Source organism: Lissotriton vulgaris, unplaced genomic scaffold (genome assembly GCF_964263255.1).
Source record: "Lissotriton vulgaris unplaced genomic scaffold, aLisVul1.2 SCAFFOLD_10333, whole genome shotgun sequence".
NCBI classification, from domain to species: domain Eukaryota; kingdom Metazoa; phylum Chordata; class Amphibia; order Caudata; family Salamandridae; genus Lissotriton; species Lissotriton vulgaris.
Genome location: NW_028245574.1, coordinates 1 through 55441, shown reverse-complemented (window position 1 = coordinate 55441; position 55441 = coordinate 1). Strand labels below are relative to the sequence as shown.

General features: G+C 44.7%; 1 protein-coding gene across 1 annotated transcript; it reads left to right on the top strand.

The window, feature by feature from the left end:
• Nucleotides 1-41093: 41093 nt before the first annotated feature.
• On the top strand, nucleotides 41094-49595 carry LOC147666340 (cocaine esterase-like; the record flags this gene model as incomplete). Its single annotated transcript, XM_086949118.1, has 3 exons — nucleotides 41094-41301; nucleotides 44234-44372; nucleotides 49462-49595. Coding segments are annotated over 3 exons (481 nt in total), but the record flags the coding sequence as incomplete, so codon positions are not given.
• Nucleotides 49596-55441: the final 5846 nt, after the last annotated feature.

Sequence of the window (55441 nt, the reverse complement as noted above, 5' to 3'; positions counted from 1 at the left end):
TGGGTTGTCTTGAATTTAAACATCATGGAGGCCATAGATGAATTGGGATTGTGCTGGGGGGGGGGATTTTTCTGTGTTTTTCGATTTTTTTTTTTGTAAAATTTTGTGTTTTTCGATTTTTGACCTGTTGTTGGGGCCTTGACCAGGGGTAGTGAGTGGTGCATGGGGCCTAGTCTTTCTGTGGGCTGTCTTGAATTTAAACATCATGGATGGAATGGGATTGTGCTGATTTGCAGTGTTTTTCGATTTTTGGGGGGTGTTCATGGGGAGGGACATGCCATGTGGCTGGTGGCCATTTGAGTGCAGCTACAGGCACTGGCCATGTGCTGGCAGGCAAGTGGCCATTTTAAATGCAGGCTTTGTTGTTAGGCCTCCAACCATTTTGCCTACTTTTCAACCTTTATTTATGCCAGGGGTAGTGAGTCTTGCATGGGCCTAGTATTTCTGTGGGTTGTCTTGAATTTAAACATCATGGAGGCCATAGATGAATTGGGATTGTGCTGATTTTTCTGTGTTTTTCGATTTTTTTTTTTTGTAAAATTTTGTGTTTTTCGATTTTTGACCTGTTGTTGGGGCCTTGACCAGGGGTAGTGAGTGGTGCATGGGGCCTAGTCTTTCTGTGGCTGTCTTGAATTTAAACATCATGGATGGAATGGGATTGTGCTGATTTTGCAGTGTTTTTCGATTTTTGGGGGTGTTCATGGGGAGGGACATGCCATGTGGCTGGTGGCCATTTTGAGTGCAGCTACAGGCACTTGCCATGTGCTGGCAGGCAAGTGGCCATTTTGAATGCAGGCTTTGTTGTTAGGCCTCCAACCATTTTGCCTACTTTTCAACCTTTATTTATGCCAGGGGTAGTGAGTCTTGCATGGGCCTAGTATTTCTGTGGGTTGTCTTGAATTTAAACATCATGGAGGCCATAGATGAATTGGGATTGTGCTGATTTTTCTGTGTTTTTCGATTTTTTTTTTTTTGGTACAATTTTGTGTTTTTCGATTTTGACCTGTTGTTGGGGCCTTGACCAGGGGTAGTGAGTGGTGCATGGGGCCTAGTCTTTCTGTGGGCTGTCTTGAATTTAAACATCATGGATGGAATGGGATTGTGCTGATTTTGCAGTGTTTTTCGATTTTTGGGGGTGTTCATGGGGAGGGACATGCCATGTTGGCTGGTGGCCATTTTGAGTGCAGCTACAGGCACTGGCCATGTGCTGGCAGGCAAGTGGCCATTTTGAATGCAGGCTTTGTTGTTAGGCCTCCAACCATTTTGCCTACTTTTCAACCTTTATTTATGCCAGGGTAGTGAGTCTTGCATGGGCCTAGTATTTCTGTGGGTTGTCTTGAATTTAAACATCATGGAGGCCATAGATGAATTGGGATTGTGCTGATTTTTCTGTGTTTTTCGATTTTTTTTTGTGTAAAATTTTGTGTTTTTCGATTTTTGACCTGTTGTTGGGGCCTTGACCAGGGGTAGTGAGTGGTGCATGGGGCCTAGTCTTTCTGTGGGCTGTCTTGAATTTAAACATCATGGATGGAATGGAATTGTGCTGATTTTGCAGTGTTTTTCGATTTTGGGGGTGTTCATGGGGAGGGACATGCCATGTGGCTGGTGGCCATTTTGAGTGCAGCTACAGGCACTGGCCATGTGCTGGCAGGCAAGTGGCCATTTTGAATGCAGGCTTTGTTGTTAGGCCTCCAACCATTTTGCCTACTTTTCAACCTTTATTTATGCCAGGGGTAGTGAGTCTTGCATGGGCCTAGTATTTCTGTGGGTTGTCTTGAATTTAAACATCATGGAGGCCATAGATGAATTGGGATTGTGCTGATTTTTCTGTGTTTTTCGATTTTTTTTTGTGTAAAATTTTGTGTTTTTCGATTTTTGACCTGTTGTTGGGGCCTTGACCAGGGGTAGTGAGTGGTGCATGGGGCCTAGTCTTTCTGTGGGCTGTCTTGAATTTAAACATCATGGATGGAATGGGATTGTGCTGATTTTGCAGTGTTTTTCGATTTTTGGGGGTGTTCATGGGGAGGGACATGCCATGTGGCCTGGTGGCCATTTTTGAGTGGCAGCTACAGGCACTGGCCATGTGCTGGCAGGCAAGTGGCCATTTTGAATGCAGGCTTTGTTGTTAGGCCTCCAACCATTTTGCCTACTTTTCAACCTTTATTTATGCCAGGGGTAGTGAGTCTTGCATGGGCCTAGTATTTCTGTGGGTTGTCTTGAATTTAAACATCATGGAGGCCATAGATGAATTGGGATTGTGCTGATTTTTCTGTGTTTTTCGAATTTTTTTTTTTGTACAATTTTGTGTTTTTCGATTTTTGACCTGTTGTTGGGGCCTTTTCACCAGGGGTATTTGAGTCTAGCATGGGCCTAGTCTTTCTGTGGGCTGTCTTGAATTTAAACATCATGGAGGCCATGGATGGAATAGGATTTGTGCTGATTTAGCAGTGTTTTTCGATTTTTGGGGGTGTTCATGGGGAGGGACATGCCATGTGGCTGGTGGCCATTTTGAGTGCAGCTACAGGCACTGGCCATGTGCTTGGCAGGCAAGTGGCCATTTTGAATGCAGGCTTTGTTGTTAGCCTCCCAACCATTTTGCCTACTTTTCAACCTTTATTTATGCCCAGGGGTAGTGAGTCTTGCATGGGCCTAGTCTTTCTGTGGGTTGTCTTGAATTTAAACATTATGGAGGGCATGGATGATTGGGATTGTGCTGATTTTGCAGTGTTTTTCGATTTTTTTGTGCTCTATAACTGAACTGATGTTCCTCTGTCTTCCATTTTTTTTAGGTGCACAAGACTCAAGAGAACCACCAGTGCCAGGAAGAAGTCCTGCAGCGGTGTGTGTGTGCAGCATAACGTCACGCGACGTCACGTCTGGCCTCAGACAACTCTACAATTCGTGCAACTGCGGCCTGCTGTCTGACCTGCTCTGAAGAAGATGGCCCCGCCCCAAAGAAAGTTCTCCGTAGCTCCTCTAGCAAGAAAGTTGCTAGTAAGGAGCAGAAGAAGCAAGTTACCAAGGAGGCTGGTGTGTCACCGCCACTTTTTTTGGGAGCAAAAGAAAAAGTACGCCTGCAGCAGCAGGATCTGCTGGGGACCAACCTGAGAGCAGCACCCCTGCTCCATTGGGTTCAGTGCCTCCACCACCACGCCAACTTTAAGTCAAAGCCCTTGAGTGCTTCAGAGGCAGTCAGTGTACTTCTCCAATCACCATCGACCAGTGATGTTGGCTCATCGCAAGAAAGTAGCCAGCAATGTCCTGAATCAACACAGGTTGTTGTAACTCATCTGACAAGTGTTGAACAACCACAGCCGCAACAACAACACCATGTGCAAGTACACGCCCAAGTACATGTGGAAGGAGAGGCAGCAAAAGGAGATGCGCAAGCAAAGGTGCATGGACGTTCACAAGTGCCCACAATAGTTGTTCCTCCCGAAGTAGGGGCACATTTGGAAATCGACAATGAAGCTGAGGTATCATTGGAAGCCACTCCTCCTGATGATCATTCATTGTCTTCCACATCCCTAGCAAGGAAAGATCAGGGGGGTGTCTACATCTTCTTCAAGCCCACCTCGTTCTGGTGCAAGTGATCTGTCTTGGGAACCACGACAACTGCGGTCTGACAGTGAGGCAGAGGCACACCATGATCTGCCACCGGTACCTAAGCGTAAAAGGAAGGTCGTCCAAAAACTCAAACCTATGGAGTGTGATGAGGCTCAACAAGAAGTGACAGATACTGCTGGTGATGAAGCCTCTCACGATGACGACGAGGCAGTCATCACAAAGGTCACTGCAGCCCCACCGGGCTGCAGCAAAGAGACATTTTGACCCTATCCCGAGAAGCTGCTGAGCGTGATGATGATGTCGGCGAGGAGGCAATGGAAATGGAATCATTAGATTTGGAGTTAAGTAGTACACCAAAACCTACCGCTTCCATATTTCTTCCTCGCAAGAAGGTACCCACCTCGTCCTCGACCTCAATTCGTGGTGGTGAAAGTGCAAAACGTACTGAAGTTCGGCAATCCACATCCTCCACTTCATCTGTCATTAGCAGCAGGACCACCACCACCAGTATCGACGCCTCCTCCGGCGGCGGCCCCCGAAGACATTTCAAGTCTCCAGTTTGGGACTTCTTTAGTGTTTGCCCAAAAAAGGCAAACGTAGCCATTTGTAGCCTTTGTAAGCTTCGATATAGTCGTGGTAAGCTTGGTTCTAACTATGGTACCGGAGGCCAGAGAGGTCATCTTGAGAGAAGGCACCCTCTCGAATGGTTTCCGCACCTAGAGGCGGTCAAGAAAGCCGGAATTGCACGTAATGAAAACGTTGATTTGTCATCTGCTGATGACGAGGAGGTAGAAGAAGACGATCCAAACACTTCACTTACACCCAGTTCCCATGTCAGCAGCACACCCCATGGGAGCCACACTAAGAGTGTGGGAGAGAGTGAGACATCAATGCGGAAAAGTTCATCAGCGAGCGTAACTGGGTCGAAGAGATCATCATCCCGTAAATCATTGGTCCAGGGCAACATTAAAAAGATGTTGTTTACAGAAGCGCAATATGAACGCAACCACCCAATGACCCGTCTGTATAACACTAAGCTGGCTAAAATGCTAGCTCTGGACCTTCTCCCTTTTTCTTTTGTCGAAGGGGTTGGTTTTCTAGAATTAGTGGCAGTGCTCTGCCCTAAATGGAAGGTTCCTAGCCGGTTCTATTTTGCCCGAGTTGCGGTTCCAGCACTACATGAAGATGTTCTGAAGGCGATTGGGGCAGCTTTGCAGAAGAGTGCTGTTCACACTATACATCTGACAACAGACATGTGGACCAGTGGCGCAGGCGCTGATTACATGTGCATCACTGCACACTGGGTCTCTTTTTCAGGGGCTAAAGCAAAGCTAAACTCAGGTGTTGACACTAACACTGTTTTTAAAGGTGCTCGGAAACATGCAACACTAGCCATGTTTGGTTTGGAGAAACGTCACACAGCAGAAAACATTTTGGATGTCTTTAACACAAAGGTCCTTAACTGTCTGTCCCCACTAAAACGCAAGGTTGGTTATGTTTCCACGGACAATGGCTCCAATATAGTTAAGGCCATGAGGGACGGTTACTATTTCAGAGTGCCGTGTTTGGCGCACTGTATAAACCTGGTTGTCCAAAAATTCTTGGGTAATAAAGACAGTGCAGCGTGCAGTGTATTGGAGAACTGCCGAAAAATTTGCAAGCATTTCAGGCATTCTTTTAAGGCCCGCAAGCAGCTGAGGAGCATGCTATATCAATGTCAAATGCCAGTGAAAGCACTCATCCAGGAGGTGGTAACACGTTGGAACTCAACCTTCTACATGCTTGAGCGTCTGTATGAGCAGTATACGCAACTCGATCAATATTTCTTGAAAGAGGGTATAGAGGAGCTGAGGATGGGTGGGCCGCAATGGAACATAGTTGAAAGCCTAACACGCATGCTTCGTCCTTTTGAGGTCTTCACGCGTGCAGTCAGCAAGGAGGACTCTAATTTGGGAAAAGCTATCCCATTGTTGTACATGCTGGAGGACCAACTGAAGGAGGTGTGTTCTGTGTTTCGAAAAGATGACAAAAAGAAAGGCTCTTCTTTGCTTCTGGCTGAGCAATTATTAGAGCTCCTACAAGGTGATGAACGTCTTCAAAAGATCCACTCAGAACAGCATTACATTTGTGCTACTATTCTGGATCCACGCTACAAAAAGGCGCTGGCAGGCAGAGCATTCTTTGCTTTTGCTGATGAAGATGTTACAAAGTACAAACGTTGGCTAGCCTTGTCAGCCAAGAAGTTTGAAACAGAACGGCTGGAAATTGAAGGAAATGGCAGTACATCAGCAGGCCATCCCCAGTCAAAACAATCCACTTCTGCACCTGTGGCTGTGGCACAAGTGACCTCTCAGCCGTTAAAGACACCGGCAACCGCATCATCTGCACGAAAGACAGCAGAAACATTGGAGGCTGAAGAGGATTGGCTAGCTCTGCGTGGGTTTGGTTCTCAAAAGGCCAGAGGCACAGCAAGAGCTACGCAAAGTGGAGGAACCTTGGAGGAGGACCTTGAGTCGATGGTGAAGGACTATCTGAATGACTCCACAGAGGTCTATGTTAATTCTGACCCATTGGCGTATTGGCATGGGAAAAAAGAATTGTGGCCACAGCTCACCAACCTGGCTTTAAACTACTTGTCTTGCCCACTCGCAAGTGTGTCTTCTGAACGGGTTTTCAGTGCGGCTGGTGGGATTGTAACTCCCAAACGGAGCCGCCTCTCGCCCAAAAATGTGGAGAGGTTAACAATGATCAAGATGAATCAGCACCTCATACCACCAGATATAAGAGTACGAGAGAGCGTGCCGGATGAAGAGGAGGTGGCCAGCACCATAGATGAGGGAATTTCTACTCTGTCAGGTGGCACTGACCTCACCCGGGCTGAATTCGCAGAGTATGATGACGAAGCCTTATTCTTATTCCTGGACCGTGATTCCGACTTCGAGCCCTGAAAATGAGACAACGAATCAATAACTTTCTTTTTCATCCTTATTCACTTTTATTCCTGTGTGTCTGTCTTTCTTTGTTGTGCACAGTTAATATAATTCAAACTTTAATCAGATTATCACAAAGACAAGCCCATCAGCAGAACTGTCTTCACTTGTTTGCTAATTTATTTGAAGGTGCCGCAGTCTGCATTCCTCAGGTTCACAAGTTCAGAAGAACATGCTCCTCTATCCTCCTCCTCCAGACTCCTATTTCCATCAAAGCAGAGGGCTGGTTTACGCCCAATGAAGAAAGACTCAGCACTTGTGGGGGTGTTGTTCTACCTCTTTGCAGGTGAGTTGACGGGTCTGGGGCCATTGCTGGGAAGCACTAAAAGTGGTTTGTGCCAAATCCGAGGCGGAATTTTTTTTGTGTTTTTGATGACTTGCTTGCCTTTGAGGTGCTCTTAGGGGGGGTTCCGTCTGTTTGTGGGTGAGTTTCATGGTCTGAGAGCATTGCTGGGACACTCTAATCTTGATTGCATTTGCTTTTCAGGAAATCCGTCGTGCCAACCCCGACTTATGGCCTAGCTACGCAGCGCGTTTGGACCGAAGGCCCAGAAATATTGCAAGTATGAGATTTTGCTTTTGGCCTGTTTGGGGGTGTTATGCTTCTTGGCGGGTGGGTTGCCGGGTCTTGGGGCATTCCTGGGAAGGTCTAATACCGGGTAGAAGTGGTTGGGACAAAATCCAGGCCGATTTTTTTTTGGGCTATTTCAGACATTTTGCTCTATGTAGCGTTTTCGGGGGCCTGTTTGGGGGGCTTGCTGGTGTTTGCGGGTGAGTTTCGTGGTCTGGGAGCACTGCTGGGACACTCTAATCTTGATTGCATTTGCTTTTCAGGAAATCCGTCGTGCCAACCCCGACTTATGGCCTAGCTACGCAGCGCGTTTGGACCGAAGGCCCAGAAATATTGCAAGTATGAGATTTTGCTTTTGGCCTGTTTGGGGGTGTTATGCTTCTTGGCGGGTGGGTTGCCGGGTCTTGGGGCATTCCTGGGAAGGTCTAATACCGGGTAGAAGTGGTTGGGACAAAATCCAGGCCGATTTTTTTTTGGGCTATTTCAGACATTTTGCTCTATGTAGCGTTTTCGGGGGCCTGTTTGGGGGGCTTGCTGGTGTTTGCGGGTGAGTTTCGTGGTCTGGGAGCACTGCTGGGACACTCTAATCTTGATTGCATTTGCTTTTCAGGAAATCCGTCGTGCCAACCCCGACTTATGGCCTAGCTACGCAGCGCGTTTGGACCGAAGGCCCAGAAATATTGCAAGTATGAGATTTTGCTTTTGGCCTGTTTGGGGGTGTTATGCTTCTTGGCGGGTGGGTTGCCGGGTCTTGGGGCATTCCTGGGAAGGTCTAATACCGGGTAGAAGTGGTTGGGACAAAATCCAGGCCGATTTTTTTTTGGGCTATTTCAGACATTTTGCTCTATGTAGCGTTTTCGGGGGCCTGTTTGGGGGGCTTGCTGGTGTTTGCGGGTGAGTTTCGTGGTCTGGGAGCACTGCTGGGACACTCTAATCTTGATTGCATTTGCTTTTCAGGAAATCCGTCGTGCCAACCCCGACTTATGGCCTAGCTACGCAGCGCGTTTGGACCGAAGGCCCAGAAATATTGCAAGTATGAGATTTTGCTTTTGGCCTGTTTGGGGGTGTTATGCTTCTTGGCGGGTGGGTTGCCGGGTCTTGGGGCATTCCTGGGAAGGTCTAATACCGGGTAGAAGTGGTTGGGACAAAATCCAGGCCGATTTTTTTTTGGGCTATTTCAGACATTTTGCTCTATGTAGCGTTTTCGGGGGCCTGTTTGGGGGGCTTGCTGGTGTTTGCGGGTGAGTTTCGTGGTCTGGGAGCACTGCTGGGACACTCTAATCTTGATTGCATTTGCTTTTCAGGAAATCCGTCGTGCCAACCCCGACTTATGGCCTAGCTACGCAGCGCGTTTGGACCGAAGGCCCAGAAATATTGCAAGTATGAGATTTTGCTTTTGGCCTGTTTGGGGGTGTTATGCTTCTTGGCGGGTGGGTTGCCGGGTCTTGGGGCATTCCTGGGAAGGTCTAATACCGGGTAGAAGTGGTTGGGACAAAATCCAGGCCGATTTTTTTTTGGGCTATTTCAGACATTTTGCTCTATGTAGCGTTTTCGGGGGCCTGTTTGGGGGGCTTGCTGGTGTTTGCGGGTGAGTTTCGTGGTCTGGGAGCACTGCTGGGACACTCTAATCTTGATTGCATTTGCTTTTCAGGAAATCCGTCGTGCCAACCCCGACTTATGGCCTAGCTACGCAGCGCGTTTGGACCGAAGGCCCAGAAATATTGCAAGTATGAGATTTTGCTTTTGGCCTGTTTGGGGGTGTTATGCTTCTTGGCGGGTGGGTTGCCGGGTCTTGGGGCATTCCTGGGAAGGTCTAATACCGGGTAGAAGTGGTTGGGACAAAATCCAGGCCGATTTTTTTTTGGGCTATTTCAGACATTTTGCTCTATGTAGCGTTTTCGGGGGCCTGTTTGGGGGGCTTGCTGGTGTTTGCGGGTGAGTTTCGTGGTCTGGGAGCACTGCTGGCTATATATACTTTACTTTGCAAGAGGTTTGAAGCAAATCCATGGTGGCTGAGGGGACTTAGGGCCTAGCTGCAGAGCGCGCGCGGAGTGATTTGGGAAATTTGTGAAAAAGTGACTAAGTCCCCATTTTTGTACTTTTGCTCTTTGGCTGTTTGGGGGTCTTCTACTCGTTTTCTCCTGGGTTGACGGCTCTGGGGCCATTGCTGGGAAGCTCTAATACCGGATAAAAGTGTTTTGGACCAAATCCCAGGCGGAATTTTTTTTGTGTTTTTGATGACTTGCTTGCCTTTGAGGTGCTCTTAGGGGGGGTTCCGTCTGTTTGCGGGTGAGTTTCGTGGTCTGGGAGCACTGCTGGGACACTCTAATCTTGATTGCATTTGCTTTTCAGGAAATCCGTCGTGCCAACCCCGACTTATGGCCTAGCTACGCAGCGCGTTTGGACCGAAGGCCCAGAAATATTGCAAGTATGAGATTTTTCTTTTGGCCTGTTTGGGGGTGTTATGCTTCTTGGCGGGTGGGTTGCCGGGTCTTGGGGCATTCCTGGGAAGGTCTAATACCGGGTAGAAGTGGTTGGGACAAAATCCGCGCGGAAAAGCCTTTAGTTTTGGCACTTTTTGTAACTTAGGGTTCGTTAGGGTTAGCCCTAGCACCAGGATTGCATGTGTATCGGGGTGTTCTAGATTTTTCAAACTGAGTTCTGGGGTCTTAGAGCACTCGTGAGAATGTGTAATTTTGGTTGCAAGTCATTTGAAGAAAATCCATGGTGGGAAAGGGGGGATTTGGCATAGTTAAAGAAAGCCTTTGCCACTATTCTTAACTTAGGGTTCGTTAGGGTTAGCAGTATTTCTATTGCATGTGTTTGAGTGGGGGGGATTTCGAGTCTTGGAGCGATGCTGGCTATGGCTACTTTTGCTTGGTTGCTTGCAAGTGGTTTGAATACAATCCACGGGGGGTAATGGGTAATTAGGGTACTTCGGCCTACTTTTACTTTCAAAGTAAGTTTTGTCTCCAGTTTTCTGCTAGGCCTCGTTTTTTGGGTGGGAGCACTGCTAGGAAGATCTATTTTTGTTCTAAAACACAGTTTACAGTACACCTAGCTTGAGGGGCAAGATCCGCTACATTAATTTGCCCATACTTACTTATCCTTCAAAAGGTGACTCAGAGTACGCACTTTCAAAAACATTGTACTGTCTGTCTACTAGGAAAAACAAATTGTGACTTTTTGCACTCCACAGCCTACATACCTTATATTTATTTATCAGTGGTGTTGTAATATTATATCACTTCCTGTTTTTCGTTGAATAATTACAGGCCGGGTTTCAGTCTCTGCAATGGGGAAAAAAGGATGGAGTCAGGCTTCACAGTAGCGAGCCACAATTCAGCATCAGGCAGGCAGTGGACAGGGTGTCTTCTGGTGACCAACATCGGTGGACGAAGCGTCGGCTGCAATGGAGGAGTGCCGCTAATAGGAGGATTTTTTTTCTGCGGGCAACTTACTTACCACTTCCAACAGGACCACTACAACCACACATAGATACAGTATCCCTTGCCTTTTTCTCTGACTGTGACTGCATTTCTTTGCTCTCTCTCGGCTTCTACATTGATCCCTTAACACATCACTTAGTCCACTCCACTATCTGCACCACACATAGTCATTTGTAAGTGCTCCTACGTAATTCGCAAGTCGCAGCACGCCCCAGGCCGTAGAGGACTGGGATGGCCCCAATGATGAAGCATGTCACCAAGGGGCAACCCTGGTGAGTGAGGGGACACCTAGAAAAAAAGCAATTTCTCCTTTTCTATCTACTATACCTTCTGTCAGGTTACGCAGCCCCTAAGCGCCTACCGTACTATGAAACTACATTTCCCATGAGTAGGCGGGAGACTTGCAGACTATTTAGTGAGACTATATGAGAGTACCCTTGTATGTTAGGACATCACTTCACTGATGCCTGTCTTGTCTTCTCTTACAGGTATCCTTTCCCTGCTGACCCTACCTTTACCCATCCCACATTTTTTATTTTAGTTTGTTATTTTTCTCCCTCGCCTAATGCCTCGAACACCCTGTGTTTACACTTCTGGGTGTTGGTGACATTTGGAGGTGGAACCATATTTGCATCGACTGGATCACGGGGAGTAAACGTGACACCTTCCAGACCAACCCCATTGAGTGTTGTTGTGAATGGATTTATAGTGACCAGCAAGGCTCTCGGGTATCTGGCTACAGAGACCTTATGTTGAATATAGTTATCAATAATTCCACACAGGCCCTGTACTGTCGCATTCTTTCTTTCCACAGTTGTCGATGATATATTCTTACTCTGCTTGACAAAGAACCATTGCTAATGTGAAAGAACTTCAACCGAATTAGTAGTTATACTTTACCATTTGTTAGGCTACAATGTGGCACTGCTCTACTGTACTTCTGTCACCTGCTATATTCTCAGTTGTACCGTTGAATTGCTCAGGAGGACAAACCAGATTTCATTTTCTTTTTTTTCATAGGCATGCAACTGCCACTGTGGCACACCACTACTACCACCGCTATGAGGAAATTTTATCCGACCAAGATTGCCAACGTTATTCGGTGTTTCCCGTGGAGCCAGCCCTGGGCCTAGCCCTACTTTCAAACACAAATTACAGGTAAGATAAGCGTTTGGTGGTTTGGGGGTATAATGGAGTATTAGTACGAGAGACGAGAGCCTGAAGGTAGTACTACTAAAGTCCTAGGACTCTTGGATTCACTTCACTTAGTCTGTGAGAGGCACTTAGTGTTGAAAACATTTGGGCATTTACACTTAAAGGAAGAAAATGGAACTAAACTTTCAGGAAAACAGTCAACGTTAAACCCCCACCCACCAGGCAAGCAGTAAAAAACAGGTATGCTCAGATAAAGTTTGAAAAAGTATATTTATATCCCTAACAAAATAATCTCCCGCAAGACCCTCCCTAACCCCAACGATTGTCCTTCAAAAGTCCCCAAAAACCCAACTCCCAATTCCCACCCCCCAAAAGTCTCTAAAAAAGGGGCAAGGGACACTAGGGGTGGATGCTGTTCACTTTTTGGGCCAGGGCATCATGCTCCTCGCGGAGCAAGGCGAGCTCCTGCTGAAGGCGGGACACCATCAGGGTGGTGCGGCGCAGGCGTGCCTTCACTGCCTTGCAGGTGCAAGGCCTGTGAGAAGCAGCTGTTGGCCTTGCTGCTCGGCGGTGGCGTTTGCCTTTGGCAGCCCGGCTCAGTCTCGGTGGACCACTGTGCTGGGTCACGGTGGCAGCCGGTGAGGCCACGGAGGACGACGTTGTCGTTGTTGTCGACCGCACACTTTCCACGTCCTCCAGGGCCACCAGCCGCCGATATTCCGCAACAGTGGCCTCGATTCTCCGTTGCCGGGCCGCTCTAGCCAGCTCCTTCCTCCTTGTTCGTTTGGAAGGAGAACCTATATGAAGAAAGAAAGACATAGTCTGTAACCAATGCTCTTTAAGATTAACTCAATCATTCAGCAGAAATGTGTGCTGCAGTACAACTAGCAACTTGCAAGCGCATTACATAACTATTGAGGCCAGTATCTATCTAACCTCACACTTCTTCATCCTTGCTCTAACATTAGTGGGAGTTTAAGGAACAAATTCTATGAGCACTGTGGACTTCCATTGGAGTCGACTATGAAAGTACACCAGTCTTATTCTTCTTCTTGTCTCTTGTTTTGGAAAATTGGTACGTTATTTTCTGCAAGCCGGCATAATGCCAGCGCGGTAAACTTGCACCCGAGAAAAAGAGACGCACGCCATGAGGAGTGACCTAGACTTGCGTTGCCGTTGCGTTACTGTACCCGTCCAGTACATGCAGGTGGTGAATCTCTTACTTTTCTATTACGGGTGGCACTGAGAATACTCTGTTACAACTCAAGGGCTACTGCTTAATTAATTTAACTTTCACCCTACAGTGGAAATGAGTACTAGAAATGGAAAATTGAAGAAGATAAATAATCTGATTATCTATCACTTCACATGGGATGTTTTTGCTTATATATGGGATGACTTTAGGTGCTTTGCTTTTTATTGAGTGACAGGCAGTGATACATCCACACATGAATGACTGAGTACTACTAAACTTATTAAGAGAGGTAGGGAGTGGCCACCATAATAACCGGATCTATGCAGTGCTTGCAATACAAACTACTGCTACTATTTATGGTAGTATTTGGACAAAATTAAAAGTTCTTTTCCTTGCCTTTCCTACACTGGAACGGACGTGCGGGTGCAGTGTTAGTGTTACATGCTCTTCAAAGTTACACTTACTTCATCCACTGACCGTCTACTCTCTCTAGATCATGGGTACTCACAAACTTTCTCTCAGGGGCTACATTTACAGTGTAGTTTGGGGCCGAGGGCCGCACTGGTGGGGGCGGAGTCAGAGGGGGCGGGGCTAAAGCAAAACGATAACTTGTGACCATGAGGTTGCACACAGGTCCCTGCAGCAGATGCCCTCATCCACTGAGCCACCAGACCCAGCATTTACATACATCTCTCTCCCTCCTGCTGTCCCTCCTGCCCTCCCTCCATCTCTCTCTCCCTCCTGCCCTCCCTCTCCCTCTGTCATCTCACTGTGTGTGTGTCTATCTGTGTCAGCCTTCAGCCCGGGTTGAGACCGCTTCCTCAACGCGCACACACAGACAACAACACCAAAGTACTTAACAGGTCTTTAAAAGACCATTAACATATTATTGAGGCTTTGTTTGTTTTAGCGCCCCTGCTTCTCCACCCTGACAATCACTGCTTGCCCGGCCCCACAGAGCAGAGGCTTAGTTCTATTTCACCTCTTTGTGGCCTTGCATCTCCACTCTGCTCTGTGGGGGCCGGGGGAGCAGTGATTGTCAGAGTGGAGATGCAGGGGCGCTAACAGGTGAAATACAAAAAAGCCTCTGCTCTGTGGGGGCCGGGGGAGCAGTGATTGTCTGCAAGGTCAGCGCACCGCCAACGAAGGCTTGCCGGGCCACCACCGGCCCGCGGGCCGTACTAGGAGTACCCCTGCTCTAGATACACATATGCTATCTAAGAGTCAGATAGTAGCATGATCCAGGTATATGGACACATACAGTTTCTGTGTCACCCACCCAGGCTGTTGTCCTTCCACCCATCATTGCTTCATCATTCACCCAGCCATGCATCTCATATTCTTGCCTTCCCAGCTAGTCTTCAATCTCAATAAGTAAGGAATATATAAGAGCTTACCTCTGGCCGCCACCACCACCGTCTCAACTCTCACAGCTGCCGCCGCCGCCTCCTCCCCTGAAGCATCGCCCGATTCGCCCTCCGCCTCGGTGTCGAGCACCACCACCTCCACACTGGCCCCGCCACCAGATGTTCCACCTACAAAGTACATTTAAGAATGTTAGAATAAAGCAGTCACTAGTATTTGGTCTAGGAATGAAGACATGTGAAAACAATGTAATTTGTGACTGTCGTTAAAGTTAAAAAAAAAATGTCCCTTTTTCCAGGGAAGGTTGTCTTGCTGCACTTTTTGGCACAACTGATGAAGGCTGTTTTTTTAACACGCACCATTTTTCTCCACACAGACAGAAGATGGACTTCTAACAACAAGATCAAGTTGAAACCAGGTGAGAGCTCGGCTCGACCACAAGAAATGTCTTCAATTAATCGTCAGCACTAACCACTTTTCCATTATCAGTTAAACGTTTAGTTTTATTATGACTTCATTTTAATAAATGTGTTTACTTTTAATAAAGCTTTTAAACTTAAATACAATCTGTGTTTTTTGGTCCAGACTAGAGTGACTGAGCGAAAGGTTTTGCAATTTTTGCAAGCATGAGTCCAGATAGAACACTTCAAAAGACATTATGGACAATCCCAGAGGACTGCACTAAGTTGATAGAGCTATTGCTGACTAGAATCATGGGAGTTTCGCCAACCGTGCAATCTTAGTTAGCTACACAGACAGACTAATAAGAATAATCTAGTAATACCACAGGGAGTCATAGTAGAGGCAGGATAAGAATTTAGATACAGTCTACAAGAAGAGCAAAGACAATTTTGAAAAAAGTCAAATGAGGAACGCTAGGAAAAATAGGTACTAGTCTAAAATGAAAACTTACTGGGGCCAGCAGAGGAGCCCTCGCCTGCCCGATCCTGGCCCTGTTGATGAACAGCATCCGCCGCCTGCTGCTCCTGTGTCCTCCTCTCGCCCCTGGGGGGAGCTGACGTACAACATGAAAGAAAGAACAGAAAACATGGATGATTGTTGCTTGTCAATGTCAACCAAATCAAACATTTCAAAAGAACAATAACAAAATATTTCTGCGAAATTATATTGATTATGGTTACTTTTCATTTATATGCGGACCTGTGACTTCGAAAGTCACGTAACTCACTAAACAAAGTACTGAAACGTTCACCTAGGACTGGCAGGCAGCAGTCCGCAGGCAAGACGCAAAGTGACAGACAAACTCCATTGTGATTTCAGTCAGATCAGTGACAACACTAACAGTTGCCTGCTACATTACCAGTCATTTAAATAGTCAAACTATCAATCCACCGCCACTATTTTTCTTATTGTCAGGGTTACAAAGGAAGGGGCAGATTTAAGCCCTTGCGGCTCTTTTGCGCCGTTCTTGCGTGACTTTTGTGACGCAGCAGCTAAACAAAAAAGGGCGCCATGGTGCGGCGTATAATATTATAACAACGTGACGCATTTGGGAGATGCATCCCGTTATAAAGCCCTGCGCCATCAGGGGGCGTTCCGGCGCAAGGGAGGGCATTCCTGCGCTGGAACACATCCTAATAGTGGCTGAGGGAAATCTACAAAATATCAATCAGTCACCTTTAGGACAATGATGCGTCACACAAACCCTGCACCTGCTTGAAGCAGACGTACGGCTTGACCCAGCATTGGGGAGATAGGGTACCCCAGAGCATTGATGGAGCTGCGCCATCGTTGCGACGCAACTCCAGCAGTAAAGCTTCGGTGACGTTTTGGGCCCATGGGGCGCCGCCGCCGCATTGCAAATACGGCGCACCATGTTTGGTGGTGGTAGCGGGCCGCACAATTAATGGCGCATCCCTGCTACTTTGCAGGGATGCGACGGTAATTGCAATTCTGCCCCTTAGGGGCATACTTACTTACGCGTTCTGGCGCATCTCCAGAGATGCGCCAGATCAAATGCGTCACGCAAAACTACCCTTGCGACACGGCAGATGTGCCTCATTTACAATGCGGCGCGCCCTGGCGCAAGGGTAGGCACTTGCGTGACGCATCTCGTCACGTAAGAGCGGCGCATCGCTGGAGTCACGTCGCCAACGCAATGCAACTCCAGTAATGCTCAGGGCCACCCAATACTTTACATGCTGTGTCAGTCCTTTCGCCTGCTTCGAGCAGACATAAGGAATTGAATTGACGTAGCAGCGGCGCAGAAGTGCCTGCGTTAAATCTTGTAGATTTCACGCAGGCAATTTTGCGAGGCGCACAGCCGCTGGACCGCCCACCCTGCGTACTAGGAACGCACCCATTGTGGTGCAGGCCCATGGCTTTATAACGTGACGCATCTCCCTAGATGCGTCATGCTGTAAATGACTTGCAGGGATGCGGCACGTTTACGCCGCTGTTGCGTCACGCAAGGCAACGTAAACGTGGCGCAAGGGGCTTGTAAATGTAATCTGCCCCCTAGTGTCTAGCATTACGCAGTTCTGTTAAGTACACTCATACATAATAGTTACTCAGGCCAATGAGACCACGAAATAGAAAACAAATAAGCATAGTAGCAACCCCACTGAGAAGGAGAGCAGTGCACCTGAAATGCACAGAAGATTTTGAAATATAATTTAACTACAATGTAATCGTCATCAGCGGCATTATTGGCTTGCTCCATGTAAAAAACAAATATTTGCAATACAACAACACAGAGCAGGAGAAAACATCATAGTAGTGAGTGATTAAATGCCAATGGCTACTACTACTCACCAAGGCCGGGGATCTCCAAGCCGAGCTGGTCCAGCAGGTCGCGCTCGCGGTCCAGGAGGTCCGTCCAGCGATGGGTGACCTGGCTGTAGGTGCGCTGGACCCCGTAGAGGTGGGATATGGCCCAGCACACCTTCTCCCACCGCTTCCGGCGCTCCCGCATGTTATAGCCGCCGGCCGCGATCCTGCCGCCTCCCGCGATGGTCCTGGGCAGGCGGCGCTGGACAAAGTACACCAGCGCGCCCACTTCCTCCGGGCTGAATATCTCCCGGCGCGTCACCTGCTCCCCCCTCGATCTCACGCCTGCTGTCCTGCCACTGGGTCCAGCACTACTCCCCGCCGCCGCTGCGGCCCTCAAGTGCCTGGGCAGCTTCACGGCGCCTGGCTTGACCATGGTCTGGGCAGGTAAGGTAGGAAGAAGTAGAAAATTAAGAAAGAATAGGATAGGGAAGAAGAAAAGAAAAGAGTTTACAAAAGTAGTTTAAAAGTAAAGAAAAATAGCAGAAAAGACAAAAATATACAGCTAGGAAAAGAGAGGGATAGATAAGAAGCAAAATCGTAAAAAAAAAACTGAAAACAAGCAAAGGATGGGAAAGATATCAAGAGGATTAAACACCATGCCCAGACACAGGAAATGAATGAAAAACAAGATGGCCGGCGCCCGTTTCCGAGCGCGAAAGTCAGTTCGCGCGAGATTTTCCTCGCGATCTCGTGCGAACCTCTAGATTTCCCGCGCGATCTCGTGCGAACCTCTACTCGCAATGCGCTTACTGCGCGAGATTATACATAGCGGGCGGAAACGGAAATACGTCACGCAAACAAAATGGCCGCGCCCGTACTCGACCTTGGGGTAAATTCGCGTGTTGCGCTGCAAGCGGCTCGCGAATACTGCAAAAAAACTCGCGAAACAACAAGCCGCAAAAAAATAAAATGCTCATTCGCACGAATTGGCGGCTTCCGCGGTCGGTTTCGCACGACGCCGCGCCCCGCGAATAGCGCGAAAAAAACCGCAAAACGATTTCAGCAAAAGCAAAAGCAATGAGCAGGTGCAAAAGGTCAACCTCATGATTTGTAACGATTCTTTGTATTGCTTCCTGAGGGGGCCCTCCAGAATTCGGTTGCCTGCTTGCAACTATTGTGTGACCCTGCTCTGACCTTAACTGTATGCCACAAAGGTCCTGATTTACAGCTAAAGGAGCAGACAAGCAGGTGCCAGGCTGGAACTTTAAATTCTTTCAGTGACACATTAATTAGCCCCTAATTCATTATTGTCAGTTGGGGCAGGGCAGGTGTTGTAACTAATTTTGCAACAATGAAAGCACTTAGCAAGTGCAAAAGATCACTAATCAGGGCGCACTAAGGAAGCAGGTGCCAGCTAAAAAAATATTCTGTGACACATTAATCAGCCCCAAATTAATTCAGGTCACTTGAGGCAGGGAAGGTGTGCTTTGCTTTGCCGAAAATAATGTACACTGGACAACCAGAGGGTGTGGTGATGAAACAGAGGGTGGCATGGGTGGGCCAGAGGGTGGCATGAGTAGTCAGAGAGTGGCAGTGGTGACAGAGAGTGGCAGTGATGAAGAAGAGTGTCCCAAACAGGCTGGACATGTAGAAACAACAAGTTCGCAAAACTTGCGACCCGACAGGTAAGTTCGCAAATTGCGAAATTGTAAAAACCCTCGCGAACTGGCAGAAACACGGGCGAACACAAAAAAAAAAAAAAATCCGCAAATTCGCGGGAATTCGCGGATTTTGCGGATTGCGAATCCGCAAATCCGCAAAATTCGCGAACGCGAGATCCGCAAAATTCGCCCATGCTTACTCTCAGGCAGTCGTGGAACGATTCCAGGGGGATTGAATCTTCCCCCTCCCAAGAGAGGATAAGCTGGGTGTCATCCGCGTAGTTTATAGCTTTTAGTCTGTGGGATTTGATCAGAGTGACTAACGGTTTGAGATAAACGTTAAAAAGGATGGGGCTGATGGACGAGCCCTGGGGCACCCCATGAGGTACTGGGGAGAAGGCGGATTGAAAAGGGGGAAGGGACACAGCCTGCTTCCTATCTCGTAGGTATGAGTGGAACCACAGCAGGGCGGTGCTGTCAACCCCTTCCTCTCTGAGTCTCTTTAGCAGAGTCACATGTTTAACCTTATCGAATGCGGCAGACAGGTCCAATAAGATCAAGGCCACTGCATGGCCCCTGTCTGCACGCATACGAAGTTCCTCCATGGCTGTAAGCACAGCTGTTTCGGTGCCATGGGCTGGGCGAAAACCAAATTGGAAGTCGTCCAGAATGTGATTCTGATCCAGATGTGTCGATAGGCAGGAGCTAACCCAGCGTTCAACAACTTTCGCCGGGAAGGGTAGGAGAGATATAGGCCGAAAGTTTGATAAACACTCAGGGTTCAATGAGGGTTTCTTCAGCAGCGGGGTGATGAGTGCTTGCTTCCAGGGAGTCGGGACGAATCCACAACAGAGGGATTGGTTGCAGATCCTGCAGAGGGTGCAGAAGAGTTCTGTTCCACACGCTTTCCAGGTTTTTGGGGGCAGAGTGTCGAGGGGGGAACCAGAGGTGATTCCGTGTGCCATTCTCTCGAAGTCGGCTTCCAAGATAGGGGGAAAAACCCGCAGACATTCCCTGGGCAGGTGTCCTGGGCTCATCGGATCGAGGTTGGTAGTGGCGGCCCCGGGGGCGTTGAGACTATCTAGTGAGGGGGAGGTATTAAGGTTGTGAATGATGGTCTCAATTTTATCCTTAAAAAACAGTGCGAGATTGTCGCAGAGTGTTTGTGTAGGAGGAATAGTTTTTTTGGCACAGTCGGGATGAATAAGATTGTTAAGAATCTGGAAGATGCTTTTGGAGCTATTAGCTGCATTGACTATGGTGGAGCAGTAGTAGGTGGATTTGCTCTCAGCAATTGCAGATTTATATTCCAGGAGCTTATTTTTCCAGAGTATTTTATTTGTGTTGCAATAGCCTTGCTTCCATTTCCTCTCAGCCTGTTTACAGGCTAATTTGAGGACTTTCAAGGAGTCGTTAAACCATGGGGCTGATGCTCTGCCCTTAGGTTTGCATCTTTTTAATGGAGCCAGGGAGTCCGTAGTAGATGATATCCTCGTGCAAAAGGCCTTGTAATTGTCCTCAACCGAGTTAGCAGGGGAGAAGCTATCTTCCACGTTAAACACGGCACTGGTAGAACTCAGTTTTTCCAGAGCTTTCCAGTCTCTGTACATGAATTCTGGTGAGGCGCTGTGTTTCGGCGTTCTAGCTTCTATACTGGTAATGTAAAATTTGAGAAGAGAATGATCAGTCCAGCCCATGGGCAGGATGTCGTTCAGATGTATTAGCTGGGGAGTGGAGAAAATAAGGTCAAGTCGATGACCTGCTGAATGAGTGGGTTGCTTAACCAGTTGGTAGAGTCCCACGCTTTCGCAGGAGAGCAAAAAATTTTGTAGACCAGTATCAAGACTACCGTTAGGCCAGAGGTTGAAATCCCCTAAGATGATTAATTTATTATGGGAGGTTGCCATGTTCATAAAGGTGGTGAGTAGCGATTGTTGTTGTTGGGAGGTGAAGGTCCCCGGGGGGCGGTAACAGATAATTGCCGTAAAAATGTCTCCAGTATGGCAGTTTATGGGGAGGCCGAGGATCTCGGTCCCGGCAACTGAGTCCATGTCTATGATGTTAATGAGCCAAGAGGCTCTGTAGATAATACCTACTCCACCACCGCGGCCTTTGGGTCTAGGACGGTGCAGAATTTTAAAGTCCTGAGGACCTGCCCAGTCTAATTCGATGTCACAATCTGCGTGGGTCCACGTTTCGGTTAGAAAGAGGACACCTAAGTGATGGGTGTCGATAAGTAAATGAATTTCGTTAGCGTGTTTTGGTAATGATCTGACATTCAGAAGGCCTCCCAGGAACAGACCCTTATTGGCGAAGTCATGCAGTGGAAAGACGGTGTCAGCAAAGATGGGCTGACCTTCATGTGCGTACTCTCTCAGATTAAGCAAGGTTTCACGGGTGTAAAGCGGAGGCCGCGTGAGAATCTGAGCAGAGTGGTCTGCGCTAGTCGCGTCCTCGTCGCGGACGAGCGCAGACGAGCTTGCCTTAAGCGCGCCTTCGGCGCGCCATCGTCGCGCCCGCTGCGCTTCCGGCATGGACTCATGATTTATGGTAGAAGCTCTGGGCGTCGGAGGGGGGGGCATGGCCGACAGAGGTGGGCGTGTCTCGTGGCTCCCTCGAGCAGGCAATGGCGGCAGAAGCGAGCGTTTTGGCCGTAAACAGTGTTTAAATCTGCTGCTCGGCGTAGTTGAGGTAGGTGCCAGGGGTCAGTGCAAATGTGCAATAAGTATAAAAACACAGTATACAGTTTGATAAAAAACGAAGGATTTAAATGTCACAGCTCCCGGCTTTCCGCCTCAGGAGTTTCTCAAATCAATAATGCAGCGCTAGTGTTCAGCGCGCACTATTTGTACCTGAGAGGGGGGGCGTGCCTGGTTCCCACCTCTCCCCACAATCTGCTATTGTGTGGCTGAGGTGCCATGCCGTTGATGGCTTATGTACATGGCTGGCCCAGGTTACCACAGTAAGTTGTGCTGTTGTGTCTGGTAGGTGGGCATGTTTTTTAGCATGTTGTATGTGAGTTTGTAACATGTTCTTCAGGTGTGTTCTTCAGGTGTGGCTCTGGGCTGGGCTCTCTTTTATGGGGCAGGTTGTCGTCCGACTTTACACCAGGTGAGAGCAGGTGTTAAATCCCTGTTGCTCACGCATCTTATCGCAAGATTTCTGATCTTGTCGCCGATCTGGCTGGTCGTTGAGTATTTTGTGAAGTGATGTTGTTGCGGCCTTTTGCACGGGAACGCCTACTCTGCATATCATTAGCGTTAGTTGCCGAGGTCATCTGCGGCTATGTTTTGCGGCTGCTATTGCAGGAAAACTGGTGATATCAGCTGTTAGCACCAGCTTGTGAATACATTTATCGCCACATTGGATAAGATAAAGTGCTGATAACTCGGCGAAAGTAATTGAAAATACGCCCCTCTGAGTACACTTCTAAGGCCCGCAGGTCCTTTACAGAGACATTTAGAGACTCTCAGGGTGTCAGGTAGAGGCCAATAGCAGTCTCTAGTCCAGCTCCAGTTGCTACTGGGGAGCTGGGAACTTCACTCAAAAGGTCTCTTGCAGCTTGTTGTGTCCCTGTGGCCAATTGGGGGTCAGCCAACTGAATCTTGTAGTCAAACCTCGTTGTCCTGGGTAGAAGAGGGAACATGTCCAGTTCTTCAGGGCTGCTCTCATGTCACAGACAGTAGGTCCAATCCTCTCCTGATCTTCTCCTGATCGCCGCGGCCAGGGTGACTGACTCCGGAATCTGGCGATCAAGGTTCGATCCCCGGCATCTGTGGCAGATTAGCCCAGCACCATGCGACTCTGGGCAATAGCTTGCTTAATCTTCCCGACGGCCCCCAGCGCCTAGAGACCCTAACAGGTGATTGTGCGCTTTACAAATGTGGGTTATTATTTCCAGAAATTGTTCTAAGGATGTTGCCTTGATTTGCCATATTTATACCTGGCACCAGATAGTGGGTGGGGGTAACTCTTGGGCACTCCCTAAACAATGGGCTAAAGTTCTGGGGCTATATTATGGAAGTTCCCTGGGGGCGCATCGGGTGTTAGCACCCACTTTGCATACCACCATGGCACTTTAGTATTACAGAAGGGGCAGCAGATACTTGTGCTGGCCCTTCTGTAATACAGATAGCACTGGCGCACATATAGAGCCAGTGCTATCAGAGGGCGTTCCCTCATTTGCATGTTTTTCCCTCAGAAGCATTACACCTAACATCTACAAGTTGTAAAAGAGCCAGCAAGAGGTAGTCAAAAAATGACACAAAAAGCTAAAGGAAAATATAGAAGTTCCAATTCTCATGGAACTTGGAAGACGAAATCTGTGGAACCAAGCAGACCATATTCTACACTTCATTTCCTGTCCAAAAATTGCAAGGACAATAGATTTGGGAAAATTCAAAACTGGACCGGGATAGAGAAGAACACAAGTAGATGTACTTCACAAAACTGATGGGAAAAGTGTAAGCACTATATAGCAGTTAAGCTTGACTTACAAAGGAAGAAAATAGTCGAAGTAAGGATTCCAAGAACCCAAGTACAATCAGACCTTAACCCTTCGTGTGTCTTCCCCATCACAGTCCGACCATTATGAGGAGGGCAACCCCTCATGACATCTAACCTCTAAAAGAAAAGTGAAAAACTGAGGATTTCTTTTTTATAATGAAAATATCCCATCCCTCCCAATATTTTTCCACTTCACAGGCACTCTTGCACCATGGTGAAAGGGTGCCAACATTGTCGCCAGTCAGCCAAAACAGTCCCTATCGCAGGGAAACAGGCAGGACTGTGCCATGTTCTTTTAAATGCTGTGCATTCCTGCCCTTTCCCTGTAACACGTGCAGCGCAGCAGAGTGGCTTGTTGCATTACACTGCATGATAATTCTCATATTTATGCCCTTCAGTTTCTAGAGCATCCCCACACAATCCGGGACTGCTTCTCTGAGAGCCGTGTTTGATTGTATCCAAGATGCCCAGGAGGCTTGCAACTACGCTCAGAAGCATCTTCAATTAGAAATCAAATCTGGCAAAGCAGAAAAAAATTATAATCTCTTAGACTGATTTGCAAGTATTGTTGGCTGGAGCAGTTTCCCCAGTGCTTAATGAGCCTGCTACAAAAAACACATTTTGAACCAGAGGATGATCAGAACTCAGCAAGCACCTAAAGGAAAGTATATACATGGGCCACAGCTTCAACAAAAGCTTGAACATATTAGAAAAGTATTTGGGATTTAAATCCATGTCCCAAACTGTCAGATGAAGGTTTTTTTGCCCAATATAACAAGCAAAGAGTGGAACATTTACCTTTCAATGACGTGTTAAAAGACATTTTGACAAAAACATGGAAAGATGTAGAGAAATCAAATTTTACCATTTTGTGAATTCAAATATATCCATTGCAAATTTTTCAAAAAACATTTCTGCAAATTCTCAAAGTGAATGCTATTCTATTCAGCTTTTGTTCTCTTCTTCTTTGGCTTCAGAAGAATCTGATATTAGGTCAGTTTCTAATGCAGCGAATGTAGCAGAGACTGTATTAAAATAACTTGAAGCTCTGTGGAGCTGTTTACAAGAATGGAATGATGCCAATATAGTTACTTTTCTCAAGAAGTTATAATACTCACACATATTTAGGAGAGGAAAGGTTAATTCAGGCATCATTCAAGGTGTGTCTGCCAGTTGTGTATTATATGTCATGAGCTAAATCACACTGATAGAATGAAGGTCAAAGACTTTTTTAAAGGCTGGATGTCGATTTCATCAGTTTGTTTCAGAGTAGCAGATTATCATGATGAGTAAAACGGTGTCGGGAGTGGTCAGGAACGGATACAGGATTTAGTTAATCTCAGATGACACCTTCAAGTAACTCTGTCAAGAAGTAAGCTCTCTCCTCGATGTAGTAAGTCCCCTTTTATGAAAGGAGAGAATATGCAGTCTTTTTAGTCCAGAATGCATCTAGAGATTATCATCTCATAATCGATCTAAAGAACCTGAACAACTTCATTCAAAACCTTCAATGCAAGACAGAGACCCTGCAGAGGATCACTTCTTTCATTCCACTCAATAATTGTTTGATACCTTTGGACCTCATGGATGCCTATCTGCATACTCCTATTGCAGAATTCGACCACAAATTCCATGGTTTGGGGTAAAAAATCAATCTCTGCAATTCAGAATCTTGCATTTTGGTGTCAAGTCTGTCCAAGCACAATGGTGGTTGCTCATCTGCAGGTAAAACCAGTGTTTCCTTAACTGGGCCACTGGTTGCTTCATGCTCCATCAGAGGAAGATACTTTTCATATTTGGGATCAGACAAGGATGGCCATCATGAATCGAGGTTGTCACCTAAACATTGTGAAATGGCAGCTCCAACATTTCAAGGACCTGCGCTTCATTGTGGCATGATTCAGTACTGCCCTGGTAAAGGTCTTTCTTCTGGAGAAAGGAGATTGTGCACCTTCAATCCGTACTTCACAAATGTTTGAGCACACAATGTGGTTAGCAATGTAGAATCATATGGTGGCCTTTGTTTGTACAGTCCAGTGGGCAAGGCTTGATCTGCATCCTCTTCTATGGTGTCTCAGCATATTTTGATCACTGGCAGTTCATTCTTTAAACAAGCTTGTTCCTTTAGTGCCAGAAAACAGGGAAGACGTAATGTTGTGGCTAAAAGTGGAGAATTTGTTCAAAGGAAGTGAGATGCATCAGGACACTCCATTGGCTGTGACAACAGATGCCTGTCACATTTGTCGGGGAACAACCTTGGGCAACAAAAATTGCCAGCTCTGATGGTCAACCATGGAAAACCAAAAGCCATTGAACTGGAGGGAGTTGATTGTGAGCTTCAAGGCATTGGAGTTCTTTCAGTGTTTGATACTTCACAAGAATGTTTCAGTCAAAACAGACTACATCATTTCAGCCTTCTATATATAACATCAAGGGAGTATCTGATCCAGGAGTCTCAATTTAGTAGCAGCTTAGTTGGATTCTTGGACAGAAAAGAAACTGTTGAGTCTTGCAGCAGTCCACACCAGAGGAACAGACAACTCAATAGCAGACAATTATTCAGGAAGTTCCCTTCACCTCAGGATCTTTCTTTGTGCAGGATGACCTTTAGGTGCGTTTGCAAGATGCTTGGCAGACCATTACTGGGAAATATTCTCCTTCACTGGTTCAGCTCTAGGTTCCCAGAAGATGGAACTTATGCAGTGAACACACTCCTGATGAAGTGGGCAAAGAGACTTCTTTACTCCTTCCCTTTGTTCCCTCTGATTCTGAAGGTTCAGTCCATGGTTCAAGAGGAGGAAGCAAGTTGATAATACTGGTGGTTGTCCTTGGTCACAGAGATCATAGTTTCTCCTGTTCAAGTCTGTGGCAGTACTCCCTTATTGGGTAATTCCTCTATCACCATATCTTCACAAGCCTTCCACTGTGTCTCTCCCTCTCATCTTCACTCTATCAGTTTGGAAGTTGAGAGATCAGGTCTGTTAGCCAAGGGGCGTTATCCTCTTTTGGTTGAGGTAATTCAGGGATCTAGACCTCCGACCTTAAAATCTTATTGTACACGTTGGGTGTCCTTTCACAAATTGTGTTCTTGTCACAATCTCTTTGCTCCATCTTGTGTGTTTCTCTTCCGTGTTGCAGTTTGTCTTGGATGTGTTTCACCTTAATCTCTCATCTTTTAACTTTGAAATCTCAATGGCTTCCAACTAAAGATTTTGGGGATTTTTCTAGGTTGTTTAGAGATGTTTCTGTTTCTAAACCTGTGCCAAATTCTAACTCTGTAGTGGGGTACCATCTTTCAATGTTAAAGTCCTTACAGGTTCATTCCTCTTGACCATTTGTAAGAGGTGGATTTAACATTTCTGTCTTTCAAAGTTCTGTTCTTAGTAGTTATTACTTCTGCACATAGAATTGGGGAATTTTGGACTTCAAAGTTTCATTCTCTTTTCGCCAGATCTCTGAAGGATAGTCTTCTTCTAAAGCCTGATCTTACTTTCATTTCTAAATAAATTCTATTTTTCACAGATCACAGAAGGTTATTTCTCTATCTTCCTATCCATCCCCTTCTACTGCTGAAGAAATATTTATGAGTACCTTGGATATTAAAAAAGCTCTATCAATTTATATTGGCATGTTTCAACATAACAGGAAATGTGACCATTTATATGAGACATTGGGTCATTCTGGAGGGAGTAAGAAGGCTATGAAGCTGACACTTAGCAGATGGATAAAATCAGCTATATGTTTGGCAAAACAACAGGGTGCTGGATATATTAAAGTTCAAGGAAAGTCAACATGAGCTATGGCAACATCCTGGGCTGAGGTGCCAGGGTTATCTACTGAGGAGATTTACAGAGCTGCAACATGGTCATCAGATCATACTTTTATCAGACATTATTGGCTGAGCAATGTTACAGACTTGTAGTCGAGTTTGGTTGATGGGACTCTCAAACCTGTAATATCATGATTTATCATGCATTGCTTTCTGTTGTGTACTTTCTTGCAGAGCTTCAAATTCTGGTGTATCATATTTATAGGGCCTACCCTGCAGCACATGGGTTGGCTGTATGGCCTGGCAGGCAGCTGGGCCCAGCTCCTGTTCCACTGTATGGCTAGCTCTTTCCCACTATGTGGGCAACCCCTGCTTTGAATGACTTTACAGCAACAGGGACTACTACTCCCAGGCCCTAGCCCCAAACCAAAGTTCAGCCAACTCCCATTAAGCATGATTTTCAGCAACTTACAGTTGCAGTTGGAGCACTCCTTGTACCCAACATCCAGTGAAGCCATGCCCACTGTGCACCTCCTTTGTCTTGTGCTACTGTGTAGGCCACAAGGTAGAAGCCCAGCTATCAATGCTACAAAACTTTGCTGCACAAGAATTGGTAAAGGACATGGCCTTTGGGCAGACCCTGCTACCCAACATGTAGTCAAGCCCCAATGCACATAGCAAGGGTATTCTGTTTTAGGTTTAAACATATAAACACTGAAAAACACCTGCATAACCACAAATTAAATGTCATTCAAAGAAATAAAATGGAGAGTGAAAGAGTCACTTCTATTTCTTCCCGAAGGGATCAGTACAATGTAGCTTTGTTGTACAAGGTAGCAGCAAGAAAGACTGGGCTAACATTATTCTTATGAGTTTTGTTGTATTGGGATGTCATTAAAATATTGTTTCTTCTTTCTTTTGCTTTTTTCAGTTGTGTGGTCTTTGATCTAAAGATGCAGGGGTCAGAAGCATGTTTTAGGTAGTGTTTACTTATTTTATATACTGGAGAGAATCAGGAAATCTCAAACTCATATTTGATATTTAGGCTACATTTGATTATTTCACTGATTGGTAAAATGGCTGGTTTTATATGAATCTTTCCCAATATGTGCATCACATTTTCCCACAGTGAATGGGTAAAATCTCTTGATGCATCAGTCCACTTTTCTAGCGAGTCAGTATTGATTGTAGGTGAATTAACAAACACACCAGGCTTTAAACATTCAATGCAAGATGTAGTGAAAGGTATATGTGAAAAGAGTGCTGTCACCAAGCATCTGAGATAAAGGTGAAAACGTGACACCAGACTTTTGAAAAACATGGAACGCAGTGTTACTTGGAATGCTGCTGCAAAAAGATCTACCAAGTTCAACAAAGATTGGAGTGATATTGTTTGTATTTGCAGTGATCCAGCTACGTATATGAAAAAATTGTGCAATTACCTGTCAAAAGCGATACCTGAGCTGAAGTTCTTCCCTTTAAGAGATCTTTGCTACTGGCTAGATGGCATGCTGAAAGCATCTTTACAATCTTCAGAGCTAATGAAGAATGCTCTTGACTTTTTAGTCCATTCTGGTGCACTGTTTTGTTATGTGCGGGAACTAAAACACAAATATTTCTCATTTTATGCTTTGTGTGGCATCAAAGAAAGAGTAATTCCAACTGTGTCTATTAGCAAGTGGTTCTCAGTCCTAGAGGCCGTGAAAGCTATTTTATCCATGTGGCAAATGTTTACAGAATTTTTACAGAGTGATGATGCCAAAGGCAAGAAATGTGAGGATCTTCGGTCGCATATTGATAGTGATGAGAAAAAAATTTCACTCTACTGCATTCTTAGATTTTTATAGGAAAATATGACTGCTGTAGTTGACAAAATAAAAAAAACTAGAGTCCGAAAACGCCCTTGTCTACGAAGTGTACAGCATAATTGGTGTAGATGTGAAATATCTCCTTGAGATTAGGCTGGGCGACACTTTTAGTGACTTTGGCATTGCAAAATGTTCCATGTTAGAATGCTTGCCATTTTGTAAGCAAAGAAATGTTGAGGAGCAATTCAGGAAATTTTATTTTACAATGTATGAGAAATGACTTACAATGATGCACAAAAATGTCCCTTCACCAACCATAGTATTTGTAGTCAATGAAGCCTCACTGTGTTTCAGATCCCTTCCATAAAGGGGAATTTACTCTGGACTTTCAAAAATGCTGCTTCATTTTTGACCACTTCAATAACTCTGAGGGGATATGTGCCCAGTTCAACACATTTGTTGCACAACATGTGCTAGAGAATTGCAGTCTTAAGGTGCACCAGTAATGGCATGGAAAGCTATGTCAGCGGCCAGAGTTAGCAAATTGACTACTGGCTGTTTTGGCGTTGCCCATCTCAAGTGCCAATGTGGAGAGGGCCTTTTTCGCAGATAAAAGTTTACTTGGGAGGGTAAGAGGGAGCGTGCATGACCAAAGACTCACTGAAGAAGTATTGTATGGTGTACTACAAAAAGTTTGATTTGTAAAAGTGTATTTGGACCTCATATGCACTGTACAGACACTGCATATATACCATGCACTATCAGTGCAGCAATAATAAAAGCAAAACATTCCATAAACACCAGAAAAACACTGTTTCTGTTGTTTTTAATTTCACGATAATGTGTACCCACTGATAAGCACTGTTTTTTAAGGTATTGAAATCACTTGAAAACACACACAAAAAAAAAGAATTTACTACAAATAGAAACTGAAAACAGGAAAGCCTACAAATAGCCTTCAGCCAGTCCACTATCCTGTACAGCCAACCTTTCTGTACACAACCTTTGGTAAAAGCACAGCTAGTGTAGGCCCTTTTCCGGCCTTCATTCAGTGAGCCCGTTCATGGAATACTCCACTGCACATGACCACTGTGGACTCACAGGGCCTAAGTAGGTGCCTAGGTGTTTTTATTGTTTTTTCCAGCATGTTGCAAGGTCATATGCGTCCAAACAAGCTGGTTATAAACACCAGCCATGCACAAAATGGTATGACTGAAGGACTTCGTCTGAGCTCCATGGCTCCCTGAGTCTGATACTAACACTGACATACTGTTCTATTATGACTGGTAGACTGATTACCTCCCACCAAATGATGGACTTAGAATGAGGTGTTTACTCATCAAAATTGCACGGCCACGTCATCGTCCAAGATGGAGCGATGCCTAGGAAAATGGAATGCCCATCTCGGGGTGGTCTACGAGTGAAAGGGAATTCGGCCCCTTTTCACTTTCTAGTAGTGTCAGTGCATAAAATACTGTCTTTTGTATCTACTACAGTACATTTAAAGCAATGCTATCCGTCCTGTAGCAACATTGTGTATTCAAGACTGTCACAGACTTCTGTTTGACAGGACAGTTCAGAAAAAGGCCCATGAGAAATTATGCCCGCGGAATTTGCACGTTCCAAATAGTTACCAAAACTTGGAGTAATTAGATCTAGAGGACATCATGGACTGGCTTGCCAAACTTTGCAGCCACAAATCAATACAAATACAGCCAAAAACATTAAAGTGGTATTAATGTGAGGTGCATACAATGTGCCTGTCACAAACTGCTATGGCTCAGCCAGGAAATTAGCACAGCGTATCAAGCGTAAGCTGTAAAGAGAGATGTCTGATGCCAGTAAGAGGGCAGATTTCAATTTAAAATTTGCTCTCTCTCTGGCACCATCCTGACATATCTTCTCAGCATGAAACATATTCTGCTGTAGGCAGCTGTTAATGTGGCTCCTTTTACCCACCTTCTATTTTAATGTAAGTTGGGAGGAGGTTTGGGGGGGGACTATTTACAGCTCCCTTTAGCAGCATGCATTCCAGGGCGTTCAAAGCATGGGGGAAGAGGGGCAGAAAGGATTAATAAAAGCAAACTGCACGGAGAGGGGTTGGAAAAACGGTGACCGGGGAGGGTACAAAAGAGTTTAAATGTAAAGGAGAGGCGCAAGGGGTGAGTACCACAATGGGAAGTGTGGTAAATAGAATTACCAGACTATTTTTCTATACATTAAATGACAATAAGGATAGCTCAATCAAATGAGAGGCAGAGTCCGTGGTATCTGAGTCATAAGGGCTTTAATGAAATGCCTCGAGGCATGGGACATCGGGTTCCATCACCACTAAGGTTCAGGAAGGGACATTCAACATTTTATTAACATCACACATTATATATAGTAAAACAGTATAATTGAAATGAATACAGTAGGCGTAACAGGTGAAAAGAGAGAGATAAGAACACATGTGCGTAACAGGAGGTGTGTAAGAAGGCGTACACATGGGCGTGCACTTGACATGTCAGAGAAACGTCACAAGAAACGTCACAAGTGGGTGGATGCTTAGAGAAAGTTTGCAGAATCAGCAGAAACCTTTGGCATACATGCGCGCGCAACTGAGCATGACGTGTAGCTGGGGAGAGCTGGGGGCTTTGACTTTAGCACTAGTAGAGGAGACTAATGTCTGGGATGTCAGAACGACCTGCACTTATAGCATATCTGGTATCTTATGTTTGGAGGATGTAGTGTCTGAAGTAAAAGGTCTCTCGGGGAGAGGCCGTTCATCACTGAATGCTAGTGCGTGCATACGTGTCTGGGTGCAATGAGCGGGGGCCATGGGCCTACCATGGTAACGGGTTCATTAAATCACTTGCATGGAGACAGGAGAACTGGGCCCTTTGCTCTGCAGCCGGGAACATGTTTACCTATTTCACTAGACTGGAATGTGTTTTCGAGGAGGCTGAGCAGATAACTTGTAGGCAAAACACTATTTTGGCAGGCAGGCCAGGCCGAGCCGGGCACCGCTCGTCTGAGCAGGATGTAAGGTAGAGGTCAGGGATGCATACCTAAACTGCAGCTTTCAGAGACAGAAAAGAACTCGGAGCCTCGGTTAAGGGTCTGGCTCGGCTGAGCAAGAAAACATGGAGAAAACGTGTGCGAGATTCAAAAGTGCACCATGTAAAGACGTTGGCACCATAGGCCTAGAAGCCTAATTAACGTGATTTTCTTGGAGAACTGTATAACTGACATGTTAACGTTGGACGCAAATGCATATGCGTATTTCTAGCAGGCACGGAAAAGGAATTACATAACATACATGGGACACGTGTGTATGGATGGGGTGCGAGTGGGGGACACATTAGCTACCTAAAAATTTCTATTTTCTCATTCCCTCCTTGGCCCCTACTTCACCCTTTAGGATATGTTTATTCTCATGAGACCATCTATCTGTTCATATAACATCATTTGCTCTTCTTTCTTTATTCGGGAACGGGAACGTGAACTTGGACGGGGAATACAAGCTGTGGCGCATAAGCCGCAAATCGCTGGCCCACATTGCAGACAAAGACAACAACTGAATAGGATAAGTAGTATTATTCCTAGGAATGATAGCAATTTCCACCCCCAGGCGGACATCACACTCCAGAGCCAACCGGACCAAGTCCAGGTGCCTGGATTCTGGTGTATCAGGTGAGCAATTTCGTGGAGCCGTGTTATGGCCTTATACACGGATGGCGCGTTATTAGGAATAAACACGCAACAACTGGATCCGATCACTCTACAAGCCCCGCCCCTATCGGCCAGGATGACGTCAAGGACAAGGCGATTTTGAAGAACAACAATTCTCATAGCAGATTGCTCTTCGGTCAGGTTACCTAAAGCAAAAGTAGTTTCGTTCACTACTACTTCAAGGGTTCTTGTTAACCTGCGTATTATTTTACTGTTCTGGACAGGACCTATGAACCAGAAGTATCCTTTAACATAATCCTTATACTGGTCCCATGCTGATTCGGAATAATCAATAACAGGAGGGAGGTCTCTTCTGTGTCTGACATGCATAAGGCGTGTATTTCGATGATAATCAGGTGGGGCTAGAAAAACAGGTGGTAATAGGAACGCAATATAACACGTCCTATCCCAATCAGGGGGCAGATGTACATAAGCGGTCTGACCACAAATAAAATAAGAATGGCGAGAGGCTTTGAAAGTAGACTTTCCTCTATCGCTGAATTCGACCACAGTATTACAATCACTGTGTCCTAGATGTACTGAACCATTCTTTCTAACGCATAATTCGCCTTTCACTGGCAAAACTGTTATAAACGGCAAGTTCGAATTAGTCTCGGACTGGACGTTCAGGATCATGAGATTGAGGGAAAAGTTACCTAATTCATACACTTCATTTTCTAGATCGGTCCCTCTCCTTTGGGGAAGACCGTCTGCATCTGGGAAACATGCTTTATTCATGACTGTATTCAGGTTCCCCCATATCCAATTGCCTTGGGAAACTTTGGACTTACTGTCTAAAGAAGACATTAAAGCAAACCATGCTCCACATGAACCATTATGTGTAAACGGGTAGGGAAAGAGGGGCAGAGCTCCCTTGTATTTCTGATAAGGTGGGAGTCGGCCACATACCCAGCAATTTGTGGCATTGCTGGTCTGGTGAGTATGGTGTAACATACGAATGAATGTATTGTTGCGCATTGCTAATCGATAGGACAATTCATGAGGGGGCAGGTCGCTGAAAGTGTGCTCTACAGAGTCATTAGAGAAAGTATGTGCATGTGAACCAAAAGGAGGAAAGAAAACATGTAACATGAAGCTTATACATATAAGCGAAATGCTCAGAATAAACATGAAAATTAACGTTATGATGCATCTGCTATGCAAGTGTTTGCAATATTTTTCTCTCTTTTCAATTCGCCTATCTCTCTGACTACTTGGGTCTATCTTATACATGTCAGAAACCTGTCTAACCGCTTCACCCGAGGGGGACTTAAACAATTAAACGCTGTCTGACTTACTAGACCTCAGCTTAGCTCGGTACTCCTGCTGCAGAGTTTTTTCTAGCAGGGGGAGTTTAGAGTCAGTGTCTGAAACGGGGCAGTCCTTGATTACAGTCTCTGGACACAGTCCATAAAATCTCTTCACGTGGCTAGAGTGGAGCCACCCCTTACGGCCTTCCAGTTTCACCGCGGTCCTCGTGGTCATCAACACCAGCTTTGGCTGCTTCCACCTTGGCTCCAGAGGGCTTGTGCGATCGAAGTTGCGGACGTAGACATAATCCCCTGGAACGATTTCATGCGGTTTTACTTGGGTGTTGTCCGGGAAGGCAGCCGCGACCTGTAAACGACAAGATAGTAGTGCAGACATCAAGGAAGCTAGGTAATCTGTCAGCATGTTACTGTCGACATCCGTAATTTTACGAGGCATAGGCGTACCCCACATATTGGGAGGTCTGCCGAAGACTACCTCATAGGGAGATAGTCCGGTTCTGGAATGAGCTACCATGCGCATATAAAAGAGGGCAACTGGCAGGGCTACTATCCAATCTACACCTTTTTCTGCACAGACCTTTGCTAATCGTGTTTTCAGAGTCTGGTTGTGCCGCTCGACTAAACCAGCTGCTTCGGGGTGTCGAACACAGTGAAATTTCCACTGGTAACCTAACAGGAGTGATACCTGTTTCATAAGTTCGGACGAGAATGGCTGTCCATTATCTGAGTACACGACACGGGGCAAGCCGTATCGCGGGAAGAATTCACGAACCAACTGCTTAGCAGTGGTCGCGGCAGTGTAATCTGGGACTGGGTACGCTTCTGTCCATCTGGAAAGGGCACATACAACTACGAGGACATATTTGAATCCTCTACATCGGTCCATCTGGATATAATCCATCTGGAGGACTTCAAAAGGATGGTCAGGAGGATGGAATCCACCTTGTCCACGGGAATGCCTTTGCCTGGATTGAACTGACAACAGATCATGCAGGTACGCACTTTCTGTTTTGCTGCTGCACGCAAATGCTTGTTGCACCAGAGATTCTGAATGCTGTCTAACATGGCTTTTTCTCCTAAGTGTGCTGGACTATGTGCTGTATTAATGATAACTTGAACCATAGAGTCGGGGAGGAACCATGTGGCTCTTCCCTTCGTCATCCATCCCTGATCTGTCTGGATCCCTCCTTGTTCAGTCCATTTCTTGATTTCGTCTGGAGTGGCATGTGTCTGTATGTCGAGTACATCTAGAGTGGGATCCTTAACTGTCATACAATGTGTCTGTGATGATACTTCAGTCTTTGTCGGATCAGTCGGTATGTCTTTTTGAGTCTGAGCTGTGAGTTTAGCTGTTCGATCTGCCAGGTCGTTACCCTGGGAAATAGTGTCTGTGACTTTCGTATGTGCTTTGCACTTCATGATGGCAATGGATGCAGGTAAGTGTATTGCTTCTAACAGAGCTTGAATGAGGGGACCATGCTGTATCTTGGCGCCATGAGAAGTTAAAAAACCTCTTTTTTGCCAGAGGATACCGAAGTCGTGAACAACTCCGAATGCATACTGTGAATCTGTATATATGTTTACTTTCAGGTTCTTGGCTCGGATGCAGGCTTGGGTCAGAGCAATGAGCTCTGCTGCTTGGGCAGACAATGTGTCAATACGATGTGCTTCTATGACTTCAGTTTCAGTGGTCACTGCATAGGCGGCCACTAACTCTCCTGTGCTTGTTCTCATACATGAACCATCCACATGAAGCGTCAGGTCTGGGTCGGGTAATTCAATGTCTGTCAAGTCTTGTCTGGGTTTCGTTACTGTATTGATGACTTCCACGCAGTCATGTGGTGTAGGGTCAATTGTGCTCGAGGGTAACAATGTGGCAGGGTTTAATGTATTGCAACGTCTGATCTCTATGTGTGGCTGAAACAATGTCAATTCATATCCTGTCAGTCTTGCTAGTCTTGCTAACGCCTCCGGGCATTCGTGCGCTTTAGAAATGGATAAATCAAATCAAATCAAATCAAATCAAATCTATGGTCAAGTGTTGTGTCTGGGTTCGGTTCAGAAGAACTTCCACAGAGTGTGGAACTTGTACTGTCAGGGGATGTCCTAACACTATTGAATCGCTTTGTCTGATTGCTAGAGCTGTTGCTGCAACTGATTTGAGGCACGCAGGCAGGGCCTGGGCCACTGGATCTAATGTACTAGAAAAATAAGCACAAGGCTTGTGTTTTCCTGCTTGGTCTTGTGTGAGCACAGATAATGCTGTGCCATCGCGTTCTGTGACAAAAAGTGTAAAAGGTTTGCTGTAACATGGTGTCGCTAAAACAGGTGCTTGACATAAGGCTGGACCGGATCTGTGTACCCAGACCCGTCTTGACCGGGCACAAATTAATGAACCCGTCTAGATGCGTTCCCAACAACGGTACTCACCGGGAAGCAAAAACTGAAGGCCTCGGAAACTGGACTGGACTGGACTACGTCAGCTACGATTTCTCCTACGCATGCGCTACGGAACAGGTGGGCCTCCGGATACCTCGGACCTTGCTCTCTCGACTTGGGGCTCTGGTCGGGATCCTCCGCATTCCTCACCGCCTCGTCTGGATGCCGGGCCGCAGTCTCCGTCTCCTCCGTGGGCCTGAGGGAGATAGCAGGAAAACCCGCAGGTGTGCACTGGATCCGTCACGGCTGTAGAAGGGGTCAGGGGCCTGCGTTACATCGCCGGCGAGTGGGGAAGGGGGGGGTCCCTATTCGGGCGCCAGATTATGTGGTAAATAGAATTACCAGACTATTTTTCTATACATTAAATGACAATAAGGATAGCTCAATCAAATGAGAGGCAGAGTCCGTGGTATCTGAGTCATAAGGGCTTTAATGAAATGCCTCGAGGCATGGGACATCGGGTTCCATCACCACTAAGGTTCAGGAAGGGACATTCAACATTTTATTAACATCACACATTATATATAGTAAAACAGTATAATTGAAATGAATACAGTAGGCGTAACAGGTGAAAAGAGATAGATAAGAACACATGTGCGTAACAGGAGGTGTGTAAGAAGGCGTACACATGGGCGTGCACTTGACATGTCAGAGAAACGTCACAAGAAACGTCACAAGTGGGTGGATGCTTAGAGAAAGTTTGCAGAATCAGCAGAAACCTTTGGCATACATGCGCGCGCAACTGAGCATGACGTGTAGCTGGGGAGAGCTGGGGGCTTTGACTTTAGCACTAGTAGAGGAGACTAATGTCTGGGATGTCAGAACGACCTGCACTTATAGCATATCTGGTATCTTATGTTTGGAGGATGTAGTGTCTGAAGTAAAAGGTCTCTCGGGGAGAGGCCGTTCATCACTGAATGCTAGTGCGTGCATACGTGTCTGGGTGCAATGAGCGGGGGCCATGGGCCTACCATGGTAACGGGTTCATTAAAACACTTGCATGGAGACAGGAGAACTGGGCCCTTTGCTCTGCAGCCGGGAACATGTTTACCTATTTCACTAGACTGGAATGTGTTTTCGAGGAGGATGAGCAGATAACTTGTAGGCAAAACACTATTTTGGCAGGCAGGCCAGGCCGAGCCGGGCACCGCTCGTCTGAGCAGGATGTAAGGTAGAGGTCAGGGATGCATACCTAAACTGCAGCTTTCAGAGACAGAAAAGAACTCGGAGCCTCGGTTAAGGGTCTGGCTCGGCTGAGCAAGAAAACATGGAGAAAACGTGTGCGAGATTCAAAAGTGCACCATGTAAAGACGTTGGCACCATAGGCCTAGAAGCCTAATTAACGTGATTTTCTTGGAGAACTGTATAACTGACATGTTAACGTTGGACGCAAATGCATATGCGTCTTTCTAGCAGGCACGGAAAAGGAATTACATAACATACATGGGACACGTGTGTATGGATGGGGTGCGAGTGGGGGACACATTAGCTACCTAAAAATTTCTATTTCCTCAGAAGCTTAGGTAGAATGAGGACTACCAGAGGCAGATGGGTAGGGGAGCTAAAACAAGCGATCCAGCCGGGAGGACAAGAGTGGGCACCAGGCGAAAGTACTGTCAAAGGGGGACAGGAAGCATGCATATCTGCTGTGCCCCTGTCTCCACCAGTCTTTTTCTAGTAGGTGATAATGGCCTGGCGTCTTGTGTTGCACTTCTCAGGGGTTGTCTGGGCCTGCAGGAAGCATGTAGTGGTTTCACACGCTACACAGAGTGAGAGAGAGAAGAAAAACACCTCTCTTCTGACCGCCCTCCTCATTCTGGACCCGATCTTCCTCTTTCCTGCAGCACGGGACCAGCCAACTTGCTAAGCAAATTACGGCACTAGTCTGCAGTGCGAGGATTGGATGGAGCATCCTGGCTGGAAGCTCCTTCAGGCCCTTTAGGTCTGTGCTTGGTCTCCACCCAGCTGCCTAAGACAGCTAGGTGGAGAACTTCAAAGTGGCAATGTCACTTTAGACGGCGCAAGACAGCCGTCCAAAGTGATATGCGTACTTTGGAGGATCCAGCCTGCCACTGCTCCTGTCCTCTGCTGCCAATCGGCAGTAGAGGACACACCCCGTAATGTCTATTGGCTCGGAGCAGGCTGGCTGCTACAGCTAGCACCATGGTAAAAAATTAAATGGCAATGAAATCTTTTCATTGTCATTTTATTTTCTTCTGCTCAGCTCGCACCGAGTGGTCGGGGGGTGATGCTACCCCGCCCAAGTGTAGAAACCGCTGCTGCAGGTAAGTGATTTTTTTTGTCATGTATATTTTGCATGTAGTGTAGTATGGTTTTTTCCCCAGCAGCGGTTTGCCCGCCCCACCACTCCCGATAGCTGGCATCACCACTGCTCCTACCCACCATTGTTATAATGACCTAGCGCGGGTTCAATCGGAGGAGGATTTAACCAAGTTTCAAAGTTGGTTTCAAGATTTTGCAGGGACTTTTGTAAAACTCACAGGTTTTTTTCGCAATTATTTTTCAGGTTACGAAATTGCTAAATCTTGGATGATCTGATTGTGCACTTCCACAGGATTTTGGCACAGTGCAGACTGGTTCAAGCAGAAAACATTGGGAGAAATATTTTCTGCTCAAACCATTCTCTTGCTGGTGTTTCACCAGATTTGTTTTTAACTGAAGTGTTCCCTCAAGTGAAAATGTCATTTAAGATACTGGCAAGCTCTATTTTTACAACATTCATGCAATTTTGAGAAAAGTTACGAAAAAAAATCATACAATCTCTCACAACTCTACTGAAAAACAAAACTATTCCTCCCAAGATCAGGTGGTTCACCAACACAGATCAGCAGCATGTAATAGTTCCTTATTCCTGATCCATGCAACTGCACAGCACTGTAATAGGCTATGGGTGAGATGGACTAATGTTTTGCACAAATGTTTGCTGACAACAATTTTTTCATCTACAGCTTTAGAATTTACCTATTAACCACCATAGGATCACACAACTATTTCTCTCACATTTTTGTACAATTTGTACAATTGGTCCACAGAATCCAACAGAGATTTAAATATTCAATCCAGAAGTTTGCAGCTGTTTTTAACGATTGTAAGTGAGAAAGTTATGAAATTCAGAGTATGAAAGATTATTGCAGAATTTAAAGGCATATTAAGTATGGAGAACAAATGTAAATGGTCCCAATTGTACAAATATTAAAGTAAGTCCATGTGTTGTACTTCTTAGACTTTAATATAGAAAGGGCCAGATGTACGACCCTATCAATCTGCGAGTCGCAAACTGCGTTGTTTTGCAAATAGGAATGTACAACAATGTCTCAGACACTGTTTGAGATTCATAATGGGGTCTCAAATTGCCTGGTACATTAATATGCATGAGGCAGGTGAAATCTGCGACCCCAGTAGGAATGGCTAGCACTTCCAGGGATGGTGGCCTGTTGGGGTCACCAGACCACCTAGTCTCTGAAAGCTTTTTGAATAAAGCAGTTTTTTGTTTTTTAAATGTAAACCATTTTCCTTAAAGGAAAACAGGATGCATTTAAAAAAGAAAAATTAAATGTTACAGATTCATTTTTTAAGAGCAGGCAGTGGTCCTAAGGACCACTGCCTGCTCTTAAAAAATATTTTCAATGCCAGTCACAAAGGGGACTTACCCCTTACCGTTGGCGAGTGGGTTGCCACCCATTTGAAATGGGTGGCAAACTGGCAGTGTTATGAGGCCTCAATCTTACTTTGAAGTGCTAATCGCTATTAGGAAGGGATGCTCTTGGCACGCCTCTTCCTAATAGCGAGTCGCAAACCCTATTTTGTGAGTCGATGATAGGTTACTGGCAAGGAAAATAGGGTTTGTAAATAGGGCAGACATATTTTGTGATCGAAACGGGCCGATTGCCCATTTGCAAGCGCAATAAATGGTAGTACATCAGGACCAAAATGCCACGAGTGCTAAGTTCGGTGTGCACTCTTTTAGTGGCTCTGGGGCACTTTCGTATTACGGAAGGAATCACAGACTTTTACGCCACACCTTCTGTAATATCAATGATGCCGGCTCTAAATACAAGAGCCCATTCAATGAGGGGATCTTTGCACCTACACTATGCTACATATTACAGTGCAGACGAAGTTACAAAGAGGCGGGAGGTGCACTAACTATGCACCACATAGAAGTGGCACACAGTCAGTCCATCCCTCTGGGCCACCCCTTGGCTGGGGCACACTAATCTGAGTCTCCCCAGCCATCCTCCTCCAGGCAAGTGAAGACACTCATTGTACCTGTCTGCAGGGGAATCTCTGTACCCCACCCACCCCCCTTTGAAACGCAGGTCATGTTGCTACATGCAGTGAAAGGCAGACCAGTGGCTTCAAAAAGCTGGTCTGCCTTTGACTTATGTACTATTCAGAGAGCAGAACGAAGCCAGCACTCTGTAGACTGCATGATCTTAAATAGGGTACAGTGTCTCAGTCCATGCCTGAAGAACCCACTTAGAATGAGCCGCAGCACAGAGGGGGACATTACTACCTTTATGTAATATAACTCATGGTGCGCTTGCACTAAAATCGAGTGAAATCCGTCCTTGAATTTCCATAATAGAACTTCTGTAATCCCAGAGATTTTTCTAGTACACCTTAAAGTTCCACTAAAAGACAGGAGAAATACAAAGAGTTTTGAAGTTAAATCTTGAAAATGGAACAAGCAAAGGCTAGTTCTGAGGAGGCATGATATTAGGGAATTCTGCAATGTGAAACTTCAATGCAATATTGGTTCAGGGGTCTACCGGAAACGCATTCCGAGAAATAGCTACAAGAAGACAAAAGTGAGGTAAAAAATGTGATTCTTCTCTTGTGTCTTGGAAGAGACTAAGTATTTGTATTTTTTGTGCAGGACGTGGGGATGCACCATCGCCGATTGTAACAACCAATTATGGGAAACTCAAAGGAAAACGTCTGAGTGTGAAGGAGACAAATCAAGCTGTGGATGGTTATTTTGGAATCCCTTTTGCAAAACCACCAATTGGACCACTGCGATTTTCTCCTCCAAAGCCTGCAGAACCTTGGAACGACATCAGGGATGCAACTGCCTACCCTCCAATGTAATCTATGACAAATTTACCTGTTATCACTTTCTGTCTACCTTCATAACCCTACACGATTCTTTGAAAGGGAGCGAGCATCATCACACAACAGTGACATTTTGGGGCCGAGAATTACTCATATTAACTCAACAGCCCTTTGTGCTGTGTCTTTAACATCTGCAGGTGAAAAGATGGAAGGTTCTGAAGCAGGAACCTATCCTCTAAAAATACCTGTCACCTGACTTCAGGATTGCTCTTTTGGATAATTGGGACCAGTTTTGACACTACTGTCTGAGACATTTCCACTTCCTGTAATGTTTCAGTCTCCTTTGGCTTCATCAAATGTACAAACCTTGGGGCCTTCCTTTGTGATCTTCTGTGTCAGAGAATGTTACCATTTGTCTGATGAGCACCAGATGGCTCTGTTGTAGCCCAGTTCACTAGACACAACAGCTTTTCAAACTATACATTTGATACCCGTTTTACCTTGAAGTTAAAATGGTAAACTTGTTCATTTTTGTTGCTTGATTGTTTTGATCATCTCACTGGATTTGCAGCCATCTCCGCCACTTATAACCAAGGCAGAGGTCAGTCATATCATAGTCAATATCACGTGTTGTAGTGTTTTCTCTGTATTCGCTGCCCAATTGACTGATTTGTAGGAATGACAGGACATGTGGTCTTAGCCACACAATCCACCTCCTATGTTAGGTATGCCTTAGTCAGGAATTTAACAGACGTTAAATTCCTGCGTTAAGGCATACTTAACGTGATTTTAAATATCGCTAACCCTCGTTGTCAATATGACTAAGCTGGGTTAGCGATATTTTCCCAAGGGAGTATTGTCAGGCATGCTTCCTTGGCATCTCATTAGCGATGCGATGGGAGGCGTGCTGACAATTGACGATATTGCAAGGAAACACGCGCTAGCGTGTCCTTGTTGATAATGTGATAATATTATCGCCGCTTTTCGCCCGAAAACAGGCTCTAAAGCGGCAATAATATTATCGCCACCCCTTCTTGATATGCCCCGTAGAGCAGTGGCCACCACAGTTTACAGCAGCTTCTCTTTGGTGCATGTAAATCATGGCAGTTTTGCACAAAACAACTTCAAATGCTCACTGGTGCAAAGAGAAAACATTGGGTTCATCAGGGACATTTTTAATGTGGGTAGTGAAAATGTAACCCACTTTGAGAAACATTTCTTGCATATATATATATGTAAAGGACAGAAGGTCCATCGTGCTTCTGTGGCAGGGCAGATCCCAATGTATAGCTTTATAGGCTATGAAATCAATGTTTGAGAGGTTGCCAAAACAGGAATCAGAACCCTGTTCTTTGAAAATGATATACAATTATATACATCTGACATGACAATGTATATAATGGGGCAGAATTACAAGCCCCTTGTGTAATTTTTGCATCGCCGTTACGTCACTTCTTTTGATACAGCGGCTGCGTAAAAATGCAGCCCATTTACAATGTGATGCATCTAGGGAGATGCGTCACGTTGTAAAGCCTTGTGTCACATTATACCTGCGTCAGGTATAATGTTTGCAGGGTGGAATTCCCATGCAAAAAAGCCTCGTAGAAATGATGCAGTGAAATCTACAGGATTTCACTGCGCCATTTCTAGGACGCCACTGCGTCAAAACCCTATGCCTGCTTGGAGCAGGTGTAAGGAGTAACGCAGCACAATGAGGATAGGCCTCCCCATGCATTGCTGGGGTTGCTTCATGCTAGCGACATGACTCCAGCAATGTGTGAATTTTGCTCAAACAGATGCATCAGAATTTCTGACGCATCTGTCAATACTTGTGCCATTGTGCACCGCATTGTAAATACTGCGCATCCATGGTGGCGTAAGAGTTTCTCAATGTGGCGCAGGGAAAGTGACGCATTTCAAGAGATGCGTCACTTTCTTCTAAATCTCCCCCATAGGTCGTAAATATTTGTGCCAAAGTGTCTGAATTCCAAATCCTTCACCACCATCAGAAACAAACCTTCACTGCTCCTCTCACTACTCTTGGAGAGTCAATTCTACAAAGAGAGTAATTTGCTTATCTATTGAGTGCAATACCTCCTGGGGCTCTAAGACACTAATGGTACTCAACAGTACCCACCATATATACTTCCCAGCAACCACTGACTCCCGAGAAAATGCATATCAAATGTAGACAGTTACATTTATTATGCAGTATCCACCGGGTCTTCAACGAGGCTGTCAGATCATTGCAGCCAAAACAAAACAATATGACCTTTTGAAGCTCCTCTTCATTACTTACCACTTCAAGATGTATTCCATTGGACAATACCTTGTTGTTTTTTTTCTCAAAACTTTACAACCTTCTCTCACGGATTCTGACCACTCTAACTTGCACAAATGTGTAGAACCAACCTTTTCCAGTTATACAAATCCTGGACATTTTTTTTTCTTTTTTTTTTCTTTTTTTTATGGCCTGATGATATGGTGCAATGAGTGCCGCCCTTCCTGCTGCACCTTCCTTTTTTTTATTTGAACCAGTACAAACAAGAGTCAAAACATAGAATACACAGTTACAGAAGTTCAAAACATAATAACACAATGCTGTACAAGAATACTAAAAAAAAGATTGTTACAGGGTAACACAGAGAATTAACATTGCTTAAATGATACATTAATGATTACACACAACACTGTCGGTTTTAGCCATCTGGTGACTCAGCTAAGGTTGCTAATGCTAGGAATCGAACTGATACCAGCTTTCCAATTAGTAACTGGAAGCCAGATCGCCTGGACATTTATGCAAAAATAATAACCATATAAAGAAAAAAAGAAGAGTAACAACAGTATTATTATTGTTATTATTATGGTGATTGTTGTTGTTGTGAATAACAATATAGTCAAACTACCAATAATATTTGGAATTACATTTCTGCTCACTCATATTCATGCTCTTTTCCTTTTCAGGTGCGTGCAAAACATGAACATGTCAATAAAATTACAAGAGGTTTTGCATATTGGAATGCCTGAACTGACACAATCGGAAGATTGCCTGTACCTTAACATTTATACTCCAGCAACTACTGGCCAGAAGGCTAGACTGCCAGTAAGAAAAACAACAATTTCTTGTCCTAATGAGTGTAATAAATCCTAAACAATAAAGAATACTTCAATACAATGCAGAGACCACGCTGCAATAAGACGATCTAGGTGAGCTTCAGGAGCTTGGGATTTTGTTATATAAAATATTCCTATCAAAGTGCTCTGGAGATCCCTGTACCAAGACCTCCCTTAGTCATGTTGGACACATTTATTGATACAAGAACTTTAGAGAATGTTGTCAAAATGAGTGGCACATAAAACAATGTATAATTGTCCTCCACTCAATAGATGCAAAAGAAAACCTCGCAAGATTCGTGAAAAAATGAATCTACTGAAACTGGAAAAAGAATGAATGTATTAAATCCGAAAACCGCTGATATTTGCTAGTTGTAGTTTAATGAACTATCGACCACTTGTGCCTCACCTTACATATTACATCATTTGTGATATTTTAAATTACATCGTTGACTACACCACTGATGACATCTCAAATGACATCACTGATGATTAGCTCCTATTGTTAATTTCAAGTCTGCGGTATCAAAGTTTGGTCTGGAAACCTGTTAAAACAGGCCGTGCACATCATGGGTTGACAGTCTGCAACAAGTCAGTAAATTAATAGCTAATAAACACTTTTTTATACTCCCTCCCCCTCTGGGGACTGTGCCCCCAGTTGGATTTGCCTGAAATTCTATATACTATGGCTAAGGAAGCCATGCTATAGGACCACATTTTGTGCTGATTCATTAAACCCTATCACAGTTATTAGTAAATAAGCACTTTATGGTGCTTGTAAATCCAAAAAGTAAAAATAAAAAAAGCCAATCTGATTGGTGGAGCTCTCTCCATTTTGGAACCGCTGATCCTAATCCAAATCAAAATATATTTTTTAAAAAAAATTGTGTTTGGACTCTCAAATCGAAAAAAAGGAAAAAAAGAAAGATAAAAAACAAGAAAAAAATCGTTTGGTATGTGACAGGTGGGCTTTGGGCCAGGCCAGAGACCAGGCCCTGTGGTCAACTCTCGCTATGCATGACTGAAGGCCTTGTGCAGCAGAGGTTGATCCACCTGCAGAAGGTTGGGTGAAAGGAACGCCCTTTGGCCTTGAGCAGCAACACTTGACACCCCCATTGCAGGAGAGTCTGCAGCCAACCCAGCCTTAAGTACTGAGTGCAGGTCCTGGTCTCCAACTACACCCTATGGACAACCCCAACCGCATGCATCCAAAAGCTATGCAGAACAGCTATGCAGAACACGGGATTGACCACCAAGGGAAGGTTGAGCACACAGATATCTTGGATCGGGTATATGATGAAAAAGCAACCAAGCATCCCTCGAAAAAATAAATATTAAAGGGAAGTTATGTTTGGTCTTATTATGTTTAAAAACTCAGAAAAGTGCAGTTATAGTTTCAAATAAAGTTATGGATTGCATCATTCAATACCTTCCACAACAGCCATACAGACCAGAACTCACACACCAAATGCAATAATCTTTACCTCAGCATATTGATACCCATAAATAAAATCATCCAACATTAACATTCAATTAAATACCAACACACAATTAAACCATTAAATAATACTAAAATCATAGTCGTTGCTTTCTAAGTGCTAAGTGTAATATGGTATGTAATTGAATATATAAGCATAGTTATAATGTTTGTAATTGCATGTTTTGCAATAATAAGAGCATGAATGTTGCATATGCTCTGCGAGTATTTGATTGTGTTTGCAACTATAACATCTTCAAAAAGAGTTCGAAGTACATCAAGGAAACAAGTTAGCTGAAAGTTGCGTGAAACAAAGACAAAGGTACATTTTATTTTCAGTGCTTACAGGAGAAAAATGGTGGCTTTCGATTTGGAACCCCTAAGAAAATGGTAGAACATATTTGTCTCTCACCCTTAGGTGGCACTATGAAATTGACTTTTTCTACTAAGCGTGTAGTGCTGCTATCAATGTGGATAAAATGAAGAAATACACAACATGATGTTATATTTGAATATATTATTTCATGTAGACCATGTTATGTTGTCATATATCAGAAGCATGTAGAGTGCAACCTGTGTAAGTGTAAGGTATAATCCAGTTATTAGCGTACATTTAGAACATTACAAAACAGAACTACACACATACACACCTATTTGTATACTTGCAGTGGGCAGTTTGCCTTTGGGCCTGCACCTAATCATCTATTGGCATCCCTCTGCGGTTGCCCAGCCACCACTGTGCGCAAAGTTAGCTTACCAAAAGTCTTATATTTTAAAATTAAGACACTACTAAGTGACTTAGAAGAATGGATCAGGGTCAAAGGTGGAAAGAGGATGCTATACTTATGCAGCTGTCTCCCTCTTTAACTATTTTAGTCCCTTAAAAAATATATTATGCCTCAAATTACTAAAAGCCCATACCTGCCCTTAAATGTTTAACTCACTTGTGACATATTCACATTAACATATTAATGCTCATTTACTTCAGCCTGTTCCACAGTAGGTCTTTTAATTCAGTAGCTCCTACGCCAACAAAATGGTATTCATCAGTGTCTCACTTGTGAATACAAAATGTTAGTGCTGTAGTTGTTCTTTAGAACTCTCTTGTGAAACTGCAGTTGATTACTAGGGAGTTAACTGACGGACTGCTACTGGTGTTGGAAGCATGTTTCTTTCTGCAAGTTAGAACCTTTCACTGACATTGATGAGGAAGATATTTGAGAATTCATCGAAAATGTCTTGGTTTTGGCTTCTAAAGCTATAACCATCATTTCTATGACAAATAACTCTCCTTTGTTCATTCACTGCAGTATCCACTGTAGGAATGCTTTCAGTTTTACAGCTTTGAGTCCACCAAGATGGTGTTCAGGTATTCCACACTTTTGTCATAAATACAGAAAGTTAGTACTCAGGTTATTCATTAGAATGCTGACGTGAAGCTGCTGTAAAACTCTGGTGTGAGAAGCTGGCCTGGTATATGATGTCCACTTATGTAAGTGGGCACCTTGCACGAGTCCAGACAACCCTTATGATGATTCAAGCGGTCTCAGACACCTTAGAAAGGTATCCAAAGGGTAGCTGTGGAGAGCAGCCTTCAGGCTTAATCTTGAAGGAGTGTAAAGCAGCTTGTTTTACCAGAATGCAATCTTATGGTATAGATTAAATGAAAGAGAACCACACAAGGTATTTATAAAAATATGTATTTAATATATAATACTGTCTAGTACGTTCCAGTGTCTCCCACACGGATATATACACAAAACACACAATATTATAGCAAAGTTATTAAAGTAAATATCACTAATACACAGTGGGCCCCGGGGGAAACCAAACCATATACTAAGAAAGTCATATAAGTACCACAATTTGATTCAGGACAATGTTGAGAGGTTGTAGAATCCCTGGGGACCCAAGGAACCTGTTGTAGTCTTCCTTTTACCTGCTGCACTCTCCTTTCAATAGTTCTCTGCCTACCTGCTCAGCTTGTGATGAGGTCATGTAGAATGTTGGAGTGTGTTTGTATGAGTGGAGTGTCAGTTGATCTGGATGGCTGAGCAGCCAGGAGGCTGCTCCTGGTGGGGCATTAACTGGGGCAACTATTAAGGCACTTATTGAACTTACCATCTTCCTGTAACTTAAGAATAAATATACTTGTGTATCTACAAGACCCTGACTACGCATCTTTCATCATTACAATAGAACCACCTAAGGTAAGTATACAGGGACCCCACGGAGTGCGCGTGCAGTGTGAGAACACGACCGCGGGCTCCGTACAACTCTACGTATAAGTTGCGGTTGGATTTTTAAAAATTAAGGACCCGTCCCAGTGGACCCTCAAGAAACCCCGCGAAAGACAGAAGAGTGGAGAGCCACCCCACCCGGGGATACTGTGGTACCCAAGTTACCTATCCCAGGGGAGCCAGGTGCAGAGGTGTGAAGTGGCGTTGGAAACCGCCATTAATCCCAATGGAGGACTTCAGAAAAGTGCCACTGCTGGAAGAGGAGAACGTGTCCATGGGAATCCCAATGTGGATTCTTGATGGAGGGTGCGTGACAGCAGAGGGAACAGAGTCTGGGTCACTTGAGAGTGACCAGGGGCTTAGTAGACCAATGTCCACTGATGTTGGGTGCTTCAGGATAGATGTTGATGAACTTAACTCTGAAGCTGTGGGGACCAGGCAATGCTGAGGATGATCAGGAGCCGGATACGAGCTGTCCCATGAAGAATGTTGAGTGCTGAGGGGTTGGTGTCCGGCGGGGGCACCAACAAACCTTGGCAAAAGCATATCATGCAGAAATTCAACAAGTTACAGGAAGAGGACCAGCAAGGACCAGGAGACCCACCACAAGCAGGGGAATCAGTGCATGCCCAGGGTAATCAGGGGAGGCCAAAGAAGTCATTGTTGACCCTCCACAGGACCCACAGGTCGAAGACACTAAAGTCGCAGGAGGACCTTGCATTTTTACAGGCCATGGAGCACAGGGTGTGATGTGGTTAAAGATCTTTGAAGGAGAAGTTGCCAGAGTTTGGGGCTACTTGGAGCCCAATGTACTTGCTGCAGAATTGCCAACAAGCATTTCCACTTTCAATTGACCTCAAACTGAGTGAGAGGGCAGCTCTGGGCTCGGGGGATGTAGGAACCCACCTCCTCCTGTGTTGTTGAATCCTTCATAGTCCATAGGAGCTTGGGATCAGTAGACCGGTCAGCTTGTGTTGCGGTGCACAAGTTATAGTTACTTCAGAGCTCGAAGTATAGTTACTTGATATAACTATAACGGGTAAATTTAAGTGGTTTAGTTAGTTTAAAATGGTAGGTTTTAACTGACATTTTCTCCTAACTATAATGTCCCTTTAACCTTTGTTGCTTAGGGAGATAGATAGATAGCTGATTGAAAGAGAGATAGATAGATAAATGAGAGGCGATAGATAGATAGAAAGATAGATAGATAGATAGATAGATAGATAGATAGATAGATAGATAGATAGATAGATAGATAGATAGATAGATAGATAGATAGATAGATAGATAGATAGAACCACAAGTAGCTAATTTGCAAATTTGCAATTCGTCATAACTTTCTCTGTAATTGCATTTTTCAGGTGATGGTCTGGATCCATGGAGGTGCCTTGGTGTGCGAAGGAGCATCGATGTATGATGGATCTGCCTTATCGGCCTATGAAAATGTGATTGTGGTGGCAGTCCAGTACAGGCTGGGGATCCTGGGATTTTTCAGGTATGTCATACAATGTTGCACCACTGTCTCTGCAATTTTTTTAAGTATGCATTGTAAGAAATAATCTAACTTTAATAGCATTCTGCTCAGTTCACACAGTGAAATCGAAACTTAGTCCGAGCAGAGGAACCTACTAGGGCTTCCTGACAATGAATTCCAGTAGAATATTTCTAATGGTAATTAAATGCACAAAAGATGCAGACAATGGATTTCTACATGGTGCAGATTCTGCATGCATGAATTTGATATTAATGTGCATTTGAACATTTAAGCTTTTTTTGGTTAGTTTTTCCATCAAGGAATTATTTTCACCTTAGAAAAATACTTTACGCTAGACCTCATGAAATATTGGAGTGTTGTCCACCCATTACCACTCGAAAATGTACTTGTGCTTGCCCATAACAGATTTAGACTTTTATTTTTTTTCTTTAAAAATGTTTCTTTTATTTATAATCAGGTATCCAAAAATCCAGTACAAACCATTTCACAATACACCTTAATTCATCTCAACCACAATACAAAATACAAAAAAGTGCAGAAATCTAATCATTCATCACTAATCATTCATGACCCCATGTCATCTTTGGACAGTACCGTAACTAGGTAAAAGGTCAGTACTAAGAATTGTTATGTAGTGTAACGGTAGGGAGAATATAGGTGAACAGTTAGGTGACTACCTGAGCCTATATTAGGGAATATCGCTGTTTACAATGCATGCGATTAGATTGCCTGACATTACAAAGCGATTGTTACAATGACCGCGTTGTTAGTACGCATACCTTTGTAGGGGAGTATTGAAAGAAATTCATTAGCAAGCATCTGTTTCACCGCTTGTATTACCCCAGATCCCATTAACTTTCTTAAGCACACCCAACCTTTGAGCAAAAAGCTCCTATAATTTCTTATCCCAATCCATTTCCATTACCCATGTTTCAAGTATAGAAGTGATTAGAGAATTAGTGACTTTGCAACCAGAGACCCAATATAAAAGTACTGTTGCTGTCATGGACTGTGATCAATAGTTACAAAACTCTTACCCCGGCGGCATATTTGGACACAACTTATTCTATTTTTATTAAAAAAAGACTTATACCCTTGCGCTTCTGCAAATTTCAAACTCTTGCCGATGAGCCTACCTGGAAGCACATCGATTCTGTTGATTGTCGTCTTTGCGGTAACACAAAGGAAGATTTAATTCACATAATATGCCACTGTAAGAAGCTGAATAAGGAGCGTGCGTTTTTCTTAAAGACAATTTTTCTGGTTAAGAGAATACGCACATGCAGGACTGCAGTCATTGGTGGCTTGGACTCAACAGCTCCCCAAATAAATTGTAAGATGGTAAAGTTTTTGTTGGCCTTTGAAAAACACTTGAAAGCAAGCCCATGAATGATCATATTACATCATTAAGACTTTTCAGGATAGAGAGCATATTCTGAAGGAAGTTTCTATTTTAAGGTTTTAGGAAAGATATTCTTTTAGAATCAGGTTTCAGGTTTTCAGGTTTTAAAGTCTTTTATTGTAAATTCTTGTGTGATTTCTTTTAAGGCAATTTTATTTTAATCTTGGTTGTATATTGCAAAGGAAATTTGTTATGGTTTTAATTAACTAAACAATAAAGACTAAATTCAAATTAAAAAAATACTGTTGCTGTCTCAATGTTAAATAATCTTTGGACAGTACCGTAACTAGGTACCGTAGCTAGGTAAAAGGTCAGTACTAAGAATTGTTATCTAGTGTAACGGTAGGGAGAATATAGGTGAAGGGTTAGGTGACTACCTGAGCCTATATTAGAGAATATCGCTGTTTACAATGCATGCGATTAGATTGCATGACATTACAAAGCGATCGTTACAATGACCGCGTTGTTAGTACGCATACCAATACATCGCAAGTCATTACAATGACTTGCTATAAGGGGCGTTCTGGACTTAAAAATAGTATTATTTACTATTCCTACTCCAGTTTGCGCAACAGCAGGGAAGGTGTTGGATTTTAAATCCAACACCAGTGCGCCCCCTACAACAAGACGTTGTATTGACTTGCGATGTAGTGGTATGCGTACTAACAATGTGGTTGTGGCTCACTGGTTAGAGGCGGCAGACCCGGGAGCAGAAGTCGGACTGGGACCAGGGTTCAATTCCCGATGCGGCAGGGTCGTGGACCTGGGTCAGCGGACTCGATAATTCTCGCTTCGGTGCCTACTCTAACCAGGGGTCCCACTCGGCAACTCTGGACATTAGCTTGCCTAATCTCTACAATGGCCCCATCAACGCCGGGGATGCCTGGCTCCACCTTGGGGACTCCCAGCAAAGACGATCCCACAGGGAAAGCCAGGACGGGTACCCCAGCGGTATACAGCGCCTGGATGCCGGCTGGCAACAGTGCGCTTTACAAGTAATACATTACATTACATTACAACCACGTTGCAATGGCATGCATTGTGGAGACAACGTTGTAAACACTGTTTCCCTATATTAGGGTACATATATGGAACATAACACCTTCCTACTGTATTTTTCTGACTTTGTTTTAGCTGGGTTCAGGACTCTGGGCACTTTACCACTGCCGACCAGTGCTAAATAGCAAGTGCTTCCTGTGTAAAAGTAATGATACTTGGTTTCTCCATGATCAGTATATTTGATTTCCTAATAAGTCCCTAGTACAATACACCATGTGTGGCAAGGGTCTGTATATCCAATACTACTAGCATGCCTCCAGCACTGACTGTGCCACCCACATCAGTAACCTTTCAAACATGTCTCAGACCTGCCACTGCAGTGTCTGTGTGTACAGTTTTAAAATGCCATGTCGTCCCGGCAAGTGCACCCACTTGTCAGGCCCAAACCTTGACTTTTATTACATGTAAGGAATCAATAAGGTAGGCCAAAGATAGCACCATGTTCGGAGTGCAGTGTATTTAAAAGGTATGACAGGCAATGTTGTATTTTCTTGGTAGTGAAACTCTGCAAGTTTTGTTTTTCACTACAGCAAGGCCTATCTCTCCCATAAGTTAGCATTGGATCTGCCTTGTAATGTCTTACAAGTGTATCTTCCAATTGGGAGCTGATAGAAAATTGGAGCTCAGAATCTCTGGACTCACAATGTAAAAACACATCTTTTAGTAAAGTTGATTTTTAAATTGCAGGTCTGAAAATGCCACTTTTAGAAAGTTTACATGTTCTTATTTTAACCATTCTGTGCTTCTGCCTGTCTGCTGAATACACCTCTGGGTTAGGATAACAGTTGGGCTGTTTGTGCATTTAACTTATCCAGTCACACAAAGGGAACTGAGGTGTGTCCTATATATCCTGATGGTCCATCACCAGGCTGATGGGTTTTCCTGAGCTAGAGTGGTGGGAGAAGTTGACACTGACAACTGAATAGGGCTTTGCCTGTCCTCACACAAAGCTGTAGTATGTCTGAAGGCAGGGCGGGGAATGGCAGGGTCTTGTGCACTACAAAGATTGTAATTTTAAGTTTGCCTACTTCAAAGACTAAAATGGGCATAAGTACTGGACTTCAGATCCAATATTCTCAGAACAGTTCTGGGTTGAGGACATTCTGCCAGGAAGAAGAGCTGGGTAAGCTGTCAAGAGGCACTACCACTATGCTGGTTTCTTTGCTGTTTTGGCCAGCTGATTTGCTGGTTGCTTTGCTGTGTTGTCCTGCTGCTTTGCTGCTTCTGCCCTGCGAGTGAAAAGACTGGACTTTACTTTCTGTATCCTGATTCCAAGGTTCTCCAAGGGCTTGAGTTGAGCTGACCTCCTGTTAAGATGTCTCAGGGCCAGCAACAACTTCACCTACCAGTACCTGGGCTCTTCTGCTGAGAGTCCTGACTTACCAAGTGGTGCCAAATCCAGTTCCTGGCCCTTGGAATTGAATTCTGGTGATCTCAAGAAGAAAATTAATGCATCATTAATAACCCATGCATCACTGCAAAACTTGATGCATCACTGCTGCCAGCACCGGAGCTTGATGCAATGACTGTGGCTTACAACCCAGGCCTCAGCTTTCCCTTGCAGCAGAAGAACCACTGATGCGTGAGTTTTGAGCACAGCATCATCGAAGTCTGTGACACACCGCTCCAACTCTGATACAGCGCCTGCTTCATCAATGTGGAATCGATGCCGCATGACTTGACTTTCAAGGCATTGTCCCTGGGTGACGATTTTTTCATCGACGCTGCACTGCAGTAAGAAACCGGTGCATCGTGTTCGCAAATGATGCATCACATCCCCTGCAACAGTAAGGAACTTAAGCAACGCCTCCCCTGCCTAGCAGTGTGGAACTCATGCTGCATCTCCCCCGTAGCAGCACGGAACCGACGCATCACCTGCTTTTTCGATGCTTCACCTTCCCTGTCCCTCGCATTGTCATTGATTTTGATGCATCTAATATACTCTGTCCTAAAGAAGCACATCCATTGATTAATATGGACTATAAATTTGCTTAACCTTTTAAAGGTGATATTTTTACATGTGCATGTTGGATTTTTGGTGTTTTAGTCTTGTTTTATTAAGATACATATTGTCTATTTTCCTAAACGGATGTGGACTCCTTTTGTAGTGTTTTCACTGCTTTACTGTTTGTGTGTGTGTGTGTGTTTGTGTGTGTGCGTGTGTGCGTGCATGGGTGTGTGTGTGTGTCTGTGTGTACAAATACTGTACACATTGCCTTGGGATAAGCCTGACTGCTCTGTGCCAAGCTACCAAGGGGTTGAGCAGGGGTTATCTTAGCTTTGTGACTCTCTTACCCTGACTACAGTGAGGGTCCCTACTCAGGAAGATTACAAACCACTGAATTTTTTTTTTAATAATAAGGGTACTCCCAAATTTGCTTTTTAGGTCTAGAGGGGGGAGAAAAAATAGCAACTATGGACACAGAACCTCTAATCTGACCTATTATTCTTTCAAAGGAGAGTTAATCTAAACCTTTCACAGAGATGCAACACTAATATAAGGTATTCAAATAAACATATTATTCTTTAGTTTTTCATTTATTTTAATTTTCAGAATTTGAGATAGAAAAAACATATTTTAGCATTTTTTGGTATTTTTTAACATAAAACAAATAAATAGTTCAGTACTAGAAAATCATTATTTGCAGTAACAGACTTTTTTTGAACCCCACATAGGAACTATACAGTGCTATCTATCTCTCTATCACTCATTCTACATCATTCACTCAATTACATACAGACTCATGCTAGTGGCAAAATACAATAAAATACAACAACAAAAAAAACAATACATCTCAGGATCCCATTTGGTCTTTTTTTAATTGGATATCCATATTTCTTTCTCTTGATAAGTTCAATTTATATGTTGCTTATTCATTTAGTTCTTCTTCCTTATATATCTCTTTGTGCGAGGGTCCCCGATGTATAGGGCCTACGTACGTTTCGGTGAACTATATAATTTGCATCACCTTCATCAGGGCCAGACAAATACATAAACATACATGTATTAAAATGCGGTGGTTCTTCACATTTGTAAAATGTAAGAAACGCTTTAAAAAATGCAGTTCGCAGAATTGCTATCACATTTGTATATATCACTAGAACAAGATCCTTTAACCTGTTTTTAATCGCGCATGCGGTGTCTATCTAACAGGGTGCAATGGTCTCTTCTGGTTCTAATGGAGAGCTGAGTAGCTATGTGGTCAGATGTCTCTTGTAGAGACTGAGTCCTTAGAGCACTTCAAAACAGTTAATAAAACTTTAAGTCTTTCTTCTTCGAGTGGTTGTAAGACTGGGTACAGCTCTACTTAGGTTGTGTTATCCTGTGCCATGATTCTACTGCAACGCTTAAAGTCCGTACTGCTCCATCGAACAACGCTGCTCA